Source organism: Netta rufina (assembly GCF_964035555.1).
Source record: "Netta rufina genome assembly, chromosome: 3".
Classification (NCBI taxonomy): domain Eukaryota; kingdom Metazoa; phylum Chordata; class Aves; order Anseriformes; family Anatidae; genus Netta; species Netta rufina.
Genome location: NC_140125.1, coordinates 19583333 through 19644280, shown reverse-complemented (window position 1 = coordinate 19644280; position 60948 = coordinate 19583333). Strand labels below are relative to the sequence as shown.

The 60948-nt window shown below is 47.1% G+C and overlaps 2 protein-coding genes across 3 annotated transcripts in view; one reads left to right on the top strand and one right to left on the bottom strand.

Moving 5' to 3' along the window:
- Positions 1-3806: 3806 nt before the first annotated feature.
- On the top strand, positions 3807-36726 carry STUM (stum, mechanosensory transduction mediator homolog; the record flags this gene model as incomplete). 2 transcript variants are annotated; one of them, XM_084284367.1, is made up of 3 exons in its annotated part: positions 3807-3993; positions 30466-30645; positions 36692-36726. In XM_084284367.1, the coding sequence occupies 3 exons, from the start codon at positions 3807-3809 to the stop codon at positions 36724-36726; spliced, it is 402 nt and encodes a 133-aa protein (XP_084140493.1). The 2 variants fall into 2 exon arrangements, with proteins under 2 accessions (XP_084140493.1, XP_084140492.1); XM_084284366.1 differs by having other exon boundaries at positions 30466-30654.
- Positions 36727-44650: 7924 nt separating this feature from the next.
- The window catches only part of ITPKB (inositol-trisphosphate 3-kinase B), a 51899-nt gene continuing 35601 nt past the window's right edge, over positions 44651-60948 (bottom strand). The window contains 6 exon segments of the mRNA XM_084283745.1: positions 44651-46908; positions 48886-48957; positions 49860-49961; positions 53456-53660; positions 54927-55140; positions 55805-55904. Coding sequence (XP_084139871.1) covers positions 46693-46908; positions 48886-48957; positions 49860-49961; positions 53456-53660; positions 54927-55140; positions 55805-55904 — 909 coding nt within the window. The 3' untranslated portion in view covers positions 44651-46692.

Sequence of the window (60948 nt, the reverse complement as noted above, 5' to 3'; positions counted from 1 at the left end):
TGCAGAAAAATCTAATGTGGAAGTCTGTTCAGCAGGGCAAAGGTTCTCAAGTAACTAGACTAAAGTTTCACATGAGAGAGGGAGAACTTGGGATGTCTTGCAGATAAAGTACCAGGAAGCTTATGGTGAGCTCATGGGATTGCATGTCAGTTTCTGGTGACATGACTGGGCAGTTCTCTACTACTGCACCATTAATGAGTATTCTGGCTGGCTCAGCCAACATTCCTACAGAGCCCTGGAGAACTGCATGCTAGAGTGAAGTTTTTGCCAGCTATTGGTGACACAGAGCCCAGTGCACATTCTGTAGGCCTCCTTTTGTGCAGGAAATCATTTGGAGATGGAGGGAGACACCAACTACAGTCTTAAAAAAATAAATAAAGAGTCAGTTTAAATCAGAGTTTTATTTAAAGGTGGAAAGCTGAGGCTGCTCTCCTTCCCTAAGCCTTTGAAAACTGAAAGCAGCAATGCTGTTCTCTTTCCTTGTGCTCTTCAGTCATCTATCCAGAATCTATGTAGCCTGGGAAATTCAGCAATGTAATAATCTCCACTGTAAACACCCCTTTCAGGATTTACAGAACGTTTCCTGTCCAGTCACCATTGCACTTGACTCAACTCTCATTTAACATACCGGCTATATTCTTCCCATGGGCAAGAATAACTCAAATGGAGATCAGCAAATGCAGCACTGATCACATTCTAGATTGAAAGGAACTTAAGCAAGTTTTTGTTTATATGACAAGAAATGATTTAAAATAAATTTCCAACTCCAGCAGGAAGGACAGGTAAGAAGCAGATAAATCGCAGGATGAAAATAAATATGTCTTGGGGAGCAGTGGTTCAGCCTGATAGTACAAAAACCTCTTTTACAGTTAGTTGAATTGCTGAAATAAATGAAGAACCAGGGGTTGCTGGCCTCCCTCCCCACATGTCTTTCCCCAACAGGTCATTCACTCCCTCTGCATGCTACACATTTCATCTCTCATTGCCTGAGAAACAGCTTCTGTCATTATTGCTTTCTTGGTTATGCTAATTTTCACTTTTACATTCTCATCTCATGCCAGAATTAGTTGGGTGCATTATGCTTCAAGTGAAGCTTTGCTATTTCCTCTTTTGCTGAACAAGCTTGAAAAAAAAAAAAAAAAAATACTGTTTCTCTCCTATTTTAATTCCTAATAGCCACAGAATAGCGCTGTGATTTGTAGCTCTCTGGTGCATGTCTGTGTAGTATTTATAAAATGGGCAAGTACAGTACCAGAAAATTAAGTCTCTTGCTTGCTCATAAGAGAGATACAGACTTGGCAGCATCAGAGAAAGTTCATATTGCAGTAACTACTTAACTGTGCATACATAAATCTTCTCCTGACCATAACAAAAGTCCTACTGAAGAATATGGGAATATCGAGCCTGTCTCTACTGACAGAAAGCAGAGGACACAGGTTCTACAGCTTCTTTTTTTTTTTTCCACACCTAAGAGAGATTTCCACACCTAAGAGAGGACTCAGTGAACAGTCATCCTATGAGCTAATTCCACGGGAAACCTTGGAAGTCCACTGGGCTATATCACAAAACAAAACAAAACAAACACCTCTGATCCTTACATTTCACAGCCCATCAGTTACCTCAAGAAAGCAAACTCAGGCAAAAGCTTTTGTTCTCAGCACATCTTGTTGACAATGTTAAACTCTTGGTGAGGATGTCTACACTTTGGAAGACACCAGAGAGCTAATGCTGTTCCACAAAGAGATGGACAAAAGCTTTCAGCACAGACCAGGGATCAGGCAACTATGTGTAAGAGAATATAAAGCTCCTTACACTCCACATACAACACTCTCCATCCCACTGGAAATCCCTGAGCAGTGCTTACTGCTTCTATCTATTCAGATGTGACCCGTATCGCAGTAGCTGTTGACTTCAGCTCAATTGACAGTACAAAGCTCTGGAAAATTGTAGCAGGGAGACAAGGACTGAAATGCTCGTACTTTTTGGACTTGTAACTCATTTTTAAAATTAGTCCTTCCAGTCAAGGCGTACAACAGTATGAGGAAGACATGCATTTACACTGCTCTCGTGTCAGTAAACAGAAGATCTCATTCCTCACAGCTGTCAAATAGGTGCCTTTCTCCAAGATCAAAAGTTATATATGCTGGTAAATCAGCCTCTGTCAGCATCATGATTTAAGGGAATCTTAAGAAAGGGGAGCAACATATGTTTTTCTATTTCACAGCTTTCTGAAAAGACCGTCTTACAAAATATAACATTTAATCCTGTCTGAGCCAGCTTTTACTAAGAAACAGAAAGTATTATATAAGTAGCAAGAAATCTGATCTGAGTCGTAACTTCATTTAAGATGGAGAACAGAATCATAAACACGTTAATGTTGGAAAAGACCTTCAAGATCATCTGGTCCAACCATCCCCTTGCTACCAATGTCACCCACTATACCATGTCCCTGAGAACCACGTCCAACCTTTCCTTGAACACCCCCAGGGATGCTGATGCCATGCTGGAGCCTGGAGTATCTCCTCGGTGATCCTGGTAGTATCCCATACTCTCAGGACAGAGCAGAACACAGCCAGAAGTGCCACCATTAAAAGTTCTAGGCTAATAGAAACTTGCAGAAAGAACAAGACTTTGTTATTTTGACAGAGGAAAACTCCAAACGGAAGATGAATTAATAAATATGTAACTACTGCTCCCTCTGGAATCTGTGCAGGATTTCTGTGAGATTTGGCACAAAGAATACCCTTCAGCTTGATTTGTCAGTCTGAAGTGTGTAACAAAACTTGTCTGAAGTCTTGTGAGTGGAGGATATACTTGCGTACTCTGTAAGCAATAAGCGTAGTTCTCATCTGCACTAGGAAGGGTCCACTGGGTCAAATCCAGCCTGACGGAGCAGTCTGACATCTGTGAGATGGGAACGATGTATGAGGTCTCAGTGCTGTTACAGTCCTGTCAGCACAGCATCTACAAGCAGTACCGGGTGAATAAAGCATTCATCTGCACAGAAGCGTACTTCTCCCTTGAACCAGGTGATCGCAGAATGGCTGGGGTTGGGAGGGACCTCAGAGATCATCTAGCTCAGTCCCCCCGCCATAAATACCTATCAGGAATTCCTCTAGGGAAAATACAATTTTAAAGTGTGCAGTAAGACGCTGACTACTTCTCATGCAGGAGTCCTGTATGCATATCACACTTACGCTCTGTATCAGGATTAATGCCTTTAATATTTCCCCCAGTTCCTTCGCCGAGCCTTGCCATCATTTCTAACTACTGACACATTTTGAGCCCTATTACCACTTCCCATTTTACTGTGTGCTGAATAAATACCAGCCCTACAAGAGGACGTTTCCCTTCGCAGTACTGATGTGAACGAAGACACATTTCCCCATTATCCCAAGCCACGATCAACTTGTGGGGCGCCTATTATTTTCTCTCCTAACACTTGTGGCTCTCCCCCCTTCCCTTCGACAGCGCTTTTTCAACCCACAAACGAGCAGCGAGCCGCGTGGGCTCCATTTACAGCCCCTCTTACACCTGCAGGCAGCTCTTTTTACATAAAAACACGGGGGGCAAGCAGCGCTTCTGGGCGCTGCGGGGAGGGGAGGACCCTGTGAGGCACCGGGCACTGGGGGGGGGCGCCCTGAGGCGAGCGGGCTCCGTGAGGCGCCGCCGGGGCGGGAACGGCCGCGGGAGCGCGCGCGCGCGGCGCCGAGGGGGAGTGGGGCGCCCAGGCGGGGCCGCGCAGCGCCGGGAGCGCGCAGAGGCGGCAGCTCGCAGCCCGCCGGGGCAGCGCCGAGCGCCGGGCAATGGAGCCCTCGCCCAAAGACGGCGAGAGCGCGGCGGCCGCGGAGCCCAGCCGGGGCGCCGGCTCCTCCAGCGGGGTGGTGGTGCAGGTCCGGGAGAAGAAGGGCCCCCTGCGCGCCGCCATCCCCTACATGCCCTTCCCCGTGGCCGTCATCTGCCTCTTCCTCAACACCTTCGTGCCGGGGCTGGGTAAGGAGCTCCGGGGCACGGCGGCGGCGGCTTGGAGGGTGCCTGAGGCGGGCGGGGAGCGCGCTCCCGCGGCGGGTGCCGGGACGGGGGCTGCGGGGGGCGCGAGGCGCGCGCGCGGCCGTTGGGCGCCTCAGGGCGCTGCCGCCGCCTCCTGCCCTGCCCGGCCCCAAAACTTCGCTGTGGCGACGGGACCGAGGCACCGGGAGACCTGAGGCGGGTGGCCGGAGCCCTCCGGGCACGGTCTGCAGGAGTTTGCCGAGGAGGCTGGCAGGGATAAAGCCCCGAGGGAGCGAGGCGAGGAGCTCCGCGGTACGAGGTCCCGAGTGAGAGGCTGAGGTAGCACGGTTGTAAACTGGGGCTGTGTTTTTGTATTCTAGCGGTAAGCAAAGCACTCCCTTTAAAAAAGAATCGAACAAAAAAAGTCCATTCCTTGAATCTGCCACAGTCCTGGGCACTGTTTCAGCTACTGTGGCAGTTACTGGCACTTTCCCTGCAGGAGCAGCAGCACCTCGCTTGTCCCGTACTTTAAAAGCCGCTGCCCTGCCCGTCTTGTTATTTTCAGGTGGCTTAATTCCTTAATGAACCTGGAATTCTTAATCATTCTTAACGATTAAAGCATCACCTCGGTCTGGGTTACTATGTGCAACGGGTACAAACCATCACTATTTCTGTCTGCCTGCTGTTAAGCTACAGGTGTGTTCCTGAGGAAAACGTTCACCTTCTTAAATCCCTCATAGTGTTCCTGTAGAAAGAGTGGCATTGGTATATATGCTTCCAGATGTAATGCTGCACCCTCAGGTGTGTTGTTTTCACGGTTCTTAGTGCAGACACCTGAAGATCCCGCAGTGATGAATCAAATAGAAACTCCCTGGTTCAGTACTTCCATGAGTTTTTATGTTATTGTCACGATTTCCCACCACCTTCAGAGAGAGGTTTTCAAAAGCAGAGCTAAGTGGATGTAGTTCTCCACTGCACTGAAGATACTATATGCTCACTGTAGACAAGGAAAAAAAATCACAGAATTGAAGGGGTTGGAAGGGACCTCAAAAGATCATCGGGTCCAACCCCCAATGTTGGTTGGACCAGATGTAGATGGGGAGACTTACAATCCCTTTTCCTACCACATTTGAATAATATGATATGATTTTGATATAAAATGTGTTTTGCACAGCACACTAGAAAATCCTTTCTGTCCTTTCCTCATCCTGGGAGGGTAAACCCTTTAAGCTGTCCTCATGCCAGAATTGGCTTGAGGTATAGTTATCTGCACAAGCTCTTTGCTGCTGGTCTGTTGGAGGTAACCAGTGCTGTGCCTTCCCTCAAGTGGAAGGGGCTGGTAAAGAATGGCAGTAGGCAGCGCTTCCTTTCTAAAGACTGGTGTACAGGGCTCCCAGTCCATGCTGGCTTGAATGTTGAATCTGGATTTTGCAGCCCTGCTGGTTGCATTATCACTGTTTGGCTGGACCAGCTCCAAGTCGTATTATTTTGCGTGCTTGTTTAATTTTTTAATGACCTTAGATTTTTTTTATAATCCATCTTCCTTTTGATAAGCTGTTCTTTTTGACTGCCTGTAACTCTGTTCATCCTGATCATCTGGCATGAAAGTAGCAAAACAAACTACAACTTAAAAAATAAATAAACAAATCTTCCATGTGGCATTCTCACAGACTGGCCAAAAGCTTTGTTTGGGAGATGCATCCCTATGCAAAGCACAGCACTTAGTCCATACATAAATGAGCTCTTCTCTTAATGAAGCTGCTGATGTCTTATACATTTTCCTAAAAAATTTGCTCTGAGATACTATAACCAAGTAGAATATGACTGTGTACAGTCTCAGCCAGATCTTGTCATATATCACACAGCTTACATGCAAGGGGAAACAGGAGGGATACAAATCTGCTGGTAGGATTAGTCAGGGTAAAAAGAGATCTTGTGTCAGTCTCACACTTTAGCTGTCTCCATGAGCTGAGCAGCACTTACAAAATAAATATTTGCGATGATGTGGAGTATTCACATCTAGCATCTGAGCCTGTTCCCGTAGTACAGATTTTTAACGTGTTAAAATGATGTTTCACAGGCTTCTTAGATATTTTCCCTGCTTAGGTGGAGAGCGTGACTTTGTACTGGTGATAACAGAAGTTCTCTGTTTTCCAGTCCTCAAATTCTGTTCCTCATCTGTTTTGCATGTAGTTATAACTGATCTGTAGTCTCTGCAGTGCACTTGTAATAGAAGGTCAGAAGCCACCAGAACAGGTGAGGAAATAGGCAACACTGAATAAATCCAATGTTCCACTGCTTGGAGCCCAGTCCATTTGATGTGCTCGTTAGTGCCTAGTACCCCAAACAAGTAATATCCAAACAGAACTTGTGCACTGTTGCACTACCAAACACACAGGAGGTCTCTTAGCATCTGAAAGCCTCTCCTTTCTTCAGTTAAATTATCTTTTCTACGTTATGGAAGTCATCTATGAGGGTGAAATCTGAGAATTTTAAACATCCAGTTTATTTTTCCTGTATGCTATTTATGTTTTGCTCTATCACTCTGTTTGGACAGGAGAAGTAATATTTTCTCTTTGTTTATAATTTTTTTTCCTACAATTGGGTAATTTTTAGGGTTTTCTGTAGTAACCCAGAATTGCAGTTTTTAAGATGAATTGTAAACTGGGTTTTTGCATAAACATTAGAAAATACTCAGAAGATTTTTTTCATATCCAGGGGATATGTTAAATTTTTCCCTGACAAAAATTAAGTTTCCAGACCAAATGCCATGTAGAGAAGCTTGATTAGCCCATCTACTTGCAGTCCGCTTTGTGGAGCAGCTTTGAGATTGCACGCTGCTTCCATTCATTACGATAGATGCAACTGCTTGGTGATGTCCTGGATCAGGATTTTTCATGGTATGCTGTGGTCTTCCTTGTATGCATCTGGTAGGGCTGCAGGAATGAGCTGTAAAAGGTGTCCCTTGTTTGGGTCCATAAAAGGAGGAGTTGGTATCCTTACGAAGTGCTCTAGTAAATGCTGTGGTTCTGTCAACTACCAGTCTTCAGCTGTGTCACAGGCAGCCTGCCACGGACTCTGTGAACCTGTAGTTTGGTATAGGGCTTTCGGAGAAGCCTCTGGGGTCTCAGGGCTAACTCATACCCCACCAAGCTCTGCAGGATGGAAGACAAGGACACCAGCAGAGGTAAATGGTGGTGTATCCTCTGTTGTTCAGTTTCCCACAGGATTGAGCAGCATGCATCTCCAGCCGGTACGTGCTGCAGATGGCAGCTGAAAGAAGGGTCTGTCCATGCCCTTTAGCTTGCAGACTGCGTTCTCCTGGAGCTGCCATGTGCCAGTCAGCGTGGGAGAAGATCTGGCTCTCTGTCATTCCCTGAGCTGATACACAGTAATCTTGCCCTCCTTCCTACCCGTTTTGCCTTCTCTCAACATCACATGTGTGGGAAGAGGGGAAAGCAAAAGGGGAGAACGGGAGGAAAATATGAGGAGTGGAATTATCTGAAAGCGTGAGGTATTCTCCAGGATGAATCCCTTGTGTCAGGAAGAGGGCAGACTTTTGGATCACAGCCTGAATTACACATGAATACTATTTTTAAGCAGGGAGTAACTGAAATACATAGTATAACGTTAGTGGAAGATAGAAGAGCAGCCTCTGATGAGGCATGAAATAGCCAGGGGTGGAGATCATGAGGGACAGCCTCTCACAGCCAACTAGAGAAAAAAGGGATGATTCCCAGACGGCTCAACCTTTTTCTTCTGTGGTGTACAGCTCTCCTCTTCTTGGGTGTGACAGCTCCATGTAACATGTCTTTTGTTTTCTGTTTATTCTGCTGCAGTCTTGATAGACTTCAAGGGCTAGACCTTCAGCTGTGTAAACTGCAGTGGCACCATTGGCTTTAAGGCTTCATTTATGCAAGATGAGCATCTGAAGAATGGTTCTCATTAGAAGCTAGTGCTGTCTTCAGCAGAGGGAGCTCTGTAAAGAGCTGAAAAGAAGTGTAGAACACCACTTAGGAAAGCTGCAGGAATTAGATCTGTCTAAAATTATCAATACCCATTTTATTTTTCTTCATGGAATTGTAAATAGATGCCTCAAGTAAATATCCATCACCTTCGTTATTGAAACAAATTAATTTATTAAAAAACAACAAAAAAAACCCAACACATTTTCTTATATATAGTAGGGCAAATATTGCCAAAAAGAAATTGGGACTTTCAACTGTCTGTTCTTTAAAACATCAAGCTTTCTTTGGCATTTATGATTCCTTTTATTCTTTTTCTTTTCTATGGACATGCAAATGAATGAATATGGGTGATTCACACCCTTTTTTGTGGAAAACAAAGGTTTTCCAGGTGTTCCTATGAATTTATGTTTGTGAACTTTACTGCTGGAATTCCATAGCTAATGTTGCCTTTCAGCCTGTGGTGCACAGACCACTGGCAGTCTGCAGAAACAAGCTATTTTTTTATGAGAGCTTAATTAAGCAAAGCAAACCTACTGTTGGTAGACCTTACTCTACTTTTTTTTTTTTTTTTTTTTATTTTCTCAGAAAGTGGTCCATACATTGAAAAGATCAAGAAGTTCTTTGTGGTAGTTTTTTCACTTGCACATGTAATGTAGGAAAGGAGACGCAGGGAAAGATGTGTGTATTCACAGCTTGCTGCTCCCTGGTATAGTAGCAGTAGTACCAGCTGTTTGCTAGGTATTCCTAGGGTTGCATCTCTGCTAGGGATGCCCCTGTCATAGCCCCTCAGTTTTAATCCAGTGTCCATAAAATACAGGAGGGTGAGCCATTGAATAAAGCTGCTTTCTGCTTTGCAGTTATATTTTATTAGCTCATACTTACCTGAATACTTAATGTATTCTTTTCCTTCCTCTCTTTCCATTGTTTAAGACTGGATTCTTTCCTTGTGTTTATCTGCCTAGGCTTTATGCCACATCTGTGCATGCCTTCTTGTCATCTTCTCTTGCTTTACGAATGCTGCTGCTATGGACATACACAACGCACGCACAGTAACACCTTGTTCTTGACTACAGTCTCTGTCATAGTCCAAATATTTAGTATTGTTTATATTATTTGGTCAGTTTTTGCTCTTCACTCATTGTGGTTGGTAAAAGTCAGCTGTTGAGTGCTGCTTGTGTTTATAACAACTTTTTGGTTCTTTTCACTGTCAAGCTGCACACTACCTAACGCTGCTGCTTTCTGAACTGTGGTCACTGCCAGACCAACTTAACTGTGAACAAATTTCTCTCCCCTCCCTCATGCCTTCTGTTTTCATCAAAATAGAAGACAAGAACTGGCCAGAGACATTTTTCACTGCTGTAGTTTCAGCAGTTCTGTGGATGTATTCATTACTTAATGAACACATAAGGAGACAGGGTTTGCTCAGCATCTTGCAGTCTGGTTTGACAATGCAATTTGGACAGATGTACATGAAGATTAACAGTGCAAGTAGGAGCAGACAGAAGAAATATTAAATGGCCAAGTGAACCAACTGAATTTTAAGGGCTCTGGGAAGCTGTTCCAGATGAATGGTGTGACAAGGAGAAAAACAGAGAATCAAGCCCAGAAGGAGAGGAGCACAGCCTGGGAGAGCACATTAGCAGAGATCTGGTAAGAAGGACAAAGAACTAGAAATTCCTACAGAAAGAAGAAGAATGAAAAGATTTGAAGATGGAAGCTGGATGAGAAGAGTGCTTTAACAGATGAGTTTCGGCTAACAGGTGAACTTGAATTGCAGGATAAAGGTGAGTTGTTCCAGTGCTCTGAGTCAGTGGGCACCAGAGGTATTTAAAAACGTTGATAAAGCACCGTTGCCTGCAACAGTTCTCTTCCATTTTCTCTGGTCCACCATGAAAAGATCATTGAGAGGTTGTAGAGCTGTTCAGGATTGTCAAGGGAGCAGGAACACAGGTTTCCCAGGCTCTTTCCTACCCATCGAATCACATGCAGTGCCCTAACAAACACTCCCCTAGGGGGGCAGAAGATGGCATAAAGTAGAAAAATGAATTTTAGAATACATGTACAGTTTTGTGGAGAAATGAAATTGGATGGTGACAGAATTCTAAAATAGTCCCTAATTTTGTAAAAAGGACAGTAATTTGCACTGGATTTATGAAAACTTTCATTCAGAGATAACCTGGAAAGAAGAAATACAAAAGAGTTTTCTTATTTTCTATGAGATATAAAATCAGTCTGACATAACATTCTTTCATTTGTCTTTAGACTTGTCTTCATTAAAGAGCTCTACAACTTCAAAGTTACACAGTTGCAGCATTACAATGGATGTGTATGGCCTTGGTTGTAGCAGTATGTAAAGATGATTATCAGTGAAAATGCTTTGACTATGAAATGCAAAATGAAAATATTCTAAGAGCTTGAAAAAAAAATCACAAGCTATTCTGTGTAGTTATATTTCACTGGTTGATTTCCATTATAAAGTTATAAACTTCCTAGGTTTCATAATGTATAGAATCAAGGAGAGAATTAAGCAGACAGAACTTGAAATTTCCAGACTAGTAAATATAAATGAGATGTTTGATGAAAGCTAATTGGTAATACACTAACTTAAATGAAAAGTTCCAGTTACAAGCATACCCAAAGGATATGCCCAGAGGGGATAATGATTAAATCTTGCTGGAGGAAACAGTGAATGTGATCAATAGAGAGACTCTAGGAACATAATTGTGTTCACTGCAGGGGTTCAACCTGTACTGCATTTCTAACTTCAGTAATGATGCTTATGCAAGGTAACGTGACTAAGGCTGCCATCTCTGGGAATCTGAATTTGAACATACCACAGGTAATTATCCAGCATCTCACCAGCTTGTCATTTATCTAGGCTGAGTTCTCAACACAAACATTGATGAATATCCACACAAAGTTACAATTTCTCTGTCAGCTTGAGTTTGTGGCTAATCATTTTGTACAAGTCATAATAGTGGAAAGTTTCTAAAGAATGCAAAACCTAAGTGGTCAAATTCATCCTGAGAAGTGGGGGAAAAAAAAATAATCAGCTGAACCAAATGAGTACATTGTTTTAAAGAAAGTCTGTACATTCACAGGTAAGCGCTATAAGCCCCTGAAGAGCTGAGATTTTAATGGAGATTAATAAACTAAATTATAATGAACCATTGTTACAAGCTTTGTGTTAAAAAGCTGAGTCATATCACAAAGTATGAATGGTAATATATGAAAATATTGTACTTGAGACAAAATAAGCCCAATGATCACGTTAGTATCTGTCCAGCTGAAACTGAGTTTTGCTGTTGTAGTTTAAAATATTAATAGCTATGCATATCTATTACATATACCAGTATGATAAGGTGAAATTTTTGGCTTAAGGTGATTTCATATTTACGTAGGTAGAAAACCATTTTTTAATATCTGTTTAAGTGCATTCATGAAAGAATTGATCTTAGATTTCATAAATGTGTTTTGTTAATTTATTTTTAAAATACTTGCAAGACCTATTCTGTTGCCATGACAATTTAATTTCCATAAACATGATTTTTGTGTGTGTGAATATTCAACATCGTACTTGATGTGTTGTGCTGGGGAAAGGAGATGGTAACTTGACACTGCAGAAATCACTGTGCTAAATGGCCCGTATAGTCATGGAATGGTTTGGGTTGGAAGGGACCTTGAAGATCATCTAGTTCTAACCCCCCTGCCATGGACACCTCCCACTAGATCAGGCCACCCAAAGCGCCATCCAACCTGACCCTGAACACTTTGAGGGATGGGGCACTGACAACTTCTCTGGGCAACCTGTTCCAGTGCCTCACCACCCTCATGGCTCCCTGTCCCATATAAAAGAGAGAACAGAGCACAGGTACTACAGTCATTGGCAATTCCAAGTACAAAGCCACTTCCTTGTTTTCTCTCTTTAAAGCCACAAGGTGATTTTGTACATTGACTTGCACCTGAGTATTTATTTCATTCAGTCCTCTACACCTCTCACAAATTCCACATAATCAACATTTGAAATTGATTCTGCTGGCATTCCTTTGAAGCTGACTCCTTGAGGAGTCAGAAATAGATTTCATCCTATTTACATTGGTCAGCTACATGTTAACCTGGCCGTTCTGCCTCAAGTGGTAGACCCCTTATATCATATTTGTCACAGAAGGCTAGTGTTATTTTACTGTTATGCAAAGGTGCAGATAGCTGCTGAAATGCAAGGCAGAGCTTGAACCAAGCTATCATAGAATCATAGAATATTCTGAGTTGGAAAGGACCCACAAGGATCATCAAGCCCAACTCCTGGCTCCACACAGGTCTACCCAAAAATTCAGACCATGTTACTAAGTGCACAGTCCAAATGCTTCTTAAACTCTGACAGGCTTGGTGCCATGACTATGTCCCTGGGTAGCCTGTGCCACTGCGTGACCACCCTTGGTGAAGAACCTCTTCCTGATATCCAGCCTGAAGCTGCCCTGCCTCAGCTTGACACCATTCCCAGGGGTTCTATCACTGGTCACTAAAGAGAACAGATCGGTGCCTGCCCCTCCATTCCTCCTCATGAGGAAGCTGTAGGCCACAATGAGGTCTTCCCTCAGCCTCCTTTTCTCCAGGAGGAACAGACCAAGTGACTTCAGCTGCTCCTCATGTGTCTTCCTTTCTAGGCCCTTCACCATCTTAGTAACCCTTCTCTGGACACTCTCCAACAATTTAATGTCCTTTTTGTACTGTGGTGCCCAGAACCGCACACAGTGCTCGAGGTGAGGCCTATGAGTGTATGTAGAAGAATGTGGGGAAGGAGGAAGAGCTCATCTCTCTTCTCCTGTCTCATCGCCAAGATAGAGGCTCTATGGCAGTGTTGTATGAATGTGCAACATAATGCTTACTCCTAGGCAAAATCATGGCCAGCCAGGAGAATACTACATTCTTTGGGTTGGTCATTTTCTTCCAAATCTGAAGAAAAAAGTTGTCTTCCCTATGACACCAAGTCATGGGTTAGCGATAGAACTCAGTAGGTCAGGTTGGCAGTTGGACTTGATGATCTTGAAGATCTTTTCCAACCTAAATGGTTCAATGATTCTGTGGTCATCTGTCTAGCCATCAACCGTTCTGTGTCACCAACCCATCTGGATACAAATGACTCCTTAGGCACAAGGTTGCCAACAGGCACATTCTCATTTCCAAAGTGAAGACCTACTGGAGCCACTTTGGATGTTAGATTTAAGGCAACATAGTTAGAAATAGGATGTGTCTCCTTCTGTTGAGTGCAGTTGATCTTTAGTAGAAGCCTGTGGTGGAGACAGGAATGGAGTTTAGACCAAATATTAGTTCCCTGGAACCATTCTTGCTTGGTAGCTACATGGTGAATCCTTCTTTTGCTGAAGCCACGATAAATAAGTGTGTTATTGACACTAGGTAGAAAAGCTTTTTGTTCTGTGTGTTAGCTGAAATGCGGTACACATATCTCAACTGAAGATCTGTCTCATGCTTACCTGTTCTACTCTCACATCAGTGCTTCTCCTGTGCATTCTTTCACCGCTAATTTAAATCTGTGTGTGCTAAGGCAGAGCTCATCAGACACATCTTCTTTATAGTTACTCTTAGGACTCCAGATCACATTGCTTGGTACAACAATCAGCAGAACCAGAGCAGTACAGGTACAAAATGTTTCAAGATAAATCCACCTGTCAGAACTCTTAAGTCCTCAACGTGCAGAGCAATGTGGGGTTGAGCCTCTAGAAACATTTCTCACATCTGCTCACCATTTTTGTTTCTTAATGTAACATTTATCAAACAAATCCATGGTGTGATGACACATTAATAATGGAAAGAGGACTGGGCTCAAACATAAGCACTAACATAAGTTCACTACTCGAGGCTGCTAGTGTGAACAAGTATTACTGTGACAAGGAGCTTCAGGGCTGAGCTCATTGTATTTAAAAGCTGAGAAGATTCTTCCTAATTTGCATTAGCAGTAGGAAAGCCATTAAGAATTATATTTCCCAAAATAGCCAATTACCAAAGCTAAAAATCTGAGGCTGTGGTATCACAAAACGTATTCTTCTTTCTCACTTACAAATGTGGTTTTAAATATTTATGGCACTTATCATAGACTAGTAAATGTTCTTTAATGTATTTTGTGAAAGGAATAATACCTAAGTGACATGAGACCTTATTCCAGTGACTGTGATTGTCTTATGTTCACTATGAATTGGTGCAAGAAGTGACAAGTCAGTAGCTCAGCAAGGTTTTACTACATTAATTCAGTAGTATTGTAAAGTGCAGACCATGCTTGAGGCCTTTTATGATACAGAAATACGAAGGAAGACTTGTGTCAGACTTAGACTGTTGGTAGTATGAATAGAGAAGTCAGAGAAAATAATCTGAGGATTACTCAGGAAGATGGTAGCAGAACTGGCCGCAGATCACACAACCATACTTTGTTACCTTTAATCTCTTCCCAGGAAATCATTTTTAATAAACTACCTGTATTACTCTTGGAGTTGATATTTGTCACGAAGCAAGATGTTTGTGCCACATCTTAGTGAAAATGCTATTGACCAGTACAACAGAGAAGGCAGTTAGTTCTTATGTGCTGGTTATTTCCTCGCATTATTCTGTGATCTGCTCTGTGCTTGTGAAAGCTCACACACCATCTTGTACACATGAGAGGGGACTTCAGCATGTTTTACTTAGTACGTGACCCCTCCATCCCCCAAAAAAGCACAACACAACAACACGCCACTGATAATCCAAAACTACCAAGTAAGCTAGTTTGTTTTGTAGCATATATACAACTCAGAGTTGCCATTTGAAAGGACACTAATTTGTATTGTTCATTATAATATAGCACTAACAGATATTTGCAGTAAGTAGGCTCCATTGGATCTCGTTTACACTGCAGTTGCATGCGGAATGAGTTCTTACTGTGACCCTAAAATGTACTATGTTAAAATAGATTTATTACCTATACAGCTGTGTGGGTCACTGTGGCACTGTGCAGACAGTGGGAAAAGAATGGGTCCTGTACAAGTAGGTTGTGATAGAAATGTAACCTCAAGAGTCAGATCGACATTACAAGAAATCTTAATAAAAACATACAATACAGTGTAATGAAAAGAAGAAACACTTCCTTGAGTTGTATTTCTAAAGACAGAGTCTTAAAGGCACAGTTGGGACTTGTTTCTTAGCAACAGTGTGCATCTGAGCTGTGCAGGCATTCTCGTGTTGTAAAAAGACACCTTCAAGAAGAACGGTAACATGAAAGGAGCTAGAAACATCAAATTTAAGGGATATCATCCTGCAGGAGCATTTTATCAGCATTGCAAAACCTTGTATCCAGTACTAGATGTTTCAGAGGAAGATCTCTGATGGACAGAGCTGAATGCAATAACCTGCCTGTAGCAGAAACTCCTCCTAAAGCAGTTTACTAGCTAACTGATGTACCAAAACAGAAGATATTAGTATTTTTTATTCAAAATGGCTTAATGGTAAATGTTCTTTTTAATGGAAATATTAGATAGTATTAATCTACCTGTATATCTGAGTTGGTTGCTGTTATAGTCTGTGAGGATGAATTAGACACTACTGGCATGTGACTCATCTCTTCTGTAAAACAGGTAGTGAATCACACCCTCAGGGGTACTGTCCTTTTTTTTTTTTTTTTTATTAACAAAAACAAAAAAAAAAAACTGCAAAGGGAGCTCAGAGTAATGGCTCAGATTGAGGCACATACCTGGCAGATACCTGAAGTTCGCTGAAGCTACCTGATAACTGGTTTGAGTGAAAAGAGGGCCTGGGTGCACATCTGGCAGCCATTCAAGGGCAACCAACCACAGCATCTCCCTGATTCCTGCAGTGCTATTATAACCTCTACTATAGAGAGCTACTATGCTTACTAATAAGGGTGACACAGATAATAGAGATATAATATCTGTAACTGTTCATTGCCTCTCCTCCTCTTGGTTCAGCTTGCTTCACCCTCGCCTGCCAGGACAATGCCTGGCTATAATCTTTGGTTATGATAAATGACATAGGGTTCCCCCCTCACTCTTCTTCTGACTTCTGAGGTATCAACATTGCATCAGAAGCTTGACTGTGACAGCTTAAGCAGTTACTGCAGAAGTAACAGAGCCTTTGCCATGCTATAGCTGGAGATTACTCTCTTTCACATCAGAGACAGCAGAAGAAAACATCTACTGGGACCTCAGTGCAAAGCCATGGTTAAACTAAGTTACATTTAAGTTTGGGTAAGCTTTAGTAAGACTTCACACCGAATCTGCTGTAGCACAGATACATGTTCCTTTCTGTTAACTCTGATACAGTCTTACAACCTATACTAAAAATAAATTAAATGCCTGGCAGCTGTTGCTCTTCAGCCTCGAAGTCCTTGTACAGTTACACAGAATAAACACTTGATTATACACCATTAGACCAGTTCTGATCTCCTAAGTTAAAACCAAAAAAAGAGAGAAAAGGCACCATTTAAACAGAAATATTATGACAGCACAGGAAAGAGATTTTTCAGACAAACTTGGCCTTCTTCTATACCCTGCAGTACCCTAATTTTCAGGTACACCCTTCTCTTCAGAAATGAATAGATTCCTAATATATATATTAGGATATATATATATAATATATATTTGCATTGTAGCTAAAAGCCTTGGAGGGCAGTGAAGCTAAACTAGGAGAGCCAGAATTTAATCAAGTACCCGACAACTCTTTCACTATGACTTCGGGCATAGTCTTAGGCTGGAATTCCTTGATTTCAATGGGAATTAAATGCCTAAATATCTCCAAAGGACTGTGCTTTAGCCTCTCTGCCTTTCTTTCATTCTTCAGAAGGAAAAAAATGGTGGCATACATAATTACACAGCCTGCGCTGGGGTATCATTAGTACTTACAGAACGCTGTGATAAAAAAAAGAACTAGATGAAGTGCTGCTGTTGCTTAGCACGTACATTAGGAGAAAAGTAACAGTACATTCAAGACAGAATAAGTAGAAAAATATATGCAGTTATTGGCATATGCTAAAAAATATCGAAGGATTGTAAATAGATTGGAGCCAGACATTTGAGAAGGGTAAGAACTACGTCCACATTCTCCTCTGCTGAGTAGCATGGCTCAGCTTCACCCACTGGAAAATAAAAAGCACTTCTCCAATAGTCCAATAGATTTGTACTGCCTTAATCCCAGATCTGTAAATGTGATGTTTCACATTGATCACATGCATGGTACCAGCTCTGCCAGTCTTGGGTCATTTAATGAGAAGATTGAACTTTCCCACAACACTGGGAAAGGGCAGGGTAATATGGCCATTGACCACCTCTCTGGGTGTGGCCTTTAAGCCAATTTCTTATTCACCAAATGGACCACCCTTCATCTCTCTCCAATTTAGAGATCAAAATGTTGTGTGGAATGTGTCACAGAAGTCCAGGTAGATGACACTGGTTGGCATTCCCTTATCAACTGATGCAGTCAGTCTGTCACAGAAGGCAACCAGAGTGGTCAGGCATGATTTGCCCTCGGTGAAGCTGTGCTGGCTGTCTCAGATCAAATCCTTGTCCTGCATGAATCCTTTACGTATCGTGCATCTCACCTGCTGTGTTCCACCTATACCCCAGGCCCACCCATGACTCTCATTGTGCTCAGCTCCCAGGCTCAAGCACACATTGCTTTTACAGCGGACAGAAATTCCTCTTCTATGTGAGGAATGGATTTGGGGTGAAAACTCTCATGATCTCCGTCACACTTCTTATCCCTACACTTCCCCTTTCTCCCCATCTATCCTTTGTGCCAACTCACTGCTGCCTTCCCCTACAAGGAGCTGCTGTAGGATAGTGGTTCCGTTTGTGGAGCAGTATTACAGGCTTGAGGTCCCACAGAAGGCCATTCCACCTAGGTTATCTCACTGTCTGATCACCCTGCTATCTCAAATACCCGTTCACTGCAGATGGCTCTGATACCCCTGAGCGTCAATGGTCCTGTTCCAGTCTGTCTCCAAGGACAGTTCAGTAAGATGCTGTTGCTTTGTGATGTGGTCCTAATGCACTAAAATCTCTGGACTTCATGCAGAACAGATTTTTCTCTAGAAAATACTAATTGTAAAATTTCAGGTGATTTTTTTTCATGACTGTATCTGGTTAGACAAATGTTCCTCTAAATTACAATAACAGGCTTCTGCTATCAGATTATATTTTTAGCTAACTATGCTACCCAGAACTTGCTTATTTTTTCATTGCAGGCACAATAAGAGATGGCACAATAGATCTAAAACATCAGATCATTGCTTTTGAACAATACTGTACCAGAAGTATTTTTCTGTAAAAAATGCTGTGTTTTTATTACTAAAATGAAGAGAAATGAAATACTCCAGCATTAAATAACCGCACATTTTTAGCTAAAGTGTAGGAAGCTATAATGCCTGCAGAAATACACTTTAAGCATCTGTAGGGATTAGTGTAAAGGAATAAGGAATTGTAAGTAGGAAGACAGTATTTTGATATAGCAGTGTACCAGTGGTCCACTCTTTCAGAGAACACGTAATACCCCATGCTTTAAGGTGGGGAAGGAAAAACATGGACTCAGCACTGTTAGTGAACACCCATCTTTCTGCCACTGCTAATTGACTTTGAGCAGGACGGAGTGCAGCCTTCTGTCATTTTGATGTTTAGAACCACAGATTTCTACATGCATAAGAAAAATCTGACCTATTTTTTAGTCTTACTAAGAAACGGTGAATTGATTTAGCCTTTGTAAATTCCTAAAAGAGATGGGGATTTTTATTAACTGTAGAAAAGAATTTGTTGCACCAAGTTACCTAATGTTACACAGAAACTATGACAGATCCCTAATTCAGGGGTAGGGGCTTTATGTTGCAGGATATATAAATAATAAGAGCAACAGATGCTCATGAGTTGTGAAATTAAGCAGAAAGCAGTTGATATGGTGTTTGAAAGAACTGTGGCTGCAACAGGCAGTAGTGGTTGAAGTAAATTTAAGGAAAGAAAAAGTTTGAACTTCGTATGAGAGAGGAAGAGGAAAAGTATTTGGGGTGACAATTGCACAGCAAAAGGAGGGGGAGTATACATGTATAGGATCAGATTTCTAATTCTGCTTGAATTTCATGGATACACATTTATGGTAGCCCTGTACAAGTTCATGTTTGAATCTCATTCATTGGCTTCACACAAAACAGCAGGTGTCTATGCTTGGCCTGGCCTGTTATCCAGAGGAACAATCTTTCTGGTGTTTGCATTTCTGAATTGCTGCCAAGATCAGGTTAGACCTGATGAGCCAAATTAATCCCCAGTGTAACTCCCAGTGGCAGCCATTGAATTTAGGTTTGAAATGAATCTGAGCCCAATATAGGTTTTTGGCAACAGGAGAACAATAACAGAGGAAGGCTAGGTGGATGATCCCTCAGCTGAGCATGCCCTTTCAAGAAGGCTTTTCTCTCCTTGCTCAGAATTTCTTTTCTTCAGGACAAGGAGAATCTTTTGAGGTTCACATATTGCCTACTACTACTGGCCCAAGCTGGTGCACAAGTAGCAAATGTGAATTCCCTTTCCTCTACAAGACTGGTACTCCCTGAGAAGCAGCCTTGTTTTAGAAACCACTGTGAAAAATTGGGTAAGAAACCAATGTAGTGATTTCCAGTTTATCGAGCTGAAGGACAGGCAGGAGTAGAAAACCATCAACTTAGTTTAGGTTGTGAAGTCTTGTGTTGCAGCATTAGTCCTGGTTTTCAGGATTGGCTCCCTGCCCCCAGTTTGATGGCTTCTCCATAAGGACATTTTGAAGTCTAAATTTTATCTCAGCTTCACCCTTTAGCATTTCACATAAGTGTTTCTAGCAGTCTTGCATAGGAGAGTTGAACCATTCCACCATTGCCTCTAATCTTCTTGTAACCCCTTCAACATGAGAATTACAAAAGAGAACGACAGGCAGGATAAAGGTATAACAATTAACACTTTGAGACACTTTCCTCAGTACATCTCACTCTATACAAGTCTTCCCTAACCTCTGAAAAAATATATCCTTGATTTACTGTATAAGAGAGAGCACTTACCATATTTCACTCTGAATAATTACTTGCTATATTGTGATACTCAGTTCTTTGTGATATCTACAAACAAACATATATGCGTTTTTACATAATGCCTACCTGTATGTCGTGGTTTAACCCGACCGGCAGCTAAACACCACGCAGCCGTTCGCTCACCCTCCCCCCTCCCTCTCTGGGACGGGGGAGAGAAATGGAAAGTGAAGCCCGTGAGTTGAGATAAAGACAGTTTAATAAGACAGGAAAAAAAAATAACAAAAATAATAATAACAATAATAATAATGATGATACAATGGGGATAATACGAAAGTAATAATAGTATGTACAAACAAGTGATGCACAATGCAATTGCTCACCACCCGCTGACCGATGCCCAGCCTAACCCCGAGCAGTCCGGCCCCCTCCCCCCGGCTAGCCACCCCTATATATTGTTTAGCATGACGTCAGATGGTATGGAATACCCCTTTGGCTAGTTTGGGTCACCTGTCCTGGGTCTGTCCCCTCCCAGCTCTTACTGCACCCCCCAGCCTGCCCGTTGGCAGGACAGAGCAAAGGCTGAGATGTCCTTGGCTTAGTATAAGCACTGCTCTGCAACAATTAAAACATCGGGGTGTTATCAGCACTCTTCTCATCCTAAGCCAAAACACAGCATTCCACCAGCTACTAGGAAGAAAATTAATTCTGTGCTAACTGAAACCAGGACACTGTAGCTAGATGATTAATACTGGAAATTATTTGGTAAAGGGAAAAAAATCTGTCCTTTAACTGAAATCAGTGTAAATCAGATTCTATTTCCTGCAGGTTGGGAATACAAGAATTTGAAGAGATAATGTTGTACAGCCAGAAGCTGGCTGATTAGTTTGATATGAGCATGCACACACATACTTAGGGGGTAACATAAAAGAGTGGTTTCTGTGTATTGAATGCTTGCCTGCTTTGGCATGATTGGCAACTCACAAGCAGGATTTGCTTGGGGCTGCTGACTGCTGTGGAAATCATTGCATCTGATACTTAAAAAGCAGAAGAGCTGTTCAAAAACAAATGGGAAGTCATGAAGTGCTCTGTGTTGAAGAGCCATTAGTTGTGTGGTGGCAAGAGGACGTGGCTCTGGAGAAAGAAACCAAGATAGTCTGAGATGGCTGCCAGGAAGAGGGAGTCTTACTTCAGTTCCTAAATACAGGAACTGAGAAAGCAGAGATTAAACAGACACATCATGTCCTTATCACATATAATCTTAATTATTTAAAACAACACCTCAAAGGAGTTTGAGAGTTCCTCTTAGGTAATGCATAAAACACTTGAAAGTAGTAACGTTAACATCTTAATTGTGCTACTGCAGCACTACAGAATAAAGCTGAAATTCAGAATTACTTTGCAAGTGCCAGAAAATTGGAGCATGATTTAGTAAATAAAGCCAGGGCTGAATTCTGGTCTCCTAAATCATCTCCCAAACTCCTGAGTTCTACACTGCACCTCTAGGCTAGAGAGTACAGCTCTACCATGTCCCCTTCAAGTCCTTCCTTGAGACTCTTCAGCTCATAAAATGCATGTACTGAATTTTCTGGATAAAAACACCTTTCTGTTAGTCTCCTGCATACTCATCACTGCAGACATCCAAACATTTGTGTCACAGTTGTTTTACATTCTCATACTACTTAACAGATAGCTTTACTTGCAGTGATTTTATAGGCTGGTACACTTTATTGCACTTCCATTTCAGCTATCTTGTGCTACAAGCAGAGCTCTAATTGCTCTATGTCCCCATCTAACTTTCTGATAAGGTTAATTCTCTCTTATGTCTTGGTAGTCCCTAGTTAACATAATTTATCCTCATAGTTAAGGACTCCAGAGTATTGCACCAAGGTGAAACTCATTGTTCAGTGCATCTTTCAAGTAGATAATTGTTCTTCCACAAGCAGAGCAAATGCTGTTAGGTAGCTTCAAAGGACTAAATTAGTTGCAAAGCAGTGAGCAGAAAAACAGAAGAGGAGGCAACACGACTACACACCTAGCCTTGAACTGCAGCTGCTTGACTCACAGACGGACAGGACAGATGGACCTTTACACTTTTATTTTTCACTGTTATGCAGCTCTTATTTCCAGGGCACTTTGGGGACTGAATGTACCAGAAAACCAAAAAGCTTTCTTTACAGATCTCGTGGCCACTCTGAATTAAGGATGGGCTCTCTCCAGACATTCTGCTCTTGAAGGTTTCAGGCTGGTAAAGTTTGGATGAAAAGCTGTGTGCAAGTTATTTTGATATCAGTAGCAAAAAAATAAAAAAGGCTCAAGAGTTGTTTCTGGATTTATGCCAACAAAACAGCAAAGTAACTTCTGGAGGTGTTGAGAATAATGAATTAAGATCTTAAGACTGTAATCTTAAAAATAAGATTTTAGGGGAAGGTAGTTTTTGTCTCCTCAGTTCTCCTGTCTCTTGGATCCTGAGATCCTGCAATGGGTGGGTACAGAGCATCCTGTGACTAGGAGAGCCATGGCCAAGTGCACGAGTTCCTGCTTAGCTGGTGGGCAAAGAGGGGAATAAGGCTTATTACAGAGTGTAAGAAGGACTTAATTTATCAGCAGACAACATGAATATAAAAAATCCGTACAGCAGCAGACAGAAAACTAAGTGTATCTGTTCCCATGAAGTAGAGCTGCTTGGTTGCTGATAAAATTACAGAGCAGCAGGGCTGCGTTCGCTCAGAGAAGATGAGCTTATAGTGAAGAGCCGTATGCCATAAATGCTGGTCATGCCTTTTTTTTTCTATATACTTATTATTATAATTGGAAGCCAATTACATTATTTCAACGATGACATACTTAATGAGGATGCAAATTTATGAAAATTCTCTCATCATTCCACCAGAAAAGAAGAAAAAAAGCAAGCATCAAGCATAAGCAAGGCTGCACTGTCTGGGACCCTTTCATAGCAGTTTCTCTCACTGACAGCAGAACAATGGACATGCTCCTTCAGCCTCCCTGACTCTTTGTCTGTGCTTCACAGACAGGGAACAATCTGTTGCCTGCTTCATGACAAACACCTACCTCACCTACTGCAGAGCACCTCTGCTACTTGTACTAGCTTTAACAAAGCCTGACTAGCCATGGGCAAGAATCAAGGCAGATTCTTTTATGTAGAACTCAGTCTGCTCCTGCTAGAGTGCTGCCTAGACTGGAGTTATGACTTCTGGACGTCCCACAGAGCATCTCTCTACGCGACTACAATCAGCGTCACGATGCACTGAACACCTTTCGTGCTACTTGGGCAGCCAGGGATCCCAAGTGACCCACACAGAAAACGGTGGGAAGGAAAGATGACTGTTAGCAAGGCGTTAGGAAGAAGGTGGGAATGAATGACAGATTATTGCCAAGTACAGGGTTGATCAGAGTGTCAGCTAAAGAGCGGCAAATAATTTCTCCTCGTGGCACATTATCTTAGTAATACGTCAAAAAATGATGCTTCTGATGTGGAGGGATTTATCATAAGCAATTATTTTTTTGTGACTGCAGGTGGTAGGTAGCACTTGTAACACCCTTCCCATTTCCTATATGGATATCTGTAGAGTTTCTGGGTAATATTCTACATCTCTCCCCTTCCCCCCTTTTGGAAAATTACAAGTCCTCCCCAGTGGTTGAAACTATTATAAAATGTGATTCAAAAATATGAGTGGCAGTTCTGGAACCACATAGTTATATAAAGGAAAAATAAAATAGTTTGGGAGGTGGGCTGGTACAGCTTGCAAACACAGCTCAGCAGCAGAGTTCTGGCAAGAGCCTGAGGTCCGCTGTGCTGCTGCAGCTTACACAGCAGGGCCCTGCACCACAGTTCAACAAAAATACTCCAGTCTCGAGTCCAGGCTGAATTTTAAACGTCAAGTCAGAATTAAATCATAGGCTAACAGACAGGAGCTGGAAAATCTCTATTTATCGGTAGCTGTTTTTAAGTGTTCAAAAACATTGCAGAGCTGCAGCACTAAACAACCAACAGCAAAGAGCCACTGATGGCTCCATGTGTAATTAAGGGTTAGTAAGTCACTTGCCCTTTGTGCAGCCTTCCCCTGCAACTTAATATTTTGCTATGAATTTTTAGCCTAGGAAGCCTATAAAAGTTTGTTGCAATCTGTTTTTTGAAGTTCCTGTTAAAACTCCACCTTTTCAGTAGAGTTAACTTTCCCCCCCTTGTGTTTAATGTTTTGGAAAGCACTTCTTTTGCATCAAAGTGATATTATCCTACATGCACGTGGGCCATCTTTAGTAGATGCTCCATAAATACTGCTCAGACCATGGTACACAGTCTTTTTAATAAAGAGACGCAAAGCACCAGCTCAGCTTTGTCACGACAGCAGCATTGTGAAGCAGCTGTAATCAGTTATGAGGATGCAATGCTTTGGTGCAGGCTGGGCATTTGTCACGTAGGAAAATCAGAAAGCAAATCCTATGAACAGCCCACCTTATTCAGACTTCAGAGTTGTGACAAACCCCTTGTTCTTGTGGAGACAAGAAATCACAAGTGCTAGCTCCCACTTGTCAAGGCCCTGTATATATTTTTGTTGATACCGAGCACAAAATGATTGGACAGTCAGAATTCACTTCACATGTCCCTCCTGCATGGGAGGAAAAAAATAAAACCCATGCTGGCAGGAGCTAAGCAATGCATTTTTAATAGCAGGCCACAGAGGAAAAATCATGAGCTGCTCTCCATGGCAACATGCAAGCTCTGTCACATTTGCCTGCCTCCGCTCTTTCCTCTTCTTTCTCTCCTACCCCACCACTCTGGTTTCCTTGCCTGGGTCCTGCCTGCAGTGCTGCCTGTGACAGCTGGCCTTTGCAACCCGTCACTTTGCCACCAGGTGCTTGCAAATCATTGGATTTTCCCCCACTACAGCTCATGGCTGCGTCATTACTTGGTCACACTTTGAGGCCATAGTTCGTGCTTGGCTTACAAATTTCAGGATTTTTTAAGGTTTTTTTTTTTTTTTTTTGTACTTCTAAGAGGTGATGACCGGGACCGAGCAAGCCTGCCATTATTTTAAGCAGTCCTCTGCTCCTGCTCTTCTTCCCCATCAAATTGTTAAAGCTACTCATCCATGCTAGCCCTCCTTACACCATGTGTGGAAGAAATAAACTTTAGTCTGTTTGGACAATGGGAAGGGGAAAAAGCTTGCCAGTGCCTGTTTAACCAACAAACAAAAAAAACAACATAAGCTTTCTTTTAAGATATGGAGGTAAAACACCTTTATTTCTAGAACAAACCAAGGTAATTGCACTGACTCTTGGATTAATTCCCTGACTGAAGTAAGCTGCAAGGGGAAGGTTGTAACAAATGCCACAGGTACACAGGTCGCATATCCTCTTGTGGGAATACCTAAATCGCGTTGATGCCATCTTGCCACCTCTACTTCCTTTATATTTCAGGAGCAGCACATGCAGCACCTACCAAAGGTGGGAGAACGGCTTTGTGACAAGCCTTGTACCCTGGACTGCGCACTAACCCCAGCCCATAGAGGCATCAGTGCTCCCAAGCCACTTGGTGCCAAGAAGGCTACAGACACATGAGCTGGAGCAGCCTCTTCTGAGCAGAGAGCTGTAATCAGCTTGTGATGAGGATGCTCATCTTGGAGGTTTAGGTAACACTCTCACGCTGGCAAGGTCTCTCTGATGCAGCCTAAGCCCTAATGAGTTCCAGCAAGGCAGAAACTGGGGAGAGTGGTGAGGGCTCACACTGGCCAAAACATTCCCCCTGGATTTTGCTTTGTGTCTGTTTTCTCAAGGAAAGACATAAACAGATCTCTGAGAAAGGTCAGCAGCTACTCAGCCTGAGCATTAATGCTTTGCAGCTTCCTTTTCTTGTGCTGCTGACAGCATCCTCTCTGCAGCCCAGCTCCACCCATGTGGCAGAGGGGAAGGACTTCAGGCATCGGCTGGCACTGCATACAGCTATTTCTGGGGTGACTTCTTGTAGTTCTCTTTCCCTCACCATAATCCAGAGGACTACAGATTAGCATTTTGATTGATGCCACCAAGGACGAGAGGCCTCCATAGCTGAGACTCCTTACAGATGGAAGTATGAAAAATGAGTTCAGGACACCAAGGACTCACAGATGTCTCAGCCAGTAGATCACACAGTCCCTATAATAGGGAGAAAACTGCAATCCTTATCACCCTTTTTGTGCTATTTTTCTGGCTTACTCGAGCAAGAACGAGCACATCTCATGAATTTTCAGCACATCCACAACATCTGCCTCACACACCTGTCAACACTGTTTAATGACAGCTAATAATCATTTTAGTTAAAAAATTCAGACACGTTAGACATGTCCCCACACACTGCATTCCCCTGACACAATACTGTTACACAGTTGCTTCTCATCCCCGCAAAACACACACCTTAACTACATCTCCCATCATCAAGCCTGCAGCCTTCCTTGCTCCTGCAGACATCTCACACATCGTTCCCCTGTCCTCCCTAACTTTGCCTGTGCTTACCTGCATGCCTCCTAGAGCCTTCCTCCAGCATCATGACACATTTTGCTTTTTTCCTCAGGAAACAGGAGAGAAGCAAAGGTTTCCACTACCTCATTTACTCCCAGTACTGCAGAAGACCATCTTGTACAAGTCCCCAGCTTACAGGAAGAGGAACAGATGTCCCCAAACTCCTCTCTGGCTCCATCTGTCATGCTTTTGTAGGGTAGGGAGCATGACCAGCAGCAACCTAATGAGCTGCCCCAGCTGCAGTAATTTTGTTTTCTTCTCTTCCTCCACCTGTAAGTGGGTAGCTCATCAGACCTGAATTCCTCACGTAGATAGTTTGTGGTGTGGTTCCTGGTAGTCAGTGGGAAGCCCAGTAACAAGTTGGTGGGCTCAAATTATTTCCACTTGCCCTGTGGCCACTGGTGTCTCATCTTCCTCTGTTTTGCACCTCGACTGACTAGGCGTCTACATCTGATGTTTATGGGAAGATACAATCAAAAGTTTGCTCACAGCCATGTTCCTTACATGCAACATGCCAAGCTCCATATCTGAACGAAGCTGTCGCTTAATATCATGTTTATATCACCCCGGATGAGTGACCCAAACAGCAGTAGGCCAGAAGATATCTCTCTGGAGTGTGAGTTTTAACTCTAGTTGGGAGAAAAAAAAACACACAACATACACAAAACCTTCCTGTCTCATACTAATTCGGTGTGCTCTGTGAGGCCAGGAGCTGACAGCTGATGCTCTTGGGAAGGCTGCGAGTGCCAGGATCAGAGGAGCATACAGCAAATTCCTCTTTCCCTTTGTGGTGGTATCCTACAGATAACAACAGAAAGCCTCCCTTATTTACTTGTATAATCCAAAATGACCCAATTGATTGGCGAATTTTCTCCTGGTGGAAGGAAGCTCTTAATATGTCTGTTGTCTCTGTGTAACCCTGGCCCTTACTGCCTCCCTCACCTGCAACCTCTCGTTGCACACCTATGGAACAAAGCAGGACACGGCTACCAGTGCAAGCAGCTTCTGCTCAGAGCTGAATAGAGAAAGCACGTGGTGTAGAGTAATACCAGATTTTACTAGGTTTGGGCTACTTTCTATTGGGAAGATAGGAGAAATGCCTCATATAACTTACTTTTCTCATGTTACACTGGCAAGGTTGTAGGGATTTTAATTTTAGTTCATTTGCAGTGTTAGCAGTTTGCATTCACTGACTACATTCACAGCCAGAGATCTTTTTTGCTGCAATTTTCTTAGCAAGTTTACACTTTATATGCTGCAGGTATCCAAGTGCCCGCACGTTGGGTCAGGGAAGTGAATGCATGGGTGCCCTAACTGCTGCAGACACAGCTTTCCTTCCTCCTCCTCTCCGGGAATGTGCTCCCAGATGCAAACTCTTCCATATTTGGAAACGTGCAGCTAAGAAACTTTCTTAAGGGGAAATCACATACCTCAGAAAATGTATTTAAGGCTGTCTTCTGCCTCACGTTTTGGAGTGAAACGGGGGCTAGAGAAGAGCATTTTCTCCAGGTTTGTTGAAACGTGGATAAAATGCTTGTCCTCTGAAAGAAACATGTTTACTAGAGGAAAACTACTTTCATTTTACATCTGCTGGCACGTCTTAATTGTTTTTAAAAATGCCAATGTTTTTAACTAATATTAACTAATCATAACTAGTAAAGAAAATGCATTGGTTCCTATGAGCAGGAAATCGGCCTGAATAGGGAGTCAGAAGGCAAGGTTCTTGAGATTTTATCCAAAGTTTCTGTATTAATCCTGTCTCCAGACAGGGGCACTTGGCTGCTTTGTTCCCTTTAGAATGGGACTAGACATTAGCTTAGTCACCGTGGTGTGTAGGGGATTAATTAGGCAATTCAGCACCTCACTCTAATAATGTAAAAACATTAAAAGCGTCACTGGAAGGAACTGAAGCTGTATTTTAAGAATTATTGCTCATTTACAATCTATTTTGTAACACATCTTGGAAGAGTAAAGGTAAGGCAATTTTCATTATCAAAATAGATATGCATTGCAGTTTGGCAAGATTGGCCATCTTGATGGGAAAACATAAATATTCAGTTTCTGATCCTGCCTCAATCCAATCTCAGATACTGCTGTGCTGTAACTTTGCAGAGAACTGTTTCAGGATGCACTGGGGAATGTTTCAGTCTTCCTTCTGGTTTGAAGAAACCACACAGGGAAAATAAATGGTGGGTAAAGATCTGGGGTAATCCCACACGGAAGACAGCAAAGCCAGAGAGCAAAAGGTAACCTCTCTCTTAATGAGAAACAGGGAGGCTGGTTTGACATCCGTCAGGATAAAAGCAATTCCCCCTTTTGCTCTTCCCACCTTGCTGGGCAGCCTGCCAGCGATGCTCGGGCGTGGGGCTGCCTCCCTCCGTTTCGTTTCATCGCTGCGCACCCACTCCCTCCCTGCGGTGCCGCTACTGCTGCACTGCTGGCTGCAGCGGAGGGAGCCCGTGGGTGTACAAAATCCAGTGGCAGGAGGACAAGGGGAGGTTAGGAGCTGGTGGAGCATGAGGAAGGTGCTGGAGCTGAAGCCTGCAGAAGATGGTGAGATTAAAAACAGGCTGTGGCCAGCCTTCCTGAGCACGAAACTGATTGTCCTCCTTGTTACCACTGGGAAGGACAGTGGTGGCAGAGAGTCTCTATCTCACTTCCCTGATGGGGTAGGACATTTTGCTCCTAAGCAGACCCTTCTGCTCTGTCTGTCCCATCTTCAGGAAGGATGCAGACTTAGTGTTTCCTCCTACCTGCAGCCAAGTCAAGGGACTGCCTCTTTCCCCTGAGTTCAGCAAGGTGTTTGTGTACATCAAAGATATCAAAAATGAGCTCACGCATTCACTTCTCACAGGTTGTTTGCTTGCTCCCGTCCTTACAAAGGTAAAAGGACAAGCTTTGTAGAAAACATTGTTCATCATTCTGCACCATTTGTAATCCCAAACATTCATCAAGGAAACTGTTTTACAGAACTGGCTTATCCGGCACAAACTCTGCCACACCTCTGTGTCTACCTTGACAATGCCCTATCTAGATTAAAAAATTACAAAGACAATTTATAATGATAAGAGCTGTTGAAATGCACACTTAGCTCAGGTAAGTGAATCTGCTGACCTACAGCTTGTACATCACAAGAATCAGGAACAGCTTCTGCTACTCTTTGCTGATGCTGTGCATTTCTGCAGGTTGGCTGGGGGGAAGATAAGATTTCCCCAAGATACAGCTTCAGTTATCCATGGAAACAGAACATTAGCTCTGAATAAATGATCAGCCTCATCCAATGTGCTAAATTCAGAAAAAAATCTTTGTAATGTCTGCTGTGTAACTCGCCCCTACTTTTACCTTCGTGCATCACATCAATGAGATCATGTGTCTGAATTGTTTCAGGAAGCCCTGAGGGTGTGTGGAAATTTTGAAAGCTTGGCTCAGTTTGAGCCAGGGTTTGCAGCACCAGGTGAGCCTGGCTCAGTGCTGAGCTTTGGTTTCGATTTTTCCACTTTGTACACCCGGTAGCACCCTAATTCTTGGTGAATTTTTCCCTTTTAGAGCTTCTGTGGAGAAAGTATTCTCCCCAAAAGAGAATCATGAGGCAGAAAAAAGATAGACAGGTGTTTCCACAGACAAACATCAATCCTTAATCCTTTGTAAACTCTCTAGTGTGTGTAACTGGTTATTGGTGCCTGGCAGAGAAAAAAAGAATCCAAAACCTGAAAGAGGTTTTTCTGTCCTAGTTTCATGCATACATCTCAGTGCAATTCAGTGGAGACAGTAATATGTTCAAGGTAGATGTGGCTATGCCTCTGTTTATCCTCTAATGATAATTGTAGATTTCCAGCACTGCAGTGGGAGCACAAGGAGCAGGATGCTCCTTGTAAAAAGTAGGTTTAAAGGAAGGAGTGTGGCATGAAGCCGTGGCTTTCACTGTGTGTTTTCTTGCTGCTCTCTCCATAGGGACACTTGTATCAGCTTTCACGGTGCTGTGTGGAGCCCGGACCGACCTCCCTGACAGGCACATGTGCTGCGTCTTCTGGCTGAACATTGCTGCTGCACTGATTCAGATCCTGACAGCAATCGTGATGGTTGGCTGGATTATGAGTATATTTTGGGGGATGGACATGGTCATTCTTGCAAGTAAGTACAGTGCACTCACCCTCCCATTTTCCCCCCGCCTTGGGCTGTGTTGCTGGGACCCAGCTAACGGCCCTGCAAGCCTCCAGACTGCTCTCTAGGGAGCAAGAGCCACAGGATGGGCTCTGCAAGTCAGTGAGAAACAGTAGGCAGAGGAATTGTGAGAGATGGTTAGGAGCACTTGCACCCAGGCTGCCCCATCACACATCTGGATGTCTCTCATCCCACCACACAGGTTAGGATTGTACATTCCCCTTTAAAAAATGAGAATTGTAGGAAGGGGTGCGGATCCCAGCACTATGAATGCTGTTTTCTGGAGCTCTCCCTCCCTGGCTGCATCTGTGTGTGGTTTGAACAAGAAAGACCTTTGTCTCCCTGTGACTCCAGCTGCACCTCTCTAATTAGCAAGTGCTTCCCGCACGGGCAGTCCATCCCCAGAAAAGCTCTAGGTTGATCTAGTACCTTCCATCCTCCCCTGAATCTATGTAACCAAAGGCTTTTTTTCACTTTTCATTAAGTTCTTAGGCTCAATAGGACTGTTGAGCTTTTTCTGGAAGGAATTCCCCTACACTCTTTAAGAAGGCTCTGGACCACTACTCTAGAGGAAGAAGAGAGGAATCCTTCCTTGAACATACATAACTTAGGTCAGCCAACTGCTTAACTACGTATTGCCAGCCCACAAGCTCTGTCACTTTATCTGCTAAAGACTTTCACTGGTGGACACTTTCACTTTGGTGGACACTGCCCCAGCTGAACAGGTCTGGGACCTTCCAGACCAAGGGGGTCAGCAGTTCCCAAAGTGAGGGCTTCTGGAGAATGTCTTACCAGTAGCTTTTGCTGTTTTGTTTGAAGGGTCTTCACGTAGTCATCTCTGCTGATGACATCTCTGTGGGAGGAGGATCTCAGGAAACTGCCAGGCACCAGCAAAACAATTAAATGGATGAAACTGAAAAGAACAGCAGGAAAACAGAGCACATTTTCAGATGCCAAACCCACCGGTTAAACCCATCCACCAAACCACCTGCTACTTTCTGAGCCAGCTTCAATTTACAGGCTGAGTTCAGGGAGACCCACATACACAGTAAGACGATGTGAACATGAGTGAAACAAAAGGCTTTCCTCAAGACAAAGACAGCACTACACTTTGTTTTCCCCTGCAAACCAGCAGAAGTTTCATCTCAGATGTACCTGCATGTTGGGTAGCCTGATGAGGATAACATGTGAGTCAGTCTGTAACTGTGAAATGTCTCTAAGAACCTGCCTAATTTGTGTGCAATTGGGTAATTACATGCTTGTACCTATACACGCTAGCACTGTTGCTCTGCTGGGCAGCCTCAGCATGTGGAAGGCTGCTGGCAGACCTGCTTTTGGAGTGTCAAGCACCTGTTCAGACAAAGAGCTGCAGCTGAAACTGTGACTTACCTTCCCCTTGTCGCATAGCAAAGACACACATCAGCTGGGCAAATGGCTGGTGCTCAGGAGGCTCCAACTAGTTTTCTGGTTTGGCTGCTGGGGATAAAACCACATCTTCGTCCAGATCTGTCTGCTAGTACAGAAGGGGAAGGGGAGCCCACATGCCTCATGTTAACCAGCTCGTTAAATAGCCAGGTTTTAAGTTTACTTACAATATATAAAGGAAATCCTGAATATGTTAAGCAGCTCATGGTTGATGGAAAACAAAAGAAAAAATAGCTTTGCAATCACAGGAAAAAACAGAAGTGATCAATTGCTCCCAGCTGGATCAAACAGCCTGCCAGGCCTGAAGTGAAATGTATTTTGTTTTGTTTTTTCCCCAATGCTTTGTTTTCATGTAAAAACAAAACTAAAACAAAACCAAATTCAAAACTGAGTCATTAAAAATGAAACAATGTTTTAAATGCAAGAAATAAGATATTTCATTTAAAAACACTGCCACAAAATGTTTTGCTTTGGTTTGAGTTTGTTTGCATACAAATGGAAACAAGTTGTTTGCAGTTTGTTCTGCACTGAGCAGAAACCACAAACTGTTGCAACTTGAATTTGCATTTGGGTTGGGAGTAGTCAAAACCTACGGAACGACTGCCCCTGAACCTCTAATCTTCCTCACCATGGGATGGTTGAGTCCGTGCCTCCCTGTGGCTGTCCCATATATACAGGTAGTGTGATTCTGATGGGCTAAAGATGGGCAGAGCATGTGATATCACAGATAAAGGGACTGGGGGGCCTTTGCTCTGGACTTCCATGGATGCCATGAGGGATCAGTGCCTCTTTCATGGGCTCAAGGTTGAGCCTGTGCCATTACATTGATTGGCAGAGCACTGCGTGGCAGCTAGGGAGGCTTGTTGCTATTCTTCCCTTCCTAGTGCTCCTTAATTCTCAGACTCTAAGAGGAGAGCACCGCAGGAGCCTGGTCCAATAGGAGAGGAACCTTGAGGCTAATGTCATGCTGCCTGTCTTTAATGTGGAGAAAAATGAGAGGAATTATAGGTCAGTCAGGTACACTTCAGTTCCTGGAACAGCTAGTCACATGGATGATTTGCAAGCATTCAGAAAATAAAAAGAAACAAAGCAAGAGTCAGCCTGGGGTTGTTGAGAACAAGCTGTGTTAAACTGGCCTAATTCCCTTCTGTGGCACAGGAATTCATTTTGTGAATAGAGAAGGTGATCAGACATACAAATCAACAGTGTGCATGGCTGTGCCTACGAATGAGCAAAGGCACTGTCACTTGTGGTTTCAGAGGACAGAGACTCCTGCTGCAGCAGTCCTTGGCCTTTCAAGAACTGGAAAACAGTAGTAAGAAATTACCTGTAATCATCCCGTCCACTCGTCACTCACTCCTTTGCTAATTACAATGCTCACGCCTCGCCAGAAGCAACAGATGATTGCATGGTTACTGTACATCTGGGCTCCCAGAGACTTTGGGAAGTGTCACCAAGGCCTGTCTTCTCCACAGGGCCCGTCCTAGGGTAGGTTCTGCAGTTGCCCTGGTAAGGAAAGAAAACAGAAAGCATGTGAGAGACTCAGAAGAGAAGAGCATCCCTAAACAGCTGGTAACCCTTCGTGAGATTAAGGAAATTCTGGGGGCAAATTGCCTACTTAGATCCATTATATTCCTTACAGTCTAAATAGAACCATCCCCCAGACTATGCCTAAGGTAAGTAGGTGGAATAACCTTTGTCGTGGTCTCCTACCAAGGGCTGCAGTGGGTTAAGTTCGTGACCTAATTTATGAATGTTAGATAGGGCCAAGGTCAGCAGCAACCAGTCAGGCTGGGACATGAAGACACCTGTGGGCATGAGCAAACGTGGCAGCAAACCTGGAGAAAAGCCAGCAGGTGTAGTTCTCCTGGCAGTTGGACCATGAACAGTGTATGTGCCATCCTGTACACCAAGATGTCTTGTTTTCCACCTTCAGTTCCTCTTCAGTCCAGCTTGTGTAATAGCAATGTCACCGAGGAGAGCACTCATGGGAGCACCTTGTGGGCTTGGAGGTGCTCGGCTCAGGGCCAGTGACCTGAAAAACAGACGAGGATTCCACGGGCCTCCCTAAACAAGAACCCCAAACAAAACAATCCACTTCAAATGCAAGGATTGTAGCTAAACACAGCCTTGTCAAGGGTTAGCTTTGGTGTCAACGTTTGATTGTAGAGTTGTTCTCTGTGTACACAGCCCCAGTTTACTCATTCTTCATGTGTTTCGGATATATAGCCTACAGTTACATTTCTCCCTCTCTCTTTCTTTCATGTTCCTTTGCCTCCTTTTGTTCACCATCCAAGTTTCACAAGGTAAGTTTGTTTCTGTTGCTCTTCCTTCCTCCTCACCCTCATACCCCATGGCAGATCACAGCAAGCACTTGTCTAGGGTGAGGAGCTTAGGTGTGTTTTGGGCAGGTGCTGCCTGCTCCCAGCCCATGTCCTGCTCTGTCTGTGCTGTCTGTGCGTGTCTGCCTGTGTCTGTCTGTCTGTCTGTCCTTTGGTCGCTCCAGCGGATGCAGAGGAACAAGAAGGGTACCACCTCTGGCAGTAGGCTGCATCCCCATCCCAAGGGCAGGTTGCTCACAAATCCCAATGCCCCTACAACAGGTGATGCCTGAGCTCTTCTCGGAGAAACCCAGGGCACCTGCAACAGTCCCACCGTGTGCCAGGTGGAAGATCCTGGTATATTGCTGTAGCTGCAAGACAGACCAAGGTCGAAATGTTCCCTAGGCTGTGTCACAGGTGGATAGGGGTGGTAGCAACCTGCTCTGGCCTCAGGGAACCTTGAGCAGGAACGTGCTCCTTTGGAGGGCCAGCAGAAGGACAGCCTGTGTAGGTTGCTTGCCTTTTGCCTTCAGCTTTCTCTAAATGCTAATTGCAATGGTTTACAGAAGTGCAATTTCAAGCAACCTTGGTTCAGTTGGTGAATTTGGGCACAAGTGCTGGTTCTAGACCTGTCTGCTTTACCAAACTGCACCTCAATACTATTGCTACACAAGCACACTAACATGAAGTTGCTCTACACAAAATACCTAGTGCTATATAAGAAGCACAGGAACTATTTATTTTCATGTATAAACTATTTAATAGGACAAGTAAGTCTTACGTGTTTTAATAATGTAATTTAGCACAGAAGAGGGCATCTTTTGGCTTACTTTGTTCATGTAAAGAGCGATACAAGCTCTGCCACTGCAATGGGCTTCTAGCCAGTCGCAAAACCAAGCAGCAGAACTGAAAGGATTTCTGTTATATCTTAATTAAAGGCGAGGCTAAACAACATAGCAATTGTTAGTATAACCTATCCTGCTTCAGCTAAGGATTTACAGCGTGACCCCTGCTCTCCAGTCCATGTTTATTATTTTTTTTTACTAAACAAGCTAGAGTGGTGCCATAGGTAACTCCACATTACAGGGCTTCATTTTGCCTTCACAGCCGACTCACAGAACAGAAATGGACAAGAAATCATTTTTTCCCTACAAAATACTGTTTGAAAGAGCTGGGAATCCTTCTGTTGAGCTGCACGGCGCAGGAAGCAGTGTGGGGCAGCGCTGTGCTGAGAAGTGTTCATCCAGCCCTTGCCTCCCTGTGCTCCTTTAACAGAAGGGGATTTAGGCTGCCAAGGCTGGATGCACACATGGACATTTCCAAAGTGCAGTGGAGTTCACTCACCAGGGCCACCTCTCAGCTCACCCTTACAGTCCTTTAAAGATAGAGGTTGGAGCACTTGAGTGTGCTCTGTGTTTAGCCTCTTTAGATGGACTTAGAACAACCTTACATGTGAGTTGGAAAGAAATTTTTAAAATACCAGCGTTCAAAGCATTAAACATTCTCTGGGATGTAGAATTTCAATTTTATTTTTTTATTTTTAATTCAAAATATAAACTTTACAGTCTACTCACTTTATTCAAGCAAAGAAAACAAATTTAAAAAGATACCTGGTTGGAAGAGCTTCACTACCACAGGCAGCGCAGGTAAGGACAGTTTGTTGGGATTTTTGTTGTTGCTTTTTATTTTTTAAAGAGGAGATCTGTCACATTACAGCCTCAGCGTCTTTTACAACGGCAGCAGGTAAATCGTGCGGTGAGGTCATTGCAACTACCTAGGGAAGCGTTAAACAAATGACGTGTTTTTCTCATCCCCTCAAGATGTCACACAAGAGCTGCGGGGGCTCTGCTATTGCCCCAGCCCCTGGTAGCTCACCCCAGCTGAGGCAGCTGGCAGGGTTGGGCCTTTTTTATGCTGAGCAGATCCCTTGTCCTCAGTGCAGCCGGACTGACAAAAACACCTCTAATGCTGGTGGGCTGGGGCAGAGCAAATGGGTAATGAAGCAGCCGCAGTATCCTGATGGGGACAGCCCCAGCGTACCCGTGAAGGTGTGAGGTTATAGGTTGTAGCGTTGGCAGCCACAGCTATACCCAGCACTTCTGTAACCCCTCCCAGCAGCGTGCCCCCGTTCCTACCAGGGCAGGTGGTTACCCCCCTGCGTGGGTCAGCGTACACCTCCTCGTGCACCAGGCTTGCCGGAGCCTTGCCGGGGCTGCCAAGGGGCTTTAGGAGCTGAGACTAACCGTGTTCCCTTCCCCTCCTCCTCACAGGCTACAAGGAGCAGGGGATCCCACAGCAGCTGTAGTGGCTGGGACAAAAATGTTGAGAGAAACACGGCGAGAGATTTCCTTTGGCAGCCGCGGGCCACGGACCTTCTCACTACCCTTTGTCTTTCTTCTTCCTTTTGTTTTGTGCTCGCCCCTGTCCCCCTGCCCATCCAGCGGAGCGGAGGTGCAGAGCGGCAGCAGGAGACTTGCACTGAGCGAGGAGCAGAGATGGGGCAGAGGCAGCGTGCGTTGGGACCAGCCCCAGCCCGTGTGCGGCGGGTGGTCGAGGAGGAGGAAAAGGAGGGTGCCGAGAGGAGGAAACCCCCCGGTGAAGGTGGCACCCGGGCAGGCAGCAGAGCTGGGGGAGCGGGAGGTGTTGCTCTCTCTGTCCTCCCAGCAGCAAGCGGTCAAAGACATTCTGCCTCCTGTTAGACGTTTTTTGCCTCCTGTTACGTTAAAGAAAACCAGCTGTGAACATCAAATGCCAAGGAGCTATCAATAGACAGACGTACAGCCTGTAGAAGCAACAAGCGGTACCCTTTTCCCTTCCGAGAGCCCGTTCTTGACTGCTTGGTGGCAGCAGAGGGCTCAGCCCAGCTTCCTCAGCTGTGTACCTTCGATGCTCTATCACTGCAGATGTCTTGAGAAATGTGCTTGCTGTAAATCGCATTTTACTCTTAAACTGACTTGGGCTGTCCTCTACACCGATCCTCTGGCTCCAGGCAAGCCCCAGACCTCCCACTGGCCCCGGGAAGCTCCTACCAGCGGGAGACGGGGATCCCCTGCACCCTGTGTGCTGCTGGTGGGGCAGTGGGACAAGCCCCGTGCTGCCAAAAACCTCCAGTGTAAAGACTTCTCCCCTTCCCCTGGGAGGAACCTGCTGTCCTTGGTTTGGCCGTGGATCCCTGCGCAGCGTGTCCTGCAGGACCGGTCGATGGAGCATCTCCACTCTGCTCCCCAGGGGTGAGTGCCTGATGCTTGAGGATTGTGCCCTGCTGCTATCGTGGCCGAGGCGTGGAGCTGCATGCCCACGGTGTGCCTGCAGAGCTGCAGCTGCTGGCCAGGCCCCTTGTTCCTTTTTGGCAGGGCAAGCGGGGCTGCGTTGGGGCAGGTAGGACCTGCTGGGAGCCCTTTGGGAAAAGAAGGGGGTAGGTGGGAGATAGTGTGTGCGTGTGTCTGTCCATCCATCTATCCCGAGCAAAAAAATCCCATTGCCTTTACCAGGATGTGCCCAAGCAGACCCGAGCTCCTCACCTGTAATTTCTGCAGGGAGGCAGCTGGCAGCACGCATCCCCTGCTGTGCCCGGCCTCTCACAGCATGACCACTGGCTTTGGAAGCACATTTTGAAGCACGCTGGTGTGCTTGCAGTGCAGACCCTCTCACTTAAGATAACTTTTTTTGGATAACTTGGCAGACTTCAGCCAAGCCAGCATAATTTGCACCCTCTGTGTGTGTACAGAAGCCAGCTGGTGCACCAGGGCAGCACGCCTGAGTCCATATGCTCAGATAAATGCATGCACAGCTGCCTTAGCACCACGGAACACATCCTCTGGTGCCCATGGTCTCTGGAAGACGTGCCTTTGGCTCTTTGGGTGGAGAGAGCTGCAGAAATAACCCGGGGGGTTTCTGCTGGGCTCATGCACTGCACATTGTGCCGCTGTGCTGGAAAGCCTCAAACAGCTATTTCCAACTATCCTGTGTTGAAATGGGCAAGCTGAACCCTGGTTTTTCAGCTGCTCTACAAAAAGCAAAGGTCCATAGCATGGTGCAGACAGAAAAGCCTCTCATTTTCAATTTTTAGAGGAAAATGAAAAACACCAGCTTCTGGAGTGAGATAAACCACACAGCATAGGCAGCAGTGAAGTGGGTTTCTTGGGAGGACAGGTTGCAGCTGGTGCTTCTTGTTAACCTCGGGCTGGCTGTGCTGAAAATGAAAGGCAGTGTGATTGTCACACCATGAGGTGGTGATGGTTTGCACGACAGCAGCTATTCGGAAATCCCAGCTTGATTCACTTGGGGTGGATTGCAGTAGGAAAGGTTAAATTTGGGGGCAACCTGCATTAAAGGCAAGAGCTGAGTTCCTCAGCATTACCCTCGTGTTAAAAAGCAAACAGACAAAGCCTTCGGGTGCAGAAGTCCTTCCCAAGTTCTGGACCAGGAGCAGCAGATAACTAGCTAAACGTCATCTAGGAAGGATGTGCTTTGGCACCTGTGGGGACTGATACACTTGTGTGTTTGGTGCTGTCTGTGCAGTGTAGCGAGGATGGGATGTTGTGGTTAGCCAGGGGAATGCTTGCATGAACACGCTGAACTCCTCAGGACTGCTGCACACTCAGGGGAACACCACTTTGATCATTTTTTTTTCTCCTTGTTTTTAACCTTACTGTCAAATTGGTGAAGTCGATCAAGCAACCAATGTACAACTCCAGAGGTGCTGAGGTCTGCCAGATGGACACCAAGGCCAAAGGGTACAATTTCTGCCTGTGAGAGGGATCAACTTTAATAAACAGCCAGATTTCCACTCCCTACTTCAGGACAGGAGCAGCTTTACAGATTCGTCGCTCTCCCAGCTACCTTACAGAGAGCACTGGACCGAATCTTCAACCAACTGCTGCAAAAACAACAAGGAATGCTGCTTTTTCCAGTAGCCCTTCCCTGGAGAGACATTTCTGTGACACACCTGGATGGATGGAGGATGTTTTTTCCCAGCTCCCAAGGGACTAGACCTCTGTCCAGGGATGGATCGAGCGGAGCCCAGACCCCGACACTGCTCCCAAGGAGCCCACAGCGGGGAAGCCAGCAGCCAGAAGCAGGGGGCCACAATTTTCACTGGTGAGAAGACCAATGCCATGAAAGCCCAGGTGGAAGTGCTGATTTGAAGCTCTCCTTCATGTGCAATGCTTATTATTATTATTAATTATTTGTTGTTATTATTTTTAGGGCCAGATGAATCCAGCACCTTCCCACCTCCTCTGCCATGGGTGCACGCGGTGTGCTCGCTCCTGCCTGTGGAAACAGGACTGTCCCAGCCACCCCTCCCCAGGCACATCAGCTAACGCTTTCAGGGCTTCCACCAAGATATTCCTCCTCTTCCTCCTGGTAAATACTGCCCCCTTTCACATTTTTTTGGTACAGCAAAATACCAAAAGGCTGTAACTGCAGGCCCTGCGCATGATCCAGCTGCTGAACTGGACGGCTCGATACCATCCTGCGCTTTATGAGTACAAATGCTTTAGGTGCAAGTGTTGCAGCTACAGAGCGACAGCAGGTTACGAAGAACAAATGCAACTGCTTCACCACCATCAGCCAGCAACAAACTGTCCTCTGTTGCTCTTTCCTGACTGGGAAAACCAGGTTTCTCAAAAAGGGCTTTAATGAAATAGTTCCTTGGTACCTTAAACCTAGCTGGGCTGAAAAAAAAAAAAAAAAAAAAAGCTGATTTACTGCTTGCTGGAAAGCACTTCCAGGTAGGAACCAAACCAAATGTGCTTTTGAAACTCGTGGTGAGTCATAAAGTAGTTTCAGTGAGCCGAACCATTTCAATGTTCATAGATCTGTTGGTGTTGCCAGTTCTGTACTTACCATGGAAAAGGTGCTGTGAAAAATGGTCCCTGCCCTCCGCGCTCCTGCCTGCCCGGCAGAGCTGCCTGCAGAGGCTCAGCACCTCCTGGCCATGGCAGCATGACGGGTGATCCCAGCACTTCCTAGAAACTTTGCCATATTAACACTGGACACCTCCTGCTGCCCTCAGCCAGGCTTTGTGCTAGGAAATGATCTGGCAGCAGGCGTTATGGGTACATGACATGTGGGTACCTGTGTCTGTGCCACCGCATCCCACACTGCCAAAAGAGCTGCATGTACCTCTCCATGTGCATCACTTAATTTATTAAAGACCTTTCAGTTTTGCTGGAAATTGCCCTCGGTCGTAGCCTCTCCATGATGCATGAGGTGTTATGCAGAGCTCCATGCTTGGGAAACCCAAGCACGAAAACCCATGATGCCATTACTCTTCAGGGGCTGCTTTATCCCATCCTGGTATTGCCTCCTCACCACTTGGGGATGAGCCATGCACATGCTAAGCCATCAGGGTGTCCTCATACCCTGCCACTGTGCAGCACCACAGAGGCAATGCACAGGGCTTTATCCCACAAACACACACACAAAAAAACTATTCAACATAAACTACATCCCCTACATGTCAACACCAAGACTTCTTTGATGCTTTAAGGCCAGGCACAAGAAGAGCCATAAATACAGCCAGACCTGATGTTCCTCCCAGCCAAAGGAGTGGCTTTGCTCACTGGTGCTGCATCGCGATGTTTTGCAGATAGCACTTCTCCGTGTTCACGCACTCCGTGCACTTTCAGGCAGTTCTGGAATGGGTTTTCCCAAGTGGAACACAGCGTTTCAACCCCTCCTGCATGCCCACCCTGCTGTACCACACCAGGTGACAGTGACACTAGCTAAACAGAGATTAGCCCCCCACCACCACCCACCAGTTCTTCCTCACCCACAGACCAGGCTGGTCTGGGCTAAAAAATCAGTCCCACCTCACCCAGAGGGCAGCAGCACCCTACTGAAGGTGGAGCCGGTGCCCACATGCACCATATTCTCCCCACATGGGGACAGTGCTGGTGTCCTGACGTTCACTCAGCCTGTTTCATTTCCATGCTGGAGCCCGAACTGACCCAGCCGCGACGGTCACGGAGGAGCGCTTGTGAGCCTGCCAGTGTTGCCAACTGTTTGGTTGTGACTTGCTGTGTTTTGATACTGTGGATTATTATTATTATTTTTTAAGTTAAATATATTCTATTGCTGTACAACTGGAATGAAATACAGTCTTTTTACACAGAAAAATCCATCGGCCCCACATTGAAGGGAGACTTTTCTCTTTCCACCCACTAAGCAGGTGGGTGAGAACCTCCAGCAATGCCCACGCTCCCTGAGAGGGGAGGCAGAGGCCAGGACAGTTTGCAAAGGAAAACATGTGGATGTGGGCTGTAAACGCAGCAGGAGGGCCTCAGTCCCCAAAATTAGTTTTCTATTAAATATACATGAAGCAGGCCCCCGGAGGGAGTTCAAATGTGGTAACTAGAGCATCCCCACACTAAATAATGGTATCATGTACCAAGTTTCTAGTTCTGCACTGAGACAGCACAGCTGCACAATCTGCTCTAATGCAGGGGGTACACAGGAGCTGCAAGCCAGACTTACATGTGGGCACACATCCAATATCAGCAGTGCACCTTCCAACAGGAGCTGAAATCTGGGTAGGGGACCAGCTTCCCTGTTGTGCATTTACAGGGCAGCTGGGTCAGCAAAGCCCAAAGGCACAGGGATCTGTGCTGAAGGCCTGCTGCAGACAGGAATGGGTGTTTGACAGCTGCATGCCCAAATGTGACCCAAAAGATGCCTTTTTTAGGAGGAAGCAAACATCCTCACGTTTGTTACAACAGTGCTAAAAGAAAGTCGAAGTGGAGCAGAAACGTCCTTGTCACTGGGGAAGCCGAGGGGCACCTGATGGGGGGAGAGCAAGCCCCACACCCAGCTGTGACAAAGGGCATGGGTAAGGACCAAAATCGTAACCAATGCACACGAGGCCACCTTCTTCCACGAGGCTCATCCATCCCGAGCAAGCTGAAGATATTTGCTTAGCAAAAAGCACTTCATTTTTCAGAGCTGCCACTGTTTTCCTAATGTTAATTTCAGGCTATGTTAATCCAGAGGAGGACGGTTCGCAGCAACTCATCTCTGCTCCAGAAAAATGTTGTGTATATATATAAATAAAAGGCTGCACAGCTGTTTTTATTCCTTCTGAACCTCCCAGGGCCACTCAGGCCTGCACTGGTGACCTACCTATCACCAGCACGTGAATTTGGGGAACCTTGCTCCATTGCCTGGTGCTTGTGAGCCATCCCCTGGCTGCTCAGAGCTGCTACGCTCCCCTGCAGCGCAGTTCCCCTTGCAAGCAAGGCTGCTCTAACCCTTGCGGGTGTCACGGGCTGATTTATTTCTACATTTTGGGGAAAAAAAATAATAACGTGTACAAGGAAGGAGGGCTCCCCACTCCCAGCCCCACCCCTCGCGGCCTGGGGCCTGCAGCGGCCCCAGCGCCGGGCCAAGGCAGCGCCCTCCGGGGCCTCCCCCGGTGCCGCTCCCGGCGCGGCCGCTCGGGGGCGGGCACGGCCCGGGCCCGGCAGCGCCTCCGGAAAGGGCCGCGCCTCACGGGCCGGGGCTTAAGGCCCGGACTGGGCACGGCTCGGTGTGGGGTTAGGATGGTGCTCGTCCTCTGCGACGTGCCCTAAAGGGGTGCGCAGCCCCCTCCTCATGTGTGTCAGTGGGGTATCTGCACGGCTCGTTCCCAAACCAACAGCACCCCGCAGCCCATAGGCTCCATACTCCATGCCCCTCTTGCGCCTGCCTTCCCCCACAGATAAACCACGCCACAGGGACCCGAGCTGAGCGGCTCACCTGCAGGGATGAGCAAGGGCCCTCCAGGACTGGGCTTGCTGCAGCACACGCAAGAGGAAGTGCCTGGTTTTGCCAGCACTAATTCCAGCAGCATTTCATCTGGGCACAAACATGGGTTTGCCTGCTCCCTACTACCTTCATTTGTAGCCACCAGCCATAATGTGGCAGCAACTGAGGTCATTTATCTGAATCCTCATTGCCTGGGCTTCATAACCCCCTCCAGACATCTCCTGTGGGGCTTGGCAGCACAGCTGCCCTGCATCGCCCATGGTGAGGCCCAAACACATCTCCAGGTGCTCCCCCCCCCCCCCCCCCCACCACCACCAGTACCACCTTGCACAGCCTCAGCCACCATCACACAGCACAGCTGAGCCCCACATCACACAAAAGCCACAACCAGCACTTCCAGCAAAAACTTACAGGAGGCTCATTCTTGCAAGTGCTAGGTAATTAGATAATTGAGAAGATAATTAGTAGAAATTACACAGTTTGAACAGAGTGCCCTGTGCTGTATGGCCTTGTGGTAGGTGCTCAGGGGCTTCACAGCGTTAAGTATCTACAGCAGCATCTGAAGTTTGCCTTGTTGCATCCGTGTAAATGCTGACCTCTCCGCTGTGAGCTGTTTGTTGAACATTTCATTTATTAACCCCTGCTGCGGCAGGGAGCCTGGAGAGGGCGGTTTTGCTTTGGGTGCAGCAAAGCAGGCGGCAGGGTGCTTGCTGTGGCGCGTGCTGTGTGGCGCTTGCAGACACAGCTTGGTGTGAAAAGCTGCCCGTTTCCAAACTGCACCTAAATTTCGGTACTGCCAGACTCTAGCACGCAGTCATGACAGGTTTCTTGCCCTGACCTTTTCCCTTCCCTTATCTACCACACTGTCATGGTATTTCCTTCAATAGTAGGTGAGAACAGATCTGAGGATCTCATTATTTATCTACTAGCTTTGCATTTTAGGGGGCAGCTTGGTGGATTTTGGAGGCCCTTTTGGAAATCTTTGCTGTCCCCTTCAGCAAGACGGGCCTCTCAGTGGCCTCCATGACCTGGAGTTAGCAAGTAAGCCATCAGATATTGGCAGTGATGCTGCAAGAGTGTGAAAGATAGGAAACCCAGGCTTCTTTCTTGCAGCCCGTGAGGAACTGCTGAGCGAAGTTGTAGCAGTGCCAGTTCTGTAGTACTCTACAAGTTATTTTTCATAGCAAGAGGTTCCCAGTCTTTCAGCAAAGTTTTGCTCTGGGAGAACCATGGAGAAGCCATGGGTTGCCCCAAGGCGGCTGCAAGCTGTGCCACAAACGGAACCGACGCCAGAAGGATGCTTCCCATATGCCTTTATTTGGAAAGTTACAGGAGTTTTCTTTTTTTTTACAGGCACTGTGCATTGGTGTTCAGACCAGTTTAGATTTTTCTCCATGTTACCCAATGACTGAAAGGGGAGGTGGGAGCTGGGAAAATACCTCACAGCAACTGTTCCAGCCTCCAGAAAGGCATAAGACAGCTGGGAGAAACAATCTGCTTCTTCTGAAGCCACAAAGTGAGGAATCTATTTTATAAAGTCTTAAAAAATAATATATATATATATATATATATATGAGAGCACAAAGCTAAAATACAGCAATAACTGGTACATATCTAGGCATATCGCTTCAAACCTTTTCTCCAAAGGTGGAAAAGGTATGGTTTAAAAACTAAAAACACAGTTAAAAAAAAAAAAAAAAAAAAAAAAAAAAAAAGGGATTCCATGCATGAAGCTTTAGTGTTCTGTGCAATTAAAATGGGATGAAAATAAATATAACATTAAAAAAAAAAATCCAACCTTTTCCATGACACTAATGGAACAGAGGCAAGTCTGTAAGGCACTTCCATAAGGGCTAGTCTAGAAAGCCTGGTGAAGAGCTGCAACAATGCAACCATTTACAATGGCATCGTATGAGCTAAAGACATTTGTCTGCTGAGACAGGAGCTGAGAAAAGCCTTGGGGAGTTTAATCCTTGGGAATGAGGCTGGGGCACAGCTGCTGGGGGCTCGACAGCCCAATCCCCCTTATTGCTGCCAGAAGATGACCCTCAGCAGGGGAGTGTTGCTCAGCAGACGATGGCAGAGGGGCTCTCGAGCATCACTGCCGGGAGCGAGGTGAGCCGGGGCCTGGGGCTCCAGCAGGTGCAGGGTTTGTGGCTGCAGCTCGGTCCTGCTGGCCCATCAATAGCTGACCTTTAGAGAGCCAGTGCTGATGTGAGCAAGCTGCTTAGTTCAAATGTTCCAGGAAGTTAAAAAATAGCCTCCACCCTGAATAGAGAACTGGTTGTTTTCACAGGACTCGAAGCAGGGAGGCCAAACACAGGCTGGGAAGCTAGCGACTGAGCGTAGCGGCAGAGCCAGCAAGTAGTGCAAGAAAAAGGGAAGGCACAGGAGCGCCTCGCCTCCCCCCTCTGCTTTGCCATGCAAGTCTAATGGGGCACCTCGAGTGCTGCTCGTCTGCCGTAACTCCCAGCTGCTGGGAAGCACCGGGCAAGAAACTGGCACGGGTACAAATGGTGGAGGTGCTCCAGGTGGGAGGGTGGTTCTGGGCCAGGAGCAGGCATTGGCAGCACAACCCAAAAAAAAAAAGAATGACCAACCTGGATGTCTACCTTACATCTCGTAGGTGTCCATTACAAGCTGTTTTTCTCCCTGCCAGCCCTGCCCAAAGCCTTTATTCACTGTGGAAGGTCAGTGAGGAGCTCCTGGCATTGCCCACCCAGCCAGTGCAGCCAAGGTGGGTGACGTGGGGGGGCAGCACCCGGCCGTGGGAGATACCTGTACCCAACCGCATGGCCCTGCAGCGAGAGCAAAACCCTCACCCTCCAGTGTGACTCCAAAATAACAGAGAAACCTCCACAGGATTAATGGAATGTCTTCAACACAAAAACTCAAGTCTGCGATTCTAGTGATTTACGCACTCAGCAAAGACAGTTCCCAGGGCAAAAGGTGCTGGCAAAGGCAACTAAAGGTTATCAACCCCAGTGTCTTTTACCATCTTCAAGCCTTGCTCATCCACCCTGGGTACTAAAGGGTCCCACGCGTGGCCAGAGGTGTTTTGGAGGTGAAGCTGCTGAACCCAGCACAGGCAGAGGCTCCTTCCTCCACCACAGCCCCGTGCCTGGGCAGCACCTCAGGGCCTCAGCTGCAGCATCCCCTGACCCACAGTGTCTCCATGGCCACCCAGGAGGAAGGTTCCCTTAAAACCATGCTGCACAAGAGACAAAAGCATGGTAGAGAAAGTGTGTGTTTGCCTAACCAACCCCTCCCCGGCTGCTCCAGCACAGCCGGGCTACTGACTCTGTGAAGCCAAGGTTTCAAGTTCAGGAGTTGTTCTGGAAGGTTAGCTCTGTATTTACATGTGGAATTAAAAAAAAACAAAACAACACAACAAAACCACCTTAAATAGGGAGAGAATAGCTTTAAAATGGGAAGGGCAAGGGTTGGAAAGTGTCTTGTAGTGCAGTTCAGAAGAGTCAGTTGGGAACAGGTTGGGGGTAGTGGCAGAGTCGGACGCATGGCTTTAATGCGAGTCCTCCTTCTGGGACAACTCTGTCAGGATCTGGATGAGATTGTCCAGTCCCCAGAGGTAGCCATCCTCTCTGTTCCCTTCCACCCAGGGCACGTTGTGCTGGAGAACTTGTCCCTCCGGCAGCGGGGTGGTTTTCCCAAAGTCAATCATCCAGACTTTGGCTTGCTCCTTTTTGTCGTGAATGAAGAGGAGGGAGCTCCCGATCACCTGCGGAGACAAGGGCTCAGTTAGTTGTGCACCTGCTTCACATCAAACCCAGCTCTGACACCTCACCTACAGCTGCGTTTGCAAGAGGTTATGCCGAGATTTTGCATGAGCAAAAGCAAGATCAGTGCTTTGCCAGCAGTGTTTGCCCATGCAAATCAGGCATTCAGACCGGCTGATTTATTCATACAATTCCCCGCTTCTGGCAGAAGAAAAAGGTCAGCAAAACACAGGCACAAAAGGTACAGATGTGATTTCGGAAACTGAGTCAAGGTTCCTGGGGAAGGAGTGAGATGAATCCCAGTCTCCTGACTGAAGATTTTCCAAGGTTGGCTCTTGGTGGCTGGTTAGCACCACTCACACCCAGCAACTCTGCAGGCATCGCTGTAGGAACAGGTATGCTCCAAGGACGAGGTACTTACAAACTGCTGCCTGAAACATCATTTGATAGCACCCAGATCTCCCCCTAGAGCATCCTGGCTTTTACAGTGCTCTGCACACACATTATGGAGGTGACCAGACACAAATTTCCTCTTCCACAAATTCCTTCTGCTGCTTTGGAGGGCTCACTCTTACTGACTGCCCTTCCAGCCACAAGCCCTAGGAAAGCCTGCAGGTATTTTCATCTGTGAAGGTGAAGCACATCGTCTGGATGTGCACAGATTTGGTGGACTGTGAGCCCACGTGCTCTTGTGTCACATACGGGGACTTCAGGTGAGCAAAGCACAATGCCCTCAGCACACACGCCATGGTGTGCAGATACCTGGAAACACCTCGCACACCACAACCTGGGCAGACCAGAAGAGGAGCACAGCTCTGGGGACATCCCGCTGGCGTCAGCCCTTCAAGGCAGCAGCACTGAGTGCTACCAGGGACTCCCATGTCCGTACTGTCACTGGGGTTTGCCTTTAGACAAGGGTTTTAAGCTGGATGCGTGTGCTGTTTGCGATGTATTCACATTTTCAAGGAGACTTCCTCCTCCAGTGCATTGGGAAAATCTCCAAGTTCCAGCAACATGCATTATTTCCCAGAAATGCTTATCTTCAGCTCTTCTCCTAAGCTCTTAGAGCCCTCTCTTGGCCGGGATACAGCATTTTAAGGAAAAGCCTTTTGCTGATGTTCTTTGCTTGCCTGGCCTGAGTCACCAAATTCTCTTGCAGCTGCTTAGAGGAGCCCCAACCCACACGGGGAGATGTGAAGGGCTTGGCAGCCCTCCTGCTATGCTTCATCTTGAAGTTTGGTGGAAAGTCAAAGCCTCTTCTTTGCAATTTTTAAGGATTGGAAACTCCTTTCAAAGCCTCTTTGAAAAGCCTGTTTTGTTCCTGCATTTTCAAATGAACTCTTTGGCACTTCACTCCAGGGAGCATTTTGTTTCTGTCATTGAACTGACCCAAAACACTCAGCTGTGACATTTCCCTGGGTTTCCCCGTTGCCCTGCAGGCACTGCTGGGGGGAGGCATTTATCAAGGTCCATCAGAGGGGCAGCACAGCTCTGCCTTGGGCAGGGGGAGCAGTGACTCCTGACACGTTGAGCTAGGCATTATTCCTGCCCGTATGACAACATGTGCCAAGGAAATGCACTCTGCAGTTTGCCAGGTAGATGAAATGGCATGGAGAAACTGGCAGCCAAATGATACCTGACCTGTGCATTCAGGCAGGAATTTCTCCCAAGAAGACCTATTTTTAAACTAGGATTTATTTCCAGTCATATAAAACCATAAGCAGATCGAATTCCTTTGACATCACTTTTAATTTGTATGAACATTGATTTCCATTAGATCTGAGCCCGTGTCAGATGCATGAACACTATTTCAGTCACCTGCTGTCAGTATTAGATAAACAGTTGTGGAAATATGAGAATAAATTCAAAACTGTAGAAATTTACAAACTCTGAATTTGACTCCTCCTTCTTGAACAAGTTGGGGTTAAAGCAGTCTGATCTACCTACATGGCACCCGAGGAAGGGAATGTGAGCATTACCTCATGGCACTTGAAGAAGGGGGATGTCTCCAGGGTGGCACGGATACCCTTCAGCCGGATCAGGTAGCTGTTCTGAAACCACAAAGGCAAACAAACCCTCAGTGCTGACCGTGTGCTCCTTACAAGCAGCCCTGCAAACTGCTGAAAGGCACTCAGGGCTCCTCGGGGCCCCTTTGGTAATTCGTCTCCGAGGTGTGAGCAGAAGGACGAGGCACAGCCCGTGCACAGCAGGTACCCTGGCAATGTCACACAATTAAACTGCTCATGCTGTGACTGCCTGAGGAGATGGTTTGGCCAAGGAGTCCAGAGACTGTGTGACAGAGTGAGAGCTCCAAGCTCTCCACATATAAAACACAGCCAGGCAGCTTAATTTGCAGATCCAAGAGTAATCCCTGGGTAACTGCTGTCAAAGCAAATTTGAAAGAGGCAGTGCCGAGGGCTACCCCATCTGCAGCCTTTCATTTGTAGGCTTTACAGAGTACAACTTAAAATAAAGCCCTTTGTCAGTAGGATATTTGACACAGCCCATATGAATTGTTTACAGCTCGTATTCTCCTGGCAGTGCAGCACAACTTGGGAAACGCCAGCTGTGGCATGCCCACGAGAAGGGCACCTGGTGCAGGTATGGAGGTGCCTTGGCCTCTCCTCCTGACAGAGTGAGCTCGGGGCAGGAGTCTCTGGCACCTGCTGTGTCAAAGCCAAGGCTAAAAAGGAGGCTTGGAGGCTGCCATCAGTCGTGGGGGTGATGGGACAGAGCCTCTGCAACAGGCTTTGTGGCTGAGCCCTCAGTGGACTTGGACCTGATGGGTGCTGCTGCAGTGAATGTGTCCCCTCCCAGCTCTCCTCTCCTCACCCTCACCACAGGATGGTGTTTCTCTCTGCCATTTTTCTTTCAAGAGAGCTCCCCTGGGCTGCGGAGTAGCCTCTGCGGGAGAAGCCCTCTCGCTGCAGCTCCCACAGCAGCCCCTGCTCACCAAGACGTTGCGGTTTCCCCTGGTGAACTCCCTGAAGGCTTCCGTGACTTGCTCCTTTGTCCGCGTCTTCTTGAAGTCCCGATTCACAGTGCCATCCTCTTTCTAGGACAGAAGGGAGAGCTGTCAGAGGGACAGGGAGAGGAGGAGCCAGGAGGAAGAACTGGTGTTTCAGAAGTCACGCGTGTCCCCATGTAGGGTGCGACCAGCCCCTCTGGTAGCTGAAGGGCCTGTCTGTGGGGGGAGGCAGAGGCAGCACGCCTTGCCTTGCGTGTCCCAAACCATCCCACAGCTCTGCTGCGTTGCCACAAGGCAAAAGGCAAGTCTCCACCATCAGGCACTTGCTGAAAACACTGCCAACACGGACAGGCTGCCTTTCACGGACCTTTCACTGAACGCCCTGTGTGTGGCCCACCGCGGGGACAGCGCCCAGCCCCGGCCCTGAGGCTCCCGGCCTTGCAGCCCCTCGTAGCCACTCGCCATTTCCCCGGTACCCCAAGGCTCTGCTGATTTTCACATCAGTGCCTTTCATTGTCTCGGACAGGCAGGGCTGGCTTCCTGGAGACAGGGGCTATTTTAAACAACAGGCTCCTGCTCACGGGGCTGTTTCCAGAGCTCTGTCCCACTGCGCTGGACAGCTCGTTTGCACACAATGGAGCGAAGGGGCAGAGGCCAAAAAGACATCCTGTGGGCTGCGTGAGATGAAGGAAAGGTGAAGGAAAGGAGCAGAGGCCGGGGAAGGAAGACAGCACGATCAGTCACCTGTCCTGGAGACTGACGTGCCCTGGTGGGACACGGAGACCCCTCCAGGGAAGTGACCCTGGCTCGGGGTGGCAGTGCCAGTCCAGCTGGGGGCATGCAGGGCACACGGGCTGTGAAGAGCTGGGCAAAGCATGTCCAGCAGCAACCCCAAACCTGCTGTGCAGCTCAGGATGAGCCACACCACACACATCCAACTTCCAGCTTGCATTTCGTGCGAGCTCTGACAAAGGTGATATTAAAACCAGCATGTGAATGCTCTCCAACGAAGAGCTTTGCTTGCGCAGGGTACAGCCATACACCTGGCTTCAAACCAGCCTGGGATGAACGTGACCACCTTCTGCCCCTGCACTAGCTCTGCCACAGGGTATAAAAGTGAAGCTAACATCTGGCAGAGGCAGATGACCTTCTCTCTGCAGATCTCCCTGCTGTAGCAGCCGTCCTGGACATGGACAGAGCAGAGCCAGGCTCTCACCACAGGTTTTTAGCTGCAGCCACGTGTAGGACTCGCCAAGTATGTACAAGGAATGTGCACTGCACTGCTCTGTGTCTGTCATGGGGCAGTGCAGAAACCAACCCATCCCCTCCTGAGGGACTCTGAGGCCCATAGGGGTGGGTTCCCCCAAAGCAGAAGCATGAGGGGGGCTGGAAAGGGCTACGGGCACCTGCCCCAGCTGGCCCCCACCCCGCCAGCAGGTCCAGTTGGTGCTGGTGTCACTGGGACAGGGCTGGGGCTGTCTGCCTGCCCCGGCACCACTGGCCAAGGGGCTCACAAGCTGCCCGTCTGGGAAGAAGTCAGGAAAGGGCGGTCGGGGCTGGTTATGAGACCCCACAAACATCCCAGACCCAGAAATACATGTATCTCTGCAGCAGTATCCCACCGTGGCCTTGCAGTGGGAAATGGTGAACAACCCTCAGGTCAGAGCAGAAACTTCAAGATTTTTAATTTTTTTTTTTCCAGTGAGCAACTCTCCAGAGAGCTGAACTGGGTCAAGAGGGACCATTTGTACTACTTTTAACAGTGACTTTCTTAATAGTTGCTGTTTATAACATTTTTGAGCTGCTCCACAAAGTTAGGTGTCATTAACCCCTTTTGCAGAGGAGAATTCCCATTTTGAAGAGGAAGAGCCATCATCTCGAGGCCACCTGGCAAGTGAGAGCTCAATCAACAAAGATTCCTTGTCCCTGTTCCCATCCCTGTCCCCGTTCCCATCCTCATTCCCAGCCCTGCCCTGTCCCCAGGCTGTGGCTGCTCCCTTCCTCCTCCTGCCTTCCCCCCAGCCCATGCACCCAGGACAGATCCTGCCCTTTCTGCGAGCACCCAGCCCCTTCCACGGGAACCCATCCTCTCCCATCACCCTCACGCTGTCAGCGAGGGGCAGAACAGGCTCACCCCTGCTTTTCCCAACGTTGTATCCTCAGCAGGAAAGGAAGCAGGGAGAGCCTTGTCGTTAAATGACACTTCCCTGAGGTTTCCCCAGGGCTCAGAAGCAGCCTCAGGACCCTGAAACAGGTCAGCTGCAGCAATGCAACTCAGCTCTCCTGGTTCTGCAGCCCTGCTGGAGAAACGCCAGCCCTAAACCAGCCTGAACGACTAATGCTGTAGCTTAGGGGAACATAATCCAGAAGCCAAGGGATTTAAGTAGAATTATAGTAATTAGAGCCTTGATCACATTAGTCAGTCCCAAGCAGCAGAGTTACTCCTGGAGGCCAGCACTTCTCAGTTTTTCAATTAGAGGGCTGCCTAACTGCTTTGAAAAAATCCACGGCCCACATCATGTAGCAGCTCACTTACACTTGGCTAAAGCAGGGGTGCAACTCTCACCCATCAGTCACGGCTTTTATTCGCCCCCCCAGCATTTTCTGGCCTGTGTGAGAACAGGATTTATTTATTTTTTTTCCATTTCAAGTGCTTTGCATGTGACCTGATTTTGCTGTAAAGCCCATGAAAGTCACCCAAACCACAGAAGCACCACTAGAGGCCAAGGATAGATCAAGCTGGACTATAAATAGACAGATATTCTTGATTATAGTGTAAAAACAGGGAGAAGAAAGAGTGCATGTGAGCTTTGGTCTGAACTGGCACATTCATATCTTATATAGCCATGGTTTTATAGTAGGCACCAGGAATAAAAACCAGGCAAGGGGCTGGCTGGAGCAGCTCACAGCATGCTCGTGGGTGCCTGCAGCAGAGAAGGGGCTTTGGGAGGGCTGGGGATGGTAGCAAAGAGCTGTAAGAGCAGGGAAATTGCTAACGTCCATGTGAACCTTCCATCACTAACACAGATGCTCTCAGTTACAGACCTACCTCTGTTCAGGTGCCATCCTGGATGCCTTTATCACTGCAAAGCCTGTTGCTGATCTCTGCCACTCGTCAGGACAGAACCCCCTGGTTCTCATCTAACAGACACCCAGAAGCATCCCAGGAGGTGTCTCCAGAAATGTGTGTGTCAGCTCAGAGCAATGGCATTGCCCAGCTGCTGTGCTCTTTGCAGAGTGCTCAGGCAAAACTGAGAGAAGCAGCCTGGATGTAGGTAACACTCAGGTGCTGAATTTGTCTGAACATTCCCATGTAAATACAGCCTTGTCACCAGCTCCAGCTGAACTCCCAGCTCCAGCCAGAGACAGGCACAGGCCAGCGCACACTCAGGCTGGGAATTGGGATTAATGGCTCAGGCTGGCAGCACGTTGGCATTGAGCATGTTGGCAGATGCCTGCTGAGGGATCAGGATGCCCTGGGGTGACAGGAGCTTGCCACCAGCCTGTTCTGTGGATTTGCTACTGCGTGTGGTAACAGAGAGCTGCTCTGCCTCCTGCTCTGCCTCCCGGAGGGCCCTCACCTTTATCCCCTCGATCCTGAAGCCCAGCGTGGCGGTGGAACTGATGGTCTCCCTCCACTGCATGTAGCGGGGCTTGGTTACTGCCCGCAGCACGTTCTCCTCCTCCGTGGGAGCGTCAGGGTCCACCTCGATCATCTTCTGGTACATGTCCTTCCTCAGGCTCGGCTTCTTTCGGGCCTTTATCAGCTCCTCCTCCAAGTACGTTCTGCAAGGAGACGGGGGGAAATTAGCAGAGCAGCAGAGGCCAATGGCTAGGAGACCACTGAGCCACTCCAAGGCTATGATGATCTTTAAAAATGATCTTTAAAGGTCCCTTCCAACCCAAACCATTCCGTGATCCATCTTTCACCCTAGGTGCTGTGGAGGTTTTACCATGAAGGGCAGCTGAACTCCGCTCTCTCCCTGCCCCTCCTCAGAAGCAGGGGGGAAGAAGAAAAGGAAAGAAACAACTCATGGGGTGAGATAAGGATAACTTAATTAAAGGAAAAAGAACTATTAAAGGAAAATTATTAATTAAATAATAATAATAAAAGAAAAGGGGAAAAACACCAAAAAAAAACCAACAAACAAGCCAAGGCCATGTGGAAGTGCAGAGGAAAGAAATGACTCTCTGCTTCCCACCAACAAGCAATGCTTGACCACATCCCTGAAGCAGGGCCTCAGCACACGTAGCCAATGTTCGGGAGGACAGACATTCACAAGAAGAGCCCACGTGGCTACACGTGCAGAGCACAGCCCTGTATGAGCTGCTGCAGGGAAAGGTGACTCCATCCCAGACAGACCCAGCACAGATGCTTTACTTAATGAACCTATGTTAATTAGAACCCCATCACCAACACATGCTATTTTACCATTTTCTCAAGGAACCACAACCAGCCTGGCAATGACAAGGGAGATTATTTCTTGCAGGTGCCCACATTGTTGCTGCAGTACCGATACCCCCTCATTGCCACCTGGTGGTCCTGGGAGACCAAGGCACAGCAGATCTGGGCAGTGACTTACTCCCACAAACTAAATGCAGCTTTCACAGCATGCTCAGGGAACTGCCTGATGGGCAGATGGAATAAAAGAGCAGAATAGAGACGCAGTGTTCTCAGAAGGGCTGCTCACACTGCTCAGGAAGCTGGATTTCCTTTTGGAGAGAGCAACACCTTTGTCTGAGGTATTGGTATCCCCGTGTTGCTCCAGACTTGAACCACAACCAGCTTAAGCCTGACAAAACTTACTGCAGGGATGACTGCACTGCACCAAACCACTTTCTCCACACACCAAATGGGCAAAAAGCAGAGAGGAAAAGCCTGCCGTGTTCTTCCCAAACCCAGGCTTCCTCACATCCCTCTCCTCGTGCTGTTGGCTTAGCTTTTCCTGGAGACAGGTGAACGTGGTATTCTCACTTGCAGGCTTTGAGGGTTTCAACATCTGCTTTCAGTTCCCAATCTTAAAACTCAAACAATGCCCCAGAGCCACTCACCTGACCCCCATTTTGCAGTCCATTACACAGGGGGAGTCAAACTCGGCCAGCAGGTCCTCCATCTGGTTGTACCGCTCCCCATCCTTCACAATGTCCCCGTGGTAGGCAGGCACGTAGGGCTTCAGGACATCGTTCATCAGGCGGTCGAGGCAGCGCTGCTCGGATTCACAGTGCTTCTTCAGTATCCTGCCGTTGGCCGCTGCCTTGAAGCTACCTGCGGGTGGTAACGGGTGTGGGATGGCATGGAGCCTTCCCAAAACAAGAAGAGCAGCCCGACAGCACCTTGGAAGCGTTCCCATGCCCAGAAGAGGCCCTGCAGACTGGGGCTTACAAGCTCCAGCTCCTGGATTCATGTATAGGGTCAGAGGTTTATGACCAGCAGTGTCACACCTCAGGCAGAGCAGGGACCTGTCAGCAGCTCCTGCAGGGCACATTTGTGTCCCATTCTCTGTATGCTTCATGTGAGGGTCACACCACGTGGCTGTGCTTGTGAGTGGGGCACCTTCCTGCCAGGCAGTGTCACACACTTCCCTGTGATCTGCAAGGGGTCTTGGGGCTCACCCAAAGGACCCAGCTGGCTGCTGCTGGAGAGAAATGGGGGGCAGCAGCAGTAATACCCGCTGGCCTTGGGATATTGAAAGCACAGAGAGCTGCAGCTCCTTGTTACCCTCCTGAACATTTAGAGGAGTTGCTGTCCCGGGCTCTGGACATGGAAGATGAAATCCGCGACATTCACGCAGCAGTCAGAAGCAATTCTGTCCAGAAAAGCCCATCATCCTGACTGAACAAGACCCTCTCCACCACCCTGCCCTCTCCCAGCTCCCACAGCCGTGGCTGAGCTGCAGATGGTTTGGGATGGCCCCTGTGCTGCTCTCTACCTGCATGTCCTGCTAGCTGAATCCAAGGGTACTTCTTCTTGAAGGACATCACAAATGGAGACCAGTGCACCATGTTCTTGATCTTCCTCCATGATTTGCTCTAAGGGAAAAAAAAAAAAACAACGTTGAATGCAAAGTTTTAAGCTTTTACTGTCCATAAAGTCACTCCATGCAGCACGTGGCTGTCTTGGACAACGCAGGAGGCACTGCAGCCAGCGCAGGATGGAAAGCAAACAGAGAATCTGCTCTTTTCCCATCGCCCCATGCCAAGCCAGAGTCACTGGGCCTCATCTCCACATTCAAAATTCATGAGTAACCTCACTGAAGTGGACGGCATCACCGTTTTCTTCCAGCTGGCTGCTTCTGATGAAGAGCCCAGCCGTTTGCAGCGCCTCCTGTCCACTTCCATGTACCCCTCAGCAGCAACTATGAGGACATTAACTCCTCTTTGGGTTAATTGCTGCATCAGATCATAGCGAGCAGAGTGGGAAATGGAGCCCAGGATTACTCCTGGGCCACAAAACTCCACTGCAGCCCCTGAAAACACGTGTGTGTGCTCACCGATGCATTTCTGCTCCCCACGAAAAGCCAGCTGCCCTGCTCACCACGTTTCCGATCCACCTGTGTCTGATCCACCTGCTTTGGCCAACCATTAACCACACTCTGGAGAACAATTCCTTCCTGACATGTTGTGCTTCTTGCCAGATAGATTGCACAAAACTATTTACATTACCTTAGCGAGAGCTGCATCGGATATGCAAAAGCCTCGCTTGAATACATGTTCCTTCCTGCACAGAGGTTTTCCCTGGATTGTTCTGGGGAACACACTGCTAACAAAAGGCAGCGGCAATGGAAAAATGCCTTCTCGCAGATGAGGAGACAAACAACAGGCTTTATCCTGGCCACAATTTGCTACTGGGTTCAGCTGGAAGCCCACAGAAAAATTATCCTCATTTGCTCCATGCCTAATGCATGCAGGGGAGCCTTCCAGAAAGCCCCAGTAATATCTTCCCCGCGCTTGGAGAATCGGCCTCTGTTCCAGTAACGCCTCACAGGCAGGAGGAGAAGAGCCAGCAACCCCGGCTTGCAGCTTGGACGCTTGTCTGGGCTGAACTCAGAGCACAGGAATCCGTGCTGGGAACTGCTGACATGTTTGAAAGAATAGGAAGGAGCCAAACAAGGATGTCAGTGTCTGCAGCGTGGAAGCCGCGCCGTGGCGGGCCGCTGCACCCCGAGGGAGCAGGGCGCTGGGTGGGCTGTGAATCCCATTCCCTCCTCTCCTTTCCCATCTCGCAGGAGTGAAGCTCCCCTGGAGCACCACATGGGGCTGAGGGTATCCTGGCACACCCTGGCATTTAGGGCAGGAGAAGAGTGTTTTGGCAGAGAGCTCTGAACAAGCGTGGAGTGACTGCGGGCATGCCCTTCAGCCAGGCTCCTCCACGTGGCAGGTCTGCACCACAGCATGGTTTGCTTGCTTTGGCAGGGGCTCGGGCAGTTCCCTACCTGCCATGGGGGAATGTTTTAATTTCCAAGGGCAGTGCCAGGACCGGCGCGCTGTAGCTGTTCTTTGTTCTCCTGCTGGCAGAGAGCAGGAGGGAAAGTGGAGGGGAGGTGAAAAGGGGGCAGAGGGGTCTCCCTGCTTTTGCTTTAAAATAGTAACAGCCAGGTCCAGTGTGATGTTGTGAAGAAAGAGGGGAGAAAAAAACTCCATGGGAGCAACATGCCTCATCTGAAATGAGAAGGTGTCCTACCCTCCCGCTCAGCATCCTAAGGCACACAGTCCCCAGAGAACAGCCAAGGAACTGCACCTTCCCAAGCCAAGGTTTTATTTTTCAGTGCTAAGATCTCTGTAGCTAAGACCACGATGCACTTCAAAGCGCAGGCAGAATGAAGCCAAGCGGTCCCCGGGGCGGTGCAGCCACCTCAGCCCCACCTTCGGCAGAGCTCTCCGAGCACAGCACTCGGCTCCAGCACTGCTGCTCCCTGCTTGCCGTGCCGCTGCTCTTGTGGTGCAGGTTGATGGCCCCGAGTCCCCAGGAAAAAGCAAACAACACCAAACCCTCCCGCTGAGCTGAAGCCTCACTGACTTGGCCTGCATGTTTGGTTACAGGTTTGTCTTGGCAGAGCTCTGGGGATAAACCTAAATAAAGCAAAGCTGTGGAAGATGGTGCAGATCCGAACCGAGATCACTCAGTGAACAAGCAAGGCCTTCTTATCCTTTCAGACAATTGCCAGAGGTTTTTACGGAGGTCCTGGAGGTTGCTTTGCCCACCTCAGGTCACCCCCAAGCTGCTGGAAGCAGGCTGAGTTGTGGAGGGACAACACTGGCCAATGTTTCCCACTGATGCTGCAACCCTGTTTGTTTGAAGATAATGAAATTATCTGCCCAGGTAAGCAGTTTCTCTGAAAGTTCACCCTCTGTGCTTTCCCTACAGCTTAAGGGTGACTCCGGATGTCTGCGAGCCAGCACCGGGGTCCTTCCAGGCGCTGGGGATGGCCAAGAGCTTTAGCGAGCCCCAGCTGAAGATGCCTGTGTTTATTCACATGCCAGCGTGGGTTCACGCAGGGGTGAACATCTCAGAACTGACAGCCTCGGATTCCTGTCATGCCAGCCCCGTGTCAGGCTGCTGCCGATGGCCACAGACTTGATTTGTGTCACGAGGCCCGTGCTGCTCCACCCTGGCTCTGTGGCCACGTGCAGCACGCAGCCCGGGCTCTCCCACCCTGCCCTGCCCTGTTCACATGCAGCAGGAGCATTAAAGCCGTGCACAGCCATGGTATCCCCTCTGCCTCCAAAGGATGTGCAGAAGGTGCCTGGTGCAACCTGACACTTGTTATTTAAAACCTGCTTCAACATCGGCAAACGCCGACTGATTAGCAAATTATTTAGTAACTCTGAAAATGCGTGGAGCCCGTTGTCTGCCTTGTGGAAAGAAAGCTGAGCAACTGGCAGACCCAACCCTAAAAGCTGTTTCAGCCCCAAAAGTGGGTTTCAGCAGCGCTTTGCTCCTGCCCCTGCCATTTCACGCTGCTCACGGTGGAGCTGGCAGGGTGTGGGACTGGGGCCAGCAGAGCTGCGGCCTCCCGACAAGTACCCACAAGTGGTCAGTGGGAGAGGAGTGCTTGGAAAACAATTTTATCTGCTGTCTGTTTGGCTTTACTTATCTGAAGCTTAAAGCAAACTCCAGGCTTTCCCCATCTGTCAATAGAGCTTCATATGGAAAGAACAACAGGGAGAACGTAGCACCAGCCCACAAGGTCAGAGGGTATGTGGTGTTTAATTAGATTAAACAGAAAGTGACTGATGAACTCGGCGCTCGCTGCACATTTTCCCTGGAGCAGATGGCTTTCCTTTAATGCCTGCCTGGGGGCGGTGTGACATTTGGGGACTGCTGCTCCCCTCCCTCTCCCAGCGGGAGCGTCGATGGGGTTTGGTCAGTGTCACAGGGAGCCGGGGGTGCCCTGCCCTTTCCATGCATTGAGCCAGAGAGATGGGCAGAAACCGATCTAATTTGCTGAAATTATTGTTTCCTGTTGCTTGGCAGGACCAAACATCCTGGAAACAGATGGAGTTGGGCCTGCGTTTCAGTACTTTGTATTAGCCAGGGCATGCACCACTGGAGTCAAGATCATGTAGCCGGGGCAGGGAGGAGCAGGAGCAGCATGAAGTTAATGATTTGAGGAGAACTTCAGCCCATTTGTCCCAGGAAGGTCCTGACATAAACTAGGAGCAGAAGATGGTGGAAAACTGAGAGGAAACAGCAGGGCCTTGCCTCTCTGCTTCCACTTCCAGCCCTTCCCAAATGGGAACTGTCAGCCTGCTTGGGGGCCACACACACACATACCATACAGTTTTCCATGTTTAAAAGAATGAATGTGTTTTCTCGTGGTCTGTAAAAAATAATTAAGCTTTTCTTAGTGATGACTGTTTCCCTTCACAGGAAAAACCTCATGACAGTCGGTGAAGCCAGAAGGCCACCTTAGTTCTTAGCTCTGCACAGTGGCAAAATAGCCTTTTTTGGCCTGAGGATCCACTTGTGATGGGAGAACTTTGGACCAGAAGGCAGTTTCTGGTTTAGTCACATAGAGATGTCAGCAGCTCTCCCAAATCTGGCAGGGCAATGCCCATCAGGTGCCTGTGGTGGTTGTTCAGTAAAGACAAAGAGACTCCCTCAGCAGACCGCACTGAAGTTAATAAATGGGATGACGATACTTTGGTAATTGAAACACACTTCTGCATGCCTAAAAATTCTAGTTGAAACCCTCAAACCCTATTAGATTAATTATTTGTGAAGCTGGGGCACAGTCACACAAATAATTAATCACAGTCCCGGCCTGCCTCACCTTGAGCTTTGCAAGAATATGCTGAGTGCAGCCTGGAGGACTCAGAAGCAAGGACCCCATTGCATCTAGAGAGAGAAAAACGCCTTGTGTATGTATTATTTCTTTGACTTTCAATGCTTTGTTTATCAGAATGGTTTCATTTCAGCCAGCAAGGATTTTGGCTTTGGCAGGGGAGAAGCCAGTCCTGCCTGGCACGGTGAGGAATACCCTTTTCTCTAGTGCAACCAGGAGCCAGCCGCATCAAGAGCAAAAATCTGGGGCAGAGGGGCAGAGAGACAAAGTCACTGCCGTCTCTACCGTCTGTGAGAGATCAGCACGAGCAAGAGAGGAGCTTCAGTCAAAACGCAGGGCAGGCAGGAACATCCGTGGGGATCGCTGAAAAAAAATATTCCAGCGTATTGGAAAAAAAAAACAGGAGCTCGCTGCAGACTCCCCCTTCCTGCTTACGATGCCAGAAAGGAGAACTAGAAGCCAAAGGCACAGGCGGGTGGCAGTGGTGCTTCAGCTCGACCTCCCCTCTGACAATAGAAGGAAGCCCCGTGGCTGTGGGAGCGGGCTGCTCGGGAGGCACCCAGTGCACCGGGAATATTCCCAACCTCCCCCGCTGGCCTGCAGGGCACGGTGGGCACACGGCAGCTCCCAAGAGACAGGTACACGGAGAAGAGGCAGCGACAAAGCATCGGCATTGAATTTGGCCAGGAAGGAGAGAAGCCCAAGTGGGAGCAAAGGCAGAACTGGCGCTGGAGCTGCGCTTGTTGCTGTGTCCCTGTTTCTTCCCGATTAGGAGTCTTCACTTCAGC